Source organism: Leptodactylus fuscus, chromosome 5 (genome assembly GCF_031893055.1).
Source record: "Leptodactylus fuscus isolate aLepFus1 chromosome 5, aLepFus1.hap2, whole genome shotgun sequence".
Classification (NCBI taxonomy): Eukaryota; Metazoa; Chordata; class Amphibia; order Anura; family Leptodactylidae; genus Leptodactylus; species Leptodactylus fuscus.
The window spans coordinates 203276857-203348945 of NC_134269.1; the positions used below are offsets into that span (position 1 = coordinate 203276857).

A 72089-nucleotide genomic window follows, 5' to 3' on the forward strand; every position below is an offset into this window, starting at 1 on the left:
GGAGTGGTATGATAAGGAGCAGGGTATAGTTCCAGTATGATAAGGAGCAGGGTATAAGTCCGGTATGATAAGGAGCAGGTATAGGATCAATATGATAAGGAGCAGGGTATAGGACCAGTATGATAAGGAGCAGGTATAGGATCAGTATGATAAGGAGCAGGGTATAGGACCAGTATGATAAGGAGCAGGGTATAGGACCAGTATGATAAGGAGCAGGGTATAAGACCAGTATGATAAGGAGCAGGGTATAAGACCAGTATGATAAGGAGCAGGGTATAGGACCAGTTTGATAAGGAGCAGGGTATAGGACCGGTATGATAAGGAGCAGGGTATAGTTCCAGTATGATAAGGAGCAGGGTATAAGTCCGGTATGATAAGGAGCAGGTATAGGATCAATATGATAAGGAGCAGGGTATAGGACCAGTATGATAAGGAGCAGGGTATAGGACCAGTATGATAAGGAGCAGGTATAGGACCAGTATGATAAGGAGCAGGGTATAGGACCAGTATGATAAGGAGCAGGGTATGAGACCAGTATGATAAGGAGCAGGGTATAGGACCAGTATGATAAGGAGCAGGGTATAAGACCAGTATGATAAGGAGCAGGGTATAGGACCAGTATGATAAGGAGCAGGGTATAAGTCCGGTATGAAAAGGAGCAGGGTATAAGACCAGTATGATAAGGAGCAGAGTATAGGACCAGTATGATAAGGAGCAGGGTATAAGTCCGGTATGAGAAGGAGCAGGGTATAAGACCAGTATGATAAGGAGCAGAGTATAGGACCAGTATGATAAGGAGCAGAGTATAAGACCAGTATGATAAGGAGCAGGGTATAAGTCCATTATGATAAGGAGCAGGGTATAAGTCCAGTATGATAAGGAGCAGGGTATAGGACCGGTATGATAAGGAGCAGGGTATAGGACCGGTATGATAAGGAGCAGGGTATAGGACCAGTATGATAAGGAGCAGGGTATAGGACCAGTATGATAAGGAGCAGGGTATAAGTCCATTATGATAAGGAGCAGGGTATAAGTCCAGTATGATAAGGAGCAGGGTATAGGACCAGTATGATAAGGAGCAGGGTATAGGACCAGTATGTTAAGGAGCAGGGTACAGGACCAGTATGTTAAGGAGCAGGGTATAGGACCAGTTTGATAAGTAGCAGGGTATAAGTCCGGTATGATAAGGAGCAGGTATAGGATCAGTATGATAAGGAGCAGGGTATAGGACCAGTATGATAAGGAGCAGGGTATAGGACCGGTATGATAAGGAGCAGGGTATAGTTCCAGTATGATAAGGAGCAGGGTATAAGTCCGGTATGATAAGGAGCAGGTATAGGATCAATATGATAAGGAGCAGGGTATAGGACCAGTATGATAAGGAGCAGGTATAGGATCAGTATGATAAGGAGCAGGGTATAGGACCAGTATGATAAGGAGCAGGGTATAGGACCAGTATGATAAGGAGCAGGGTATAAGACCAGTATGATAAGGAGCAGGGTATAAGACCAGTATGATAAGGAGCAGGGTATAGGACCAGTTTGATAAGGAGCAGGGTATAGGACCGGTATGATAAGGAGCAGGGTATAGTTCCAGTATGATAAGGAGCAGGGTATAAGTCCGGTATGATAAGGAGCAGGTATAGGATCAATATGATAAGGAGCAGGGTATAGGACCAGTATGATAAGGAGCAGGGTATAGGACCAGTATGATAAGGAGCAGGTATAGGACCAGTATGATAAGGAGCAGGGTATAGGACCAGTATGATAAGGAGCAGGGTATGAGACCAGTATGATAAGGAGCAGGGTATAAGTCCGGTATGATAAGGAGCAGGTATAGGATCAATATGATAAGGAGCAGGGTATAGGACCAGTATGATAAGGAGCAGGTATAGGATCAGTATGATAAGGAGCAGGGTACAGGACCAGTATGTTAAGGAGCAGGGTATAGGACCAGTTTGATAAGTAGCAGGGTATAAGTCCGGTATGATAAGGAGCAGGTATAGGATCAGTATGATAAGGAGCAGGGTATAGGACCAGTATGATAAGGAGCAGGGTATAGGACCGGTATGATAAGGAGCAGGGTATAGTTCCAGTATGATAAGGAGCAGGGTATAAGTCCGGTATGATAAGGAGCAGGTATAGGATCAATATGATAAGGAGCAGGGTATAAGACCAGTATGATAAGGAGCAGGTATAGGATCAGTATGATAAGGAGCAGGGTATAGGACCAGTATGATAAGGAGCAGGGTATAGGACCAGTATGATAAGGAGCAGGGTATAAGACCAGTATGATAAGGAGCAGGGTATAAGACCAGTATGATAAGGAGCAGGGTATAGGACCAGTTTGATAAGGAGCAGGGTTTAGGACCGGTATGATAAGGAGCAGGGTATAGTTCCAGTATGATAAGGAGCAGGGTATAAGTCCGGTATGATAAGGAGCAGGTATAGGATCAATATGATAAGGAGCAGGGTATAGGACCAGTATGATAAGGAGCAGGGTAGAGGACCAGTATGATAAGGAGCATGGTATGAGACCAGTATGATAAAGAGCAGAGTATAAGTCCAGTATGATAAGGAGCAGGGTATAAGTCCAGTATGATAAGGAGCAGGGAATAAGACCAGTATGATAAGGAGCAGGGAATAAGACCAGTATGATAAGGAGCAGGGTATAGGACCAGTATGATAAGGAGCAGGGTATAAGTCCGGTATGATAAGGAGCAGGGTAGAGGACCAGTATGATAAGGAGCAGGGTATGAGACCAGTATGATAAGGAGCAGAGTATAAGTCCAGTATGATAAGGAGCAGGGTATAGGACCAGTATGATAAGGAGCAGGGTATAAGTCCAGTATGATAAGGAGCAGGGAATAAGACCAGTATGATAAGGAGCAGGGAATAAGTCCGGTATGAGAAGGAGCAGGGTATAAGACCAGTATGATAAGGAGCAGAGTATAGGACCAGTATGATAAGGAGCAGAGTATAAGACCAGTATGATAAGGAGCAGGGTATAAGTCCATTATGATAAGGAGCAGGGTATAAGTCCAGTATGATAAGGAGCAGGGTATAGGACCGGTATGATAAGGAGCAGGGTATAGGACCGGTATGATAAGGAGCAGGGTATAGGACCAGTATGATAAGGAGCAGGGTATAGGACCAGTATGATAAGGAGCAGGGTATGAGTCCATTATGATAAGGAGCAGGGTATAAGTCCAGTATGATAAGGAGCAGGGTATAGGACCAGTATGATAAGGAGCAGGGTATAGGACCAGTATGTTAAGGAGCAGGGTACAGGACCAGTATGTTAAGGAGCAGGGTATAGGACCAGTTTGATAAGGAGCACGGTATAAGTCCGGTATGATAAGGAGCAGGTATAGGATCAGTATGATAAGGAGCAGGGTATAGGACCAGTATGATAAGGAGCAGGGTATAGGACCAGTATGATAAGGAGCAGGGTATAGGACCAGTATGATAAGGAGCAGGGTATAAGACCAGTATGATAAGGAGCAGAGTATAAGACCAGTATGATAAGGAGCAGGGTATAGGACCAGTTTGATAAGGAGCAGGGTATAGGACCGGTATGATAAGGAGCAGGGTATAGTTCCAGTATGATAAGGAGCAGGGTATAAGTCCGGTATGATAAGGAGCAGGTATAGGATCAATATGATAAGGAGCAGGGTATAGGACCAGTATGATAAGGAGCAGGGTATAGGACCAGTATGATAAGGAGCAGGTATAGGACCAGTATGATAAGGAGCAGGGTATAGGACCAGTATGATAAGGAGCAGGGTATGAGACCAGTATGATAAGGAGCAGGGTATAGGACCAGTATGATAAGGAGCAGGGTATAAGACCAGTATGATAAGGAGCAGGGTATAAGACCAGTATGATAAGGAGCAGGGTATAGGACCAGTATGATAAGGAGCAGGGTATAAGTCCGGTATGAGAAGGAGCAGGGTATAAGACCAGTATGATAAGGAGCAGAGTATAGGACCAGTATGATAAGGAGCAGGGTATAAGTCCGGTATGAGAAGGAGCAGGGTATAAGACCAGTATGATAAGGAGCAGAGTATAGGACCAGTATGATAAGGAGCAGAGTATAAGACCAGTATGATAAGGAGCAGGGTATAAGTCCATTATGATAAGGAGCAGGGTATAAGTCCAGTATGATAAGGAGCAGGGTATAGGACCGGTATGATAAGGAGCAGGGTATAGGACCGGTATGATAAGGAGCAGGGTATAGGACCAGTATGATAAGGAGCAGGGTATAGGACCAGTATGATAAGGAGCAGGGTATAAGTCCATTATGATAAGGAGCAGGGTATAAGTCCAGTATGATAAGGAGCAGGGTATAGGACCAGTATGATAAGGAGCAGGGTATAGGACCAGTATGTTAAGGAGCAGGGTACAGGACCAGTATGTTAAGGAGCAGGGTATAGGACCAGTTTGATAAGTAGCAGGGTATAAGTCCGGTATGATAAGGAGCAGGTATAGGATCAGTATGATAAGGAGCAGGGTATAGGACCAGTATGATAAGGAGCAGGGTATAGGACCGGTATGATAAGGAGCAGGGTATAGTTCCAGTATGATAAGGAGCAGGGTATAAGTCCGGTATGATAAGGAGCAGGTATAGGATCAATATGATAAGGAGCAGGGTATAGGACCAGTATGATAAGGAGCAGGTATAGGATCAGTATGATAAGGAGCAGGGTATAGGACCAGTATGATAAGGAGCAGGGTATAGGACCAGTATGATAAGGAGCAGGGTATAAGACCAGTATGATAAGGAGCAGGGTATAAGACCAGTATGATAAGGAGCAGGGTATAGGACCAGTTTGATAAGGAGCAGGGTATAGGACCGGTATGATAAGGAGCAGGGTATAGTTCCAGTATGATAAGGAGCAGGGTATAAGTCCGGTATGATAAGGAGCAGGTATAGGATCAATATGATAAGGAGCAGGGTATAGGACCAGTATGATAAGGAGCAGGGTATAGGACCAGTATGATAAGGAGCAGGTATAGGACCAGTATGATAAGGAGCAGGGTATAGGACCAGTATGATAAGGAGCAGGGTATGAGACCAGTATGATAAGGAGCAGGGTATAGGACCAGTATGATAAGGAGCAGGGTATAAGACCAGTATGATAAGGAGCAGGGTATAAGACCAGTATGATAAGGAGCAGGGTATAGGACCAGTATGATAAGGAGCAGGGTATAAGTCCGGTATGAGAAGGAGCAGGGTATAAGACCAGTATGATAAGGAGCAGAGTATAGGACCAGTATGATAAGGAGCAGGGTATAAGTCCGGTATGAGAAGGAGCAGGGTATAAGACCAGTATGATAAGGAGCAGAGTATAGGACCAGTATGATAAGGAGCAGAGTATAAGACCAGTATGATAAGGAGCAGGGTATAAGTCCATTATGATAAGGAGCAGGGTATAAGTCCAGTATGATAAGGAGCAGGGTATAGGACCGGTATGATAAGGAGCAGGGTATAGGACCGGTATGATAAGGAGCAGGGTATAGGACCAGTATGATAAGGAGCAGGGTATAGGACCAGTATGATAAGGAGCAGGGTATAAGTCCATTATGATAAGGAGCAGGGTATAAGTCCAGTATGATAAGGAGCAGGGTATAGGACCAGTATGATAAGGAGCAGGGTATAGGACCAGTATGTTAAGGAGCAGGGTACAGGACCAGTATGTTAAGGAGCAGGGTATAGGACCAGTTTGATAAGTAGCAGGGTATAAGTCCGGTATGATAAGGAGCAGGTATAGGATCAGTATGATAAGGAGCAGGGTATAGGACCGGTATGATAAGGAGCAGGGTATAGTTCCAGTATGATAAGGAGCAGGGTATAAGTCCGGTATGATAAGGAGCAGGTATAGGATCAATATGATAAGGAGCAGGGTATAGGACCAGTATGATAAGGAGCAGGTATAGGATCAGTATGATAAGGAGCAGGGTATAGGACCAGTATGATAAGGAGCAGGGTATAGGACCAGTATGATAAGGAGCAGGGTATAAGACCAGTATGATATGGAGCAGGGTATAAGACCAGTATGATAAGGAGCAGGGTATAGGACCAGTTTGATAAGGAGCAGGGTATAGGACCGGTATGATAAGGAGCAGGGTATAGTTCCAGTATGATAAGGAGCAGGGTATAAGTCCGGTATGATAAGGAGCAGGTATAGGATCAATATGATAAGGAGCAGGGTATAGGACCAGTATGATAAGGAGCAGGGTATAGGACCAGTATGATAAGGAGCAGGTATAGGACCAGTATGATAAGGAGCAGGGTATAGGACCAGTATGATAAGGAGCAGGGTATGAGACCAGTATGATAAGGAGCAGGGTATAAGTCCGGTATGATAAGGAGCAGGTATAGGATCAATATGATAAGGAGCAGGGTATAGGACCAGTATGATAAGGAGCAGGTATAGGATCAGTATGATAAGGAGCAGGGTACAGGACCAGTATGTTAAGGAGCAGGGTATAGGACCAGTTTGATAAGTAGCAGGGTATAAGTCCGGTATGATAAGGAGCAGGTATAGGATCAGTATGATAAGGAGCAGGGTATAGGACCAGTATGATAAGGAGCAGGGTATAGGACCGGTATGATAAGGAGCAGGGTATAGTTCCAGTATGATAAGGAGCAGGGTATAAGTCCGGTATGATAAGGAGCAGGTATAGGATCAATATGATAAGGAGCAGGGTATAGGACCAGTATGATAAGGAGCAGGTATAGGATCAGTATGATAAGGAGCAGGGTATAGGACCAGTATGATAAGGAGCAGGGTATAGGACCAGTATGATAAGGAGCAGGGTATAAGACCAGTATGATAAGGAGCAGGGTATAAGACCAGTATGATAAGGAGCAGGGTATAGGACCAGTTTGATAAGGAGCAGGGTATAGGACCGGTATGATAAGGAGCAGGGTATAGTTCCAGTATGATAAGGAGCAGGGTATAAGTCCGGTATGATAAGGAGCAGGTATAGGATCAATATGATAAGGAGCAGGGTATAGGACCAGTATGATAAGGAGCAGGGTATAGGACCAGTATGATAAGGAGCAGGTATAGGACCAGTATGATAAGGAGCAGGGTATAGGACCAGTATGATAAGGAGCAGGGTATGAGACCAGTATGATAAGGAGCAGGGTATAAGACCAGTATGATAAGGAGCAGGGTATAAGACCAGTATGATAAGGAGCAGGGTATAGGACCAGTATGATAAGGAGCAGGGTATAAGTCCGGTATGAGAAGGAGCAGGGTATAAGACCAGTATGATAAGGAGCAGAGTATAGGACCAGTATGATAAGGAGCAGGGTATAAGTCCGGTATGAGAAGGAGCAGGGTATAAGACCAGTATGATAAGGAGCAGAGTATAGGACCAGTATGATAAGGAGCAGAGTATAAGACCAGTATGATAAGGAGCAGGGTATAAGTCCATTATGATAAGGAGCAGGGTATAAGTCCAGTATGATAAGGAGCAGGGTATAGGACCGGTATGATAAGGAGCAGGGTATAGGACCGGTATGATAAGGAGCAGGGTATAGGACCAGTATGATAAGGAGCAGGGTATAGGACCAGTATGATAAGGAGCAGGGTATAAGTCCATTATGATAAGGAGCAGGGTATAAGTCCAGTATGATAAGGAGCAGGGTATAGGACCAGTATGATAAGGAGCAGGGTATAGGACCAGTATGTTAAGGAGCAGGGTACAGGACCAGTATGTTAAGGAGCAGGGTATAGGACCAGTTTGATAAGTAGCAGGGTATAAGTCCGGTATGATAAGGAGCAGGTATAGGATCAGTATGATAAGGAGCAGGGTATAGGACCAGTATGATAAGGAGCAGGGTATAGGACCAGTATGATAAGGAGCAGGGTATAGTTCCAGTATGATAAGGAGCAGGGTATAAGTCCGGTATGATAAGGAGCAGGTATAGGATCAATATGATAAGGAGCAGGGTATAGGACCAGTATGATAAGGAGCAGGTATAGGATCAGTATGATAAGGAGCAGGGTATAGGACCAGTATGATAAGGAGCAGGGTATAGGACCAGTATGATAAGGAGCAGGGTATAAGACCAGTATGATAAGGAGCAGGGTATAAGACCAGTATGATAAGGAGCAGGGTATAGGACCAGTTTGATAAGGAGCAGGGTATAGGACCGGTATGATAAGGAGCAGGGTATAGTTCCAGTATGATAAGGAGCAGGGTATAAGTCCGGTATGATAAGGAGCAGGTATAGGATCAATATGATAAGGAGCAGGGTATAGGACCAGTATGATAAGGAGCAGGGTATAGGACCAGTATGATAAGGAGCAGGTATAGGACCAGTATGATAAGGAGCAGGGTATAGGACCAGTATGATAAGGAGCAGGGTATGAGACCAGTATGATAAGGAGCAGGGTATAGGACCAGTATGATAAGGAGCAGGGTATAAGACCAGTATGATAAGGAGCAGGGTATAAGACCAGTATGATAAGGAGCAGGGTATAGGACCAGTATGATAAGGAGCAGGGTATAAGTCCGGTATGAGAAGGAGCAGGGTATAAGACCAGTATGATAAGGAGCAGAGTATAGGACCAGTATGATAAGGAGCAGGGTATAAGTCCAGTATGAGAAGGAGCAGGGTATAAGACCAGTATGATAAGGAGCAGAGTATAGGACCAGTATGATAAGGAGCAGAGTATAAGACCAGTATGATAAGGAGCAGGGTATAAGTCCATTATGATAAGGAGCAGGGTATAAGTCCAGTATGATAAGGAGCAGGGTATAGGACCGGTATGATAAGGAGCAGGGTATAGGACCGGTATGATAAGGAGCAGGGTATAGGACCAGTATGATAAGGAGCAGGGTATAGGACCAGTATGATAAGGAGCAGGGTATAAGTCCATTATGATAAGGAGCAGGGTATAGGACCAGTATGATAAGGAGCAGGGTATAGGACCAGTATGATAAGGAGCAGGGTATAGGACCAGTATGTTAAGGAGCAGGGTACAGGACCAGTATGTTAAGGAGCAGGGTATAGGACCAGTTTGATAAGTAGCAGGGTATAAGTCCGGTATGATAAGGAGCAGGTATAGGATCAGTATGATAAGGAGCAGGGTATAGGACCAGTATGATAAGGAGCAGGGTATAGGAGTGGTATGATAAGGAGCAGGGTATAGTTCCAGTATGATAAGGAGCAGGGTATAAGTCCGGTATGATAAGGAGCAGGGTATAAGACCAGTATGATAAGGAGCAGAGTATAGGACCAGTATGATAAGGAGCAGGGTATAAGTCCGGTATGAGAAGGAGCAGGGTATAAGTCCGGTATGAGAAGGAGCAGGGTATAAGACCAGTATGATAAGGAGCAGAGTATAGGACCAGTATGATAAGGAGCAGAGTATAAGACCAGTATGATAAGGAGCAGGGTATAAGTCCATTATGATAAGGAGCAGGGTATAAGTCCAGTATGATAAGGAGCAGGGTATAGGACCGGTATGATAAGGAGCAGGGTATAGGACCAGTATGATAAGGAGCAGGGTATAGGACCAGTATGATAAGGAGCAGGGTATAAGTCCATTATGATAAGGAGCAGGGTATAGGACCAGTATGATAAGGAGCAGGGTATAGGACCAGTATGATAAGGAGCAGGGTATGAGACCAGTATGATAAGGAGCAGGGTATAAGTCCGGTATGATAAGGAGCAGGTATAGGATCAATATGATAAGGAGCAGGGTATAGGACCAGTATGATAAGGAGCAGGTATAGGATCAGTATGATAAGGAGCAGGGTACAGGACCAGTATGTTAAGGAGCAGGGTATAGGACCAGTTTGATAAGTAGCAGGGTATAAGTCCGGTATGATAAGGAGCAGGTATAGGATCAGTATGATAAGGAGCAGGGTATAGGACCAGTATGATAAGGAGCAGGGTATAGGACCGGTATGATAAGGAGCAGGGTATAGTTCCAGTATGATAAGGAGCAGGGTATAAGTCCGGTATGATAAGGAGCAGGTATAGGATCAATATGATAAGGAGCAGGGTATAGGACCAGTATGATAAGGAGCAGGTATAGGATCAGTATGATAAGGAGCAGGGTATAGGACCAGTATGATAAGGAGCAGGGTATAGGACCAGTATGATAAGGAGCAGGGTATAAGACCAGTATGATAAGGAGCAGGGTATAAGACCAGTATGATAAGGAGCAGGGTATAGGACCAGTTTGATAAGGAGCAGGGTTTAGGACCGGTATGATAAGGAGCAGGGTATAGTTCCAGTATGATAAGGAGCAGGGTATAAGTCCGGTATGATAAGGAGCAGGTATAGGATCAATATGATAAGGAGCAGGGTATAGGACCAGTATGATAAGGAGCAGGGTATAGGACCAGTATGATAAGGAGCAGGTATAGGACCAGTATGATAAGGAGCAGGGTATAGGACCAGTATGATAAGGAGCAGGGTATGAGACCAGTATGATAAGGAGCAGGGTATAGGACCAGTATGATAAGGAGCAGGGTATAAGACCAGTATGATAAGGAGCAGGGTATAAGACCAGTATGATAAGGAGCAGGGTATAGGACCAGTATGATAAGGAGCAGGGTATAAGTCCGGTATGAGAAGGAGCAGGGTATAAGACCAGTATGATAAGGAGCAGAGTATAGGACCAGTATGATAAGGAGCAGGGTATAAGTCCGGTATGAGAAGGAGCAGGGTATAAGACCAGTATGATAAGGAGCAGAGTATAGGACCAGTATGATAAGGAGCAGAGTATAAGACCAGTATGATAAGGAGCAGGGTATAAGTCCATTATGATAAGGAGCAGGGTATAAGTCCAGTATGATAAGGAGCAGGGTATAGGACCGGTATGATAAGGAGCAGGGTATAGGACCGGTATGATAAGGAGCAGGGTATAGGACCAGTATGATAAGGAGCAGGGTATAGGACCAGTATGATAAGGAGCAGGGTATAAGTCCATTATGATAAGGAGCAGGGTATAAGTCCAGTATGATAAGGAGCAGGGTATAGGACCAGTATGATAAGGAGCAGGGTATAGGACCAGTATGTTAAGGAGCAGGGTACAGGACCAGTATGTTAAGGAGCAGGGTATAGGACCAGTTTGATAAGTAGCAGGGTATAAGTCCGGTATGATAAGGAGCAGGTATAGGATCAGTATGATAAGGAGCAGGGTATAGGACCAGTATGATAAGGAGCAGGGTATAGGACCGGTATGATAAGGAGCAGGGTATAGTTCCAGTATGATAAGGAGCAGGGTATAAGTCCGGTATGATAAGGAGCAGGTATAGGATCAATATGATAAGGAGCAGGGTATAGGACCAGTATGATAAGGAGCAGGTATAGGATCAGTATGATAAGGAGCAGGGTATAGGACCAATATGATAAGGAGCAGGGTATAGGACCAGTATGATAAGGAGCAGGGTATAAGACCAGTATGATAAGGAGCAGGGTATAAGACCAGTATGATAAGGAGCAGGGTATAGGACCAGTTTGATAAGGAGCAGGGTATAGGACCGGTATGATAAGGAGCAGGGTATAGTTCCAGTATGATAAGGAGCAGGGTATAAGTCCGGTATGATAAGGAGCAGGTATAGGATCAATATGATAAGGAGCAGGGTATAGGACCAGTATGATAAGGAGCAGGGTATAGGACCAGTATGATAAGGAGCAGGTATAGGACCAGTATGATAAGGAGCAGGGTATAGGACCAGTATGATAAGGAGCAGGGTATGAGACCAGTATGATAAGGAGCAGGGTATAGGACCAGTATGATAAGGAGCAGGGTATAAGACCAATATGATAAGGAGCAGGGTATAAGACCAGTATGATAAGGAGCAGGGTATAGGACCAGTATGATAAGGAGCAGGGTATAAGTCCGGTATGATAAGGAGCAGGTATAGGATCAATATGATAAGGAGCAGGGTATAGGACCAGTATGATAAGGAGCAGGGTATAGGACCAGTATGATAAGGAGCAGGTATAGGACCAGTATGATAAGGAGCAGGGTATAGGACCAGTATGATAAGGAGCAGGGTATGAGACCAGTATGATAAGGAGCAGGGTATAGGACCAGTATGATAAGGAGCAGGGTATAAGACCAATATGATAAGGAGCAGGGTATAAGACCAGTATGATAAGGAGCAGGGTATAGGACCAGTATGATAAGGAGCAGGGTATAGGACCAGTATGATAAGGAGCAGGGTATAAGTCCGGTATGATAAGGAGCAGGTATAGGATCAGTATGATAAGGAGCAGGGTATAGGACCAGTATGATAAGGAGCAGGGTATAGGACCAGTATGATAAGGAGCAGGGTATAGGACCAGTTTGATAAGGAGCAGGGTTTAGGACCGGTATGATAAGGAGCAGGGTATAGTTCCAGTATGATAAGGAGCAGGGTATAAGTCCGGTATGATAAGGAGCAGGTATAGGATCAATATGATAAGGAGCAGGGTATAGGACCAGTATGATAAGGAGCAGGGTATAGGACCAGTATGATAAGGAGCAGGTATAGGACCAGTATGATAAGGAGCAGGGTATAGGACCAGTATGATAAGGAGCAGGGTATGAGACCAGTATGATAAGGAGCAGGGTATAGGACCAGTATGATAAGGAGCAGGGTATAAGACCAGTATGATAAGGAGCAGGGTATAAGACCAGTATGATAAGGAGCAGGGTATAGGACCAGTATGATAAGGAGCAGGGTATAAGTCCGGTATGAGAAGGAGCAGGGTATAAGACCAGTATGATAAGGAGCAGAGTATAGGACCAGTATGATAAGGAGCAGGGTATAAGTCCGGTATGAGAAGGAGCAGGGTATAAGACCAGTATGATAAGGAGCAGAGTATAGGACCAGTATGATAAGGAGCAGAGTATAAGACCAGTATGATAAGGAGCAGGGTATAAGTCCATTATGATAAGGAGCAGGGTATAAGTCCAGTATGATAAGGAGCAGGGTATAGGACCGGTATGATAAGGAGCAGGGTATAGGACCGGTATGATAAGGAGCAGGGTATAGGACCAGTATGATAAGGAGCAGGGTATAGGACCAGTATGATAAGGAGCAGGGTATAAGTCCATTATGATAAGGAGCAGGGTATAAGTCCAGTATGATAAGGAGCAGGGTATAGGACCAGTATGATAAGGAGCAGGGTATAGGACCAGTATGTTAAGGAGCAGGGTACAGGACCAGTATGTTAAGGAGCAGGGTATAGGACCAGTTTGATAAGTAGCAGGGTATAAGTCCGGTATGATAAGGAGCAGGTATAGGATCAGTATGATAAGGAGCAGGGTATAGGACCAGTATGATAAGGAGCAGGGTATAGGACCGGTATGATAAGGAGCAGGGTATAGTTCCAGTATGATAAGGAGCAGGGTATAAGTCCGGTATGATAAGGAGCAGGTATAGGATCAATATGATAAGGAGCAGGGTATAGGACCAGTATGATAAGGAGCAGGTATAGGATCAGTATGATAAGGAGCAGGGTATAGGACCAATATGATAAGGAGCAGGGTATAGGACCAGTATGATAAGGAGCAGGGTATAAGACCAGTATGATAAGGAGCAGGGTATAAGACCAGTATGATAAGGAGCAGGGTATAGGACCAGTTTGATAAGGAGCAGGGTATAGGACCGGTATGATAAGGAGCAGGGTATAGTTCCAGTATGATAAGGAGCAGGGTATAAGTCCGGTATGATAAGGAGCAGGTATAGGATCAATATGATAAGGAGCAGGGTATAGGACCAGTATGATAAGGAGCAGGGTATAGGACCAGTATGATAAGGAGCAGGTATAGGACCAGTATGATAAGGAGCAGGGTATAGGACCAGTATGATAAGGAGCAGGGTATGAGACCAGTATGATAAGGAGCAGGGTATAGGACCAGTATGATAAGGAGCAGGGTATAAGACCAATATGATAAGGAGCAGGGTATAAGACCAGTATGATAAGGAGCAGGGTATAGGACCAGTATGATAAGGAGCAGGGTATAAGTCCGGTATGATAAGGAGCAGGTATAGGATCAATATGATAAGGAGCAGGGTATAGGACCAGTATGATAAGGAGCAGGGTATAGGACCAGTATGATAAGGAGCAGGTATAGGACCAGTATGATAAGGAGCAGGGTATAGGACCAGTATGATAAGGAGCAGGGTATGAGACCAGTATGATAAGGAGCAGGGTATAGGACCAGTATGATAAGGAGCAGGGTATAAGACCAATATGATAAGGAGCAGGGTATAAGACCAGTATGATAAGGAGCAGGGTATAGGACCAGTATGATAAGGAGCAGGGTATAGGACCAGTATGATAAGGAGCAGGGTATAAGTCCGGTATGATAAGGAGCAGGTATAGGATCAGTATGATAAGGAGCAGGGTATAGGACCAGTATGATAAGGAGCAGGGTATAGGACCAGTATGATAAGGAGCAGGGTATAGGACCAGTATGATAAGGAGCAGGGTATAGGACCAGTATGATAAGGAGCAGGGTATAAGACCAATATGATAAGGAGCAGGGTATAAGTCCGGTATGATAAGGAGCAATCGCACCCAGGCCCTGTAGCCTAAGGGGGGCCCACAAGGTGTGTTTTGCCAATATGAAGAGATGAGATCTATACAGCATTCATTATAATTGGGGGGGGGACGTATACATAAGACCATAGCACTGCACAGCCTCCAGTCCTGACCCCCCAGGAAATTACTCTCTGGAACCCAAAGCCTAAAATAGCCGTTTTCCATTGCTCTGCAGTGTAGTAGTCACAGACAGCCTAGCCCCGCCCCTTCAGCCCTTGTAGTTGCAATGACCCGGAAGTCATAGCTGCGGTTGCCTAGGCGCTGCGGCGCTGATGAGTGACGTCAGTTGGCGGCGTCTTCCGGTCATCATGTCGGCTCAGGCACTGCAGGAGCACTTTAAGGCGAATAGTAAGACCCGGGAGTTCCCCGCACACGGCGCTAAGGTGCACTCGGTGGCCTGGAGCTGTGATGGAAGGCGACTCGCATCCGGCTCCTTCGATAAGACGGCCTGTGTGTTTCTGCTGGAGAAGGACCGGCTGGTGAGACTGCTTGTAGTGTGAGACAGATGCCAGTGACATGGCCACAGCCTAGAGGCCGGGCACGGTGCTGCAGGTTCTTCATTATTGGAAAGTGGCTACAAGTTTGCTTATCAATAAAGAGAATGCTGCAGAAAAAGTAACTGAAACTTTCCTCCTGCAATACCGGACACCAGAGCGGTCAGGGCTGAAGGGGCAACACGGTGGTTCAGTGCTTAGCACTGCAGTCCTGGGTTCGATTCCTGCCAGGAACATCATCTGCAAGGAGTTTGTATGTTCTCCCCATGTTTGCGTGGATTTCCTCCCATTCTACAGAGACATACTGATAGGGAAAATGTACATTGTGAGCGCTATATGGGACTCACAATCTACATTAAAAAATAAAAAAGATCAGTCAGGGCTGGAGGGTCACTGCTGGGAGACTGTTACAGATTTCGCCGGTTATCGCTCCTAAAAGAACGTATTGCCCCAGTGGAAGAGGAAATGGAAGAGGGACGATAACTGGGGCCCATGTAGTGCACCGCAATGCACTCAGGTGTCATAATCCACACCCCATCCTCTTGTGGCCCCCACAGTATAATGACCCCCTCCTCTTATGGCCCCACAGTATAATGACCCCCTCCTCTTATGGCCCCACAGTATAATGACCCGTCTTCTTGTGGCCCCACAGTATAATGACCAGCTCCTCTGGGCCCCACAGTATAATGACCCTCTTCTCTTGTGGCCCCACAGTATAATGACCCGTCTTCTTGTGGCCCCACAGTATAATGACCAGCTCCTCTGGGCCCCACAGTATAATGACCCTCTTCTCTTGTGGCCCCACAGTATAATGACCCTCTTCTCTTGTGGCCCCACAGTATAATGACCCTTCCTCTTGTGGCCCCACAGTATAATGACCCTTCCTCTTGTGGCCCCACAGTATAATGACCCTTCCTCTTGTGGCCCCACAGTATAATGACCCGTCCTCTTGTGGCCCTGCAGTATAATGACCCCCTCTTTACCGATGACATCTATGATCAATGCAAACACACATGTTAACCCCATAGATGCTGTAGTCTATAGTGACGGTAGGATTGACCGGCTTATTTAGTGTTGTACCAAATGTACTGTGATAGGTGTTGATGTGGCAACTGATCAAAGGGTCCTTGGCTGACTGTTAATAATGTACTAATAGCCAGAATACACTGCATTGCATTACATTATCACTAGAGATCAGCGAACACTGTTTGAATCAGCCGTTCCGAACAGCACGCTCCTATAGAAATGAATGGAAGCACCTGGCACGGCGACCGGCCGCCGGCAAAGTGTACATGCCAGGTGCTTCCATTCATTTCTATAGGAGCGTGCTGTTCGGAACGGCTGATCCAAACAGTGTTCGCTCATCTCTAATTAGTACTATAGCAAATTCTATCGGGGATCAGGAGATGCCATGGTTTAGTCCTCTAATGGGAAGACCACCAATAGGGCAACAGCTCTGTCCTAATAGGAGCAGTACAAAACAAAGGGCATTCATTTCCTCAGACAGGAACACCACATTAAGTTTCCAGGCTTGTAGTATTTATCTCACCCGCTGGAAAGAACAGCCCTTAAAATGCCTTAGTATATGAAATAATATTGAGACTTTATTATAACAAATATTAATAACTCCTATATAATCAATAAAATAACTGACATAAAAAGAATCCCATGCTGGGCAACAAGGACACCACATGTGCTGCAGCCCTGATGGCAAAGTCTGCGTGCCGGCCGCTTCCATTCATTTCTATGGGAGTGAGCTATTCAGAACGGCTGTTCCGAATAGCGTTCGCCTATCTCTATTGAGCTTGTTGTTCTTCAAACCTAATCCTGTTTCTTTTCCATTGTAGATAAAAGAGAATAATTACCGTGGTCATGGTGATAGCGTCGACCAACTCTGCTGGCATCCCACAAACCCAGACCTCTTTGTCACCGCATCGGGTGACAAGACAATTCGTATATGGGATGTTAGATCGGAGAGATGCGTTACAACCGTCACCACAAAAGGTGAGTAGCCACAAGTGCTGATGTTTCTTCCAAGCTTCTGTTATCCGACGTATCAGTCCTGTCTTGTTCTTCATGACATATCTTACTTTTAGGTGAAAATATAAATATCTGCTGGAGCCCGGACGGCCAGACCATCGCTGTAGGAAATAAGGACGATGTTGTCACCTTCATAGATGTCAAAACCCATCGCCCCAAAGCAGAGGAGCAGTTCAAGTTTGAAGTGAATGAAATCTCTTGGAACAACGATAACAACATGTTCTTTCTCACCAATGGGAATGGTTGTATTAACATTCTAAGGTACAATGTCTTCTTTCATCACAAAGGGCCCCATGAACATCTCTCCAAGCTTTGTACGTGTTAAACATCTGCATTCGGGGAGTCCGCTTGGAGCCCCCCCTGAACGGAAAGCTATATGCATAAAAAAGCGGCTACCTAAGGAAACCCATGGACCCCATAGACTATAATGCGGGTCTGTGTGGTTTTAACACTAAACATGCAGAGAGAAAACGCCTGCGAGCAACACTTTTTTCATGTGGAAACCACATGGACCCCATTACAGTCTATGGGGTCTGTGGGTTCCTTAGGTAACCGCTTTTTTTTACGTGAATAGGTTTCCATTTGGGGGCGGTCCCCAAGCGGACTTCCCAAAAAGTAACCCAAACACAGATGTGAATACAGCCAAAGTCATAATGTATTCATTGAAAAAAACAAACTTAAACTAGATCCTACCAATACTGTTCACGGAGATATGTAAGTAATCTAGGGGCAACACTGTGGCTCAGTGGTTAGCACTGCAGCCTTGCAACACTGGAGTCCTGGGTTCGAATCCTGCCAGGAACAACATCTGCAAGGAGTTTGCATGGATTTCCTCCCATTCTACAAAGACATACTGATGGGGGAAAAAAATGTACATTGTGATTTCTATATGGGGCTCACAATCTACATTAAAGGGGTATTCCCATAACCCTTGTTCACCAACCTGCAGGCTGTGTGCTCTCTTCACTCTATGTTTGCAGTTAGTAATGATGGATTGGTTGTAAATGCATTACCACAGTATGAAGCTGATGTAGAGGCTGATGTAGCAGAGCTGGATTTGAGTCAGCTTGCATTACATACAGAGGTACAGGACTCCTTATCTCAGCCCTTATCAGCCAAATTCAATTAAACCAGCTGATAAGTGGAAGAGCTGAAGACACAGTTCAGAAATCCCAGAGGTCTCACCTCCCCCTCCCCTATCTGAGGACCTCCATTACTTGTCAGACATAAGCAGCACTCAGCCCTTCCCTCCCCCTCTGAGAGCAGGCAGCTATGTCACTTGGGAAATGAGCAGATAAGCCCAGTGGCCATAGAAACGCAGTGTCAACAATGAAGTGAATAAAATAAGATAGCGGCCAAACAAAGCAGTTTTGCTGAAGCAGTGTATTTAGGAAAAGTCTTATATCCACATAAACTAGCAGTATAGATAGGATCCTTGTGATGGGACAACCCCTAAAAAAAAAAAAAAAAGATATGTAAGTAACATAACTGTATGATCTGTATTCTCTGATATTATGCAGCGGTGTAACAGTTAGGGAGAAGACGTCTTCCACAACAAACACTTTGAGTTTATACCTTTTAATAGTTATACGCCAGCTTTAGGTTCAGCAATAAATGTCATGTTCTGTTTGTCGCCTCTGTTCACACTACCGTTCCCCTGATGGATAAAATAAAACTAAACCAGTTGTTTTTAATGTATTTTTCCCTCTTTAATTCCAGTTACCCAGAGCTCAAGCCAATTCAGTCCATTAATGCTCACCCATCAAATTGCATTTGCATAAAATTTGACCCTACCGGGAAGTATTTTGCCACCGGCAGTGCCGACGCCCTCGTCAGTCTGTGGGATATAGAAGATCTGGTGTGTGTGCGATGTTTCGCCAGGTATGTAGCCATTTTGTGTTAACCCTTTCTTACACCTTGACACATACGTACGTCCAGGTAGCGAGGTAGCATAAGCACCTTGATGTACAGCTATGTCCTGGTGATCATCTAGGCTCAGCTGTCCTGCAATGGGTCAGTGGAATTGGGATTTCTGACAGCCCCATGGAAGTGACTAAAGATCTGTTCATACCTGCATTCTAGTGCTGGATTTATATAAAGCTTTCTTTATTTCCAGGTTAGACTGGCCCGTGAGGACCCTGAGCTTCAGTTATGATGGAAAAATGCTGGCCTCTGCTTCCGAAGACCATTTCATCGACATTGCCCACGTAGAAACAGGTATTGGATACAGAATATCATGATGGCCTCCCACATACAAAATGCCGTCATTACTACACATGGTGCCGGTACTAGTGGTGTTTATGAGAAAAAACAAACAAACACACAATTTTGTTTTTATTGAAGGGTTTGTTCATAGCCCAGCAAAGCTGGATACTATAGAGGTCTTCAGTATATCAACGTTCAGATGTTTCAGCCACCATAATCCATATACCAGGTATACAGCTTGAACCAACTTTGCTCCTATTCAGTGACATCGTTACAGTGTATTGACAGGGAGCTGTATGCAGTGTACTGTGTAGTGGCGGCGCTGGAAACTACAGCTCTGTTCGCATTCATTTGACCTTGGTTCCTGCCGTATACCTGGTATATGACTTCCAGCAGTCAAAACAGCTGATCTGAACTGGGTCCAGGAGTCAGACCCCAACCTGGGGACCTGGTGACCTATGCTGTGTATAGGTTATCAGTTTTCAACTTTGCTGGGTTCTAGACAACCCCTTATTGATCTTTATTTAAGCAGTATAGAAAGGTTATAATTGATGATGCAATAATTCATAAAATTATGTACAGGTATGCCTTTTCTTATATATCTCTACATAACCCTTTAAAGGCAATGTGTCATCAGAAAATGTCTTCATTTTATATCAAGTTTTAAGGTTTAGGTGAGCGTGTCAGGTGAGTTTACATTGTAAGCGTTAAGAAGTTTATCTTGTCATAGTCATGTTTACCTATACTACACAATCCAGTGACATTACTGTGACCACTTGTCAAAATCCAGAATAACCCCCTTTGGCAGAGCGGACCGCTGCAAGACGTGCAGGGAGAGAGGGGATGTTGTGATGATGTCACTGGGATGTTGAGCCATGCCGACTCCAGTCCCATGGTCAGCTGCTCTAGGTTACGCGGTTGAGCATCCACCGATCGAGGTGGTCCCACAGATTCTCGATTGGGTTCAAGCCCGGGGAATTTGCTGGCCAAGGGAGTACGGTAAACTCATCCTGGTGCTCCTCCAACCACGCACGTACACTGCGAGCTTTATGACACGTCGCATTGTCCTGCTGGTAGATGCCATCATCCTGAGGAAAAGCAATTCGCATGTAGGGGTGAACATGGTCCGCAAGGATAGATACATACTTGTGCTGATCCATTGTGCCTTCCACAATGATGAGTGCACCCAGATGGCTGATGACACGCGCCTTCTGCGATTGGTTATTTAACGTTGACGTCAAAAGTAGGCGGTGGTCACATTACTATGACTGGACTGTGTAGTTACGATGTCCGAGGAACAGCTTCAACTAGTCACGCCAAATCGCAACCTCTGAGGCCGGGACTTAGGTAGGTCATCAGACTGAGGTCAGGTAGTGAGAGACGGGTCAGTCACCCTACACAGGGTGTGATTTAGTATAGCAACTACATCATGGCTGTATGAAGCTGCTCAGACCACTAAGCCTAATAATATACTGACACTTATCTGTACTGTAGGATTTGTTTGTGGGATTACAACGAGAGGTATTATCTAGCTATAGATAATTTGGGGACCACTATGTGTGTGTATCATTACAGATAAGTTATGTCGTATCGGTATGTCATTTATAATTGTCTGTTCATGTGTTTTTAGGTGAGAAGTTGTGTGAAGTTCAGTGCGAGTCGCCCACTTTCACTGTAGCTTGGCATCCTAAAAGATACCTTTTGGCATTTGCCTGTGATGACAAGGATGGCAAATATGACAGTAGTCGGGAAGCCGGCACTGTAAAATTATTTGGTCTTCCGAATGACTCTTGAAAAGCCCTGGCTTTAGAAATGACTGTCTATACACCAACCCCAACATCTAGTGCTCACAGAGCTGAGCGCTACAGGAGATAGGGATCGAAACACTTGACGATCGCAACATCTGTGCGCCAGGATTTCAGGGCAGGACCCTGAATTTTTTTCATATCTATCCATTCTGGAATTCCCTTTAGTGCCATCGCATCACTGATACAACTTCTGTTTTTTGTCTTTTTTATGTAGTACAAGGTAAAATTTTATTAAAATCTTTTTTTTCTTTTTTTAGCTGTAGTTGTTATATTCGTTTTGAAATAATAAGACTGGGCCATGGGTGGGGGGTGTAAAGATAAAGCGGCCATTTTGTTGTGGCCAGCGGGCATGCGCAGTTGGCTTTGCACGAGGCCTAGAAGTTTGAAGCCAGCGCTGGAAGCCACGCAGAGAGGCCGTTCCTGAAGAAGATGGAGGTGGCGCTGGAGAGTTCTCTCACAGCATTGGGGACTAGGGTTGAGCCGATCTTGAGATTTCAGGATTGTTTTTAAAATCCGATTTCCGATCATTTTCCATTTGAACCCAATCCCAATGCAAGTGAATGGGATTTTTTTAATATTCGGAAATCGGATTTTAAAAACGATCCTATTCACTACACAGCATGGAGTCTAAAAATTGAACGCTTTAATTGTTAGAATCCACGCTTTGTAGTGATTAAAAAAAATCCTCTGGCTACTTAGTCCCGTCTGGTGTCCACTTACCTGCACAGATCGCTGGTCCGGTCCCCGCTGTTCTTGCTCCTCTTCTTGCCTTGCTGCCCCCGCCTCCCAGGTTAGTGTTACAGACCTAGGAAGAAGGCGGGGCTTGTGGCTTAGGAAAGTGTGGGCAGTTACAGGGCGGGGAGAAGTGATGTCTCCCCTTCCCATACCCACCCACACTCTCCTAAGCCACAAGCCCCGCCTTCTTCCTAGGTCTGTAACACTAACCTGGGAGGCGGGGGCAACGAGGCGAAAAGAAGACCGAGAACAGCGGGGACCGGACCAGCGATCTGTGCAGGTAAGTGTTAGCTACTAGACATGTTAGCTAGTCTCCCATTAGAATGAATGGACGCAGCCAGTGCGCAGGAGGTTAAGCAGCTGGACGCCGGCACAGTCTGTGCCGGCTGCATCCATTCATTACTATGGCACCTAGCTAACATTATTAGCTTTTCCCACAATGCTTGGCCAGTAGCAAAGCATTGTGGGAAATAACCTCCGACCTCGATCCCGCCTAAAAAGATCGGGATCGGAATTCCGATCGCGATTGTGAAATTTACTTGATCGTTGATTGGAATCCGATCTTTTCCAATCCCGATCGCTCAACCTTATTGGGGACACCCCCAGTGTCGCGAGAGAACTCATTTGCATACCGACGAAAACCCGAATTTCTACCGAACAGCGGTGTGGAGAAAACATCTAAATGTAGGAGAAGAATAGCCTTTCTTAAGGCTATTCCTACGTGTTAGTCACAGCGCTCTGTCGGCTTTCTAGCGGTATATAAAACCATGTTTGTCCGAGGTCCTTTTTAAGCTGTTACTTTTAGCAGGTCTCCTTTACCCCAATGATACACTATCTATATGCATTTACTGAATGTGCATACTAGTGGTTTACGAGGACTGTCGGGGTAATTGCATTCTTTCCGCATTTGATCCTGTTTTTCATATAGAAATTAGAGAACGGCATCTACTTAAGCCTTTATTGACCCAGACAGACTAACTAGACAGGCATCGGTATTCACTCCATAACTGCTAGCAGCCAAATTGTATTGGAAAATGTTATCATTGGAAAGGCAATCTCCCTTCACGGCATAACAATATTCCCAGCATCAGAATGTAACAGTATTACAAATCAATATGTGTATTCGCTCCTTCCAGTATGATGTCTATTAACCCAGGCAGGAGATTAAATCTTCTTATTTACAGACAAGGCCGTGTCTCTATGAGGAAATGGTGTCAATAGGTTTATAGAGACGAGTTTGGTTGTTTTCAACGCCAGTCTTCATCAGCCCTGAACTGGCGGAGAGTGCGCCCCTCATTTATGACGAGACGCAGGCACCCCATAAACTAAGAGCACCCTCCACTGGGAAATGAGCTAGCTTAGATTTCTAGCACCATTACACCAGATTTTTGCCATAAATTATAATTAATCTTTTGAAACACAAGGCCATGAACACAGTCGCCAAACAAAAAAGAAGGTTGCAAATTTTATTTTATTTTTTAATAAAAATTGCAACTTTTTATGCCCCATTGTGTATTACAAGAATGGCTTCTGGTGTGTTTATGGGCCTTTGGGCAACAGACCCTCATTGGGTCCCTTTTGGGGCAACTTGTACTGGAGTGGACTGTAATTCTCGCTGCTTGTGTGGTTACAGATGAGATACTGCTCACAGACAGCAAGCAGCTTTACTGACTGCACATCGATTACTATTCATGCCTGAATGATTGTAGATTGTAGGGGGTACCTGCATAGATCTGCCCTATATTTGCAGTTCATTTGGATCTCTTTTATATAATGGTTTCTTGGGCTTTTCTCAGCTATTTGTTTGCTCTTGTACAGTTACTCCTGGCAGAAGTACATGTAAACAAGCCAAACAGTCTGCCAAACATGAAAAAAGCCCGCCTGCAATTTGTTAGGACCCATGCTGAAAAAGATGAAGACTACAAGGACTCTATAAGCTCTCTGTAGGAATAATTTGGAGACTATATGGTTTCCAACATGTTCATCCTTTAGAAGTGATGGGGGAAGCAACAGATCTGTGGCAGAAGGAACACCAATATGTTAACTATACCTTCTCCTCACTTATGTTAAAGGGATTTTACCACTAAATAGCTATTTTTTCTGCTTTAGACGTCGGAATAGCCTTTATAAAGGCTATTCCGACGTATAATCTCTTACCTTTAGACGTGGTGTCCGTGTCAGCTATGTACTTGTAGCAGAAGCCGTGTCTGATATTGAGGTTTACTGTAGTAATTAGGGATTTTTCACAGTGGGATCGAGATCGGTACGATTTCCCACAATGCTTTGCTTAGGCTTCACACTGAGTATATAGTGTATACTCAGTATGAAAGCTCCACTGCGGTTCCATAGGAATGAATGGAAGCAGCCGCCACACAGCCTTAACCCCCTGTGCGCCGGCTGCCTCCAATCATTCTAATGGGAGACTAAACTAACATCTCTAGTAGCTACTTACCTCCAGAGATTGCTGCTCCAGTGTTCTTCTTCGCCTCGCTGCCGCTCCACGCTGCTCTTCTCGCCTCACTGCCCCGCCTCCCAGATTAGTGTTTAAAGAGCTAGGAAGGCGGGGCTTGAGGCTTAGGAGAGTGTGGGCGGGTACAGGGTGGGGAGACGTGACGTCTCTCCTCCCAGTACCCGGCCACACTCTCCTAACCCCCCCCCCACTCTCCTAACCTGGGAGGCAGGGGGCAGCGAGGCAAGAAGAGCAGCGTGGAGCGGCAGCGCGGCGAAGAAGAAGGAGAACACCGGAGCAGCCATCTCTGGAGGTAAGTGGTCACCAGGGGGGACTAAGTAGCCAGAGGATTAAAAAAAAATCCTCTGGCTACTTAGTGATTCACTACACAGCGTGGATTCTAACAATTAAAGCGTTCAATTGTTAGATTCCATGCTGTATAGTTAATAGGATTGCTTTTAAAATTCGATCTCCGATTAATAAAAAAAAATCCCATTGACTTGCATTGGGATCGGAATTGGGATCGAGATCGAGTTCGAATGAAAAATGATCGGAAATCGGATTTTAAAATCGATCCTGAAAAGTCAAGATTGGCTCAACCCTAGTAGTAATGCCAGGCCTAACCCTACTAATAGTAAAATATGGTGCCACGGACCCTTTAACCAGCTGATCGGCAGAGTGCTGAATTTATATTGATGGCGTAACCTGGAATCTGGCTGATTATTTTCACATTCTTTTTGGTAACTATTTATTATCATTATTATTACTATTTTGCTTACTTGTATAGCGCCATCATATGGTTATGACTGTCCCATATAGGACTCACAATCTACATTCCCTATCAGTATGTCTTTGGAGTGTGGGAGGAAACCGGAGTACCCAGAGGAAACCCAAACATGAGGGAGAACATATAAACTCCTTGCAGATATTGTCCACCATGGGCGATCCCTTATCATGGCAGTCTGGAGCTTCTTGAAGGCTTTAATAGTTACTTATAGAATTAGCTATAGGTTATAATACAGTAGTAGTGCAGTCTATGGCACAAGCGATCTAAAGATCTCAGGTTCAAGTCCCAAAGGGGGATGATCTGTAATAATATAACTTGTCTACTATAAAACAGATACTGTGTGCTAAAAAAAATAGTGAAGGAATCCCACACAGTACAATCTGACCCACAGTGACACCACATAGTACAATCTGACCCACAGTGACACCACATAGTACAATCTGACCCACAGTGACACCACATAGTACAATCTGACCCACAGTGACACCACATAGTGCAATCTGACCCACAGTGACCCCACACAGTACAATCTGACCTAAAGTGACCCGCACACAGTACAAACTACCCCACATTGGCTCTCACACAGTACAATCTGCCCAACAGTGACCTGCACACAGTACAATCCACCCCACAGTGGCTCTCACACTGTACAATCTGGCCCACAGTGGCTCTCACACAGTACAATCTGCTCCACAGTGTCCCCCACACAGTAAAAACTGCTCCACGGTGGCCCATACACAGTACAATTTGCTCCACACAGTATAATCTGGTGCAACGTGGCCCCCACACAGTACAAACTGCTCCACAGATGGGTGCCAACAGAGAGGGCTCAGAGTGCCACCTCTGGCCCGCGTGCCATATCTTCGCCATCATGACCCTAGAAGTTCAAATCAACCCCCCCCCCCCCTTCCCTAGATCACATTTAGATATAAATAACAATACTTAGACATCCCCAAGTCCTGAAAATGACGGATACGTTTACGACGATTTTAGGGCATTACTAATATTTTAAAATCTCTGATTTAGATTCTGAAATTTGTGCTATACCCGAGCACATCCTTATACACAGCTGTACAGTATGGGGTATACGACTTATATCAGACGACAATCAGCCATCTTATAATCCTCACTAAATACTTACAGAATCAAATTTACAGTTCAGTCTCCCATTGGGGCCGCAGCAATGTGTGCGAGAAGATGACGGATCATTATAATAACATATTGGAATTCTAATCCTCTAGTAGAAAGTATTTCCCCAGAGTGGTAGGAAAAAAAATCATAAAAAAACGCTCTTGTGCTGCCCCCAGAGCTGTACTCACATATGTAGCCTCATTAACATGCATGCTCTGCTCGACTGAACGCCAGTGTTATTTCAGGAGATGGAGGGGGTGTTTATGAACATGGTGTTTATTAAAGGGAATCTATTTAAGGGAACATATTATAATGATAGATGTGTCAGGCTATTATTAAACCCCGCAAAATATTACAGTAAAAATACAGTGGACTCCGTTATACGTCTGCTATATCTAGTATGAGTGCTCTCACTACCGCCTGGGTCTTCTCTTACCTATGACTGATGGTCACTCTGTATCGGCCTATATACAAAACCTCTGTCCAGCTTTGACGTGTTATGCAGATTGGGGCACAGGGGCGATCATCTTATAGGAGTACACGAGACTCCAAGCTATATATGATCACTAAGGTTTGAGCAAGGTTTACTCAGTAGTACACGTGTGTATAAGGATCTTTGTGGTCTATCTTCTACCAGATCCTACGCTGACATTCACTCTGAAATTTCTTCCAAAATCTGTCTTGCTCTAACAAGATGGACTGCAGCTCACTGAGGTATCTAAAGTCTATGGATTGTACAGGTTTTAGGATTGAGCAATAATTGAGACACACACACACAGGCCACAAATAGAAGATTTTTAGCTCACCCAAAGGGTCTTATTCACATTAGTAGAGATCAACTTCTATAGCAGTGATGGTGAACCTTATAGAGACCGAGTGCCCAAACTTCAACCCAAAACCCACTAAATTATCACAAAGTGCCAACATGGCATTTTAACCTTAATGCTGTGCGGATCCACAGTTTCGGACAATTACAGACCCGCAAAATACGGTCGTGTGAATGGGGCTGTACAGAGCTTTCAATTATACAAACAACTTTGTACTGCATTTGGTGTGATTTTGAATAAATAATGTTGACTTTACATTGTACTGATCTGTTTTATAGGACCGGGCAATGTTATTATGACCTGTAATATTATCACGTCTGCTATAAAACAAATACTGTGTGATATAAAATAGTAAAGGGTCCCCGTTCAGTCCAATCTGCTCCACAGTGATTCCCACACAGTACAATCTGCTCCACAGTGGCTCATACACAGTACAATCTGCTCCACAGTGATCCCCACACAGTACAATCTGCTCCACAGTGGCCCCCCACACAGTACAATCTGCTCCACAGTGGCCCCCACACAGTACAATCTGCTCCACAGTGACCCCCACACAGTACAATCTGCTCCACAGTGGCCCCCACACAGTATAATCTGCTCCTCAGTGACCCCCACACAGTACAATCTGCTCCACAGTGACCCCCACACAGTACAATCTGCGCCACAGTGGCCACCACACAATACAATCTGCTCCACAGTGGCCACCACACAGTACAATCTGCTCCGCAGTGGACCCCACACAGTACAATCTGCTCCACAGTGGCCACCACACAGTAGAATCTGCTCCACAGTGGCCACCACACAGTACAATCTTCTCCACAGTGGCCACCACACAGTACAATCTGCTCCATAGTGGCCACCACACAGTACAATCTGCTCCACAGTTGCCCTCACACAGTACAATCTGCTCCACAGTGGCCCCCACACAGTACAATCTGCTCCATAGTGGCCACCACACAGTACAATCTGCTCCACAGTGGCCCCCACACAGTACAATCTGCTCCACAGTGGCCCCCACACAGTACAATCTGCTCCATAGTGGCCACCACACAGTACAATCTGCTCTACAGTGTCCACCACACAGTACAATCTGCTCTACAGTGTCCACCACACAGTACAATCTGCTCCACAGTGATCACCACACAGTACAATCTGCTCCATAGTGGTCACCACACAGTACAATCTGCTCTACAGTGGTCACCACACAGTATAATCTGCTCCACAGTGGTCACCACACAGTACAATCTGCTCCATAGTGGTCACCACACAGTACAATCTGCTCCACAGTGTCCACCACACAGTACAATCTGCTCCACAGTGTCCACCACACAGTAGAATCTGCTCCACAGTGGCCACCACACAGTACAATCTGCTCCACAGTGGCCACCACACAGTACAATCTGCTCCACAGTGGCCCCCACACAGTACAATCTGCTCCACAGTGGCCCCCACAAGCGGATTTCCCGAACGCATATGTGAACCGGGCCTAATCTTTTCTATCCAGTTTAGAAAGACATGCAGACTTCTTCAGGCTACAGTTGACTATCTCGGACTTTACCACCCAGGCATGTTTTATTCCTTGTTTTTTCACTGCATATATCTTACAACAGCCATAGTGCCCACAATAAACATTCCCATGCCCGTGCTGCCCGGGCTAGCCACAAAGATTCCACTGCCCCCATAAAATAAATGACAAACCCCCTACAATGGCATTATAACAGTCACAACTAACCCCATGTTAGCCAGAATCCCATTAATGCCTCCATGACGGCCACGATGCCCCATAACAATTACACTAGCCCTTTTGGTTTCCCATTGTTGTTCCCTTTAGTAAATCACTCTGACTCTTATGGGGGGGGGGGGGGGGTCAGGTACTCCTTGTACATAAGAGAACTGCTGATATACTGCAGTTCCTTGTTCAGTCCAGATTTATACACCGCTTTATTTCAATGCCATAGTTGCATCAGCTGCATTGACTATCACAGATTTGTGTGCGGCATGTCCGTATCTTTTGGATATCTGTGCATGTGACCGTCACACATGATTCGGACATGTTCACGCTCTATACATACACAAGAATGTTTAGAAATCTTGAACGTGGTAAAGAAGTGAAACACAAAATCTACAGATTTTGCATTGAGCCGTCTTTTGGCTCCTTGCCAGATGGTTTGCGCCATTAGTCTCTGCTCATAGAGCCCACTAGATGGCGCTACATCACCAGCCACAATACTCTTGGACTCGGGAAGAAAATCTCAATTTTAACTCTAAAAGCTTTTTTGGCAAGTGATAAATGTACTTTGTAGTCAATGAATACAAGAGGGAATCGCTGCTACAAGCTGGAGAGATGATGCCTTTTAAGGCGGAAATGAATTCAGTCGTATTAAGTGCGCCATGCACTTACAAGTCACAATAAACTGCTTATGGATTTCATTGTCGATGGCAGCGAAGGCGTTCAGTTCACCGTACCGGCAAGTTAACCTTAATAAAATACTCATTAAAATTGTGGTTAATATTTTGTATTGTAAAGCTTCACTACAAACGTATTTTTTTCCCATTCCGCTTGGTTTAGTCAATGATTTGAGGGCGAATTGTGTAATTCCATTTATCACCTGATGTACAATAAAACGGCATTGTGGTAAATGAGGTTGGACTGGAGGAGTCAAGAAGACACCAGAGTATTACGGTATAATGATATAACCTCTATAGACGGGGCTGGAACATAAGATGGCCAAATAACCTGCATCGTGAGGATTCTGGGTCATGTCAAAAGAGGAAAACCACAGCATCTAAAACCGCCACTATGGGAACTAAACTTTCGGGCAACTTTTGATTTTCTGTGTCGTGTATTTGGGTCATTAATACGTTTTGGAATATAATTTCATTCCTTTAAAGAAACCTACAGGGATCCAATGACTGCACTTACAGTGTTGGCCAAAAGTATTGGCACCCCTGCACTTTCTTTTCTCCATGCTCAATGTGGTCACACAAGGACACGGGACAGAGGTTGAGTCAACTTTAATCCATTTCAACTGGCTGCAAGTGTGATTTAGTTATTGCCACCACCTGTTAGATGCCTCAGGTAAGTAACAGGTGCTGTTAATTACACAAAATAGAGACGTATCACATGATTTTTCAAACAGTGACAATACTTTTGTCCACTTCCTTTTTTATGTTTGCTGTGGAATTATATCCAATTTGGCTTTTTGACAATTCTTTTTGTGGTTTTCCATTGAAGACAAATTAAATGAAGATAATAATACCAAAGAATTTGTGATTGCAATCATTTTCTGGAAGAACATGAGTATTATCTGACAGAATTGCAGGGGTGCCAATACTTTTGGCCAACACTGTATGTGGACTCTTTGCATTTCAGTTCATAGGAAAAGTTCTCATGAATTGTGGCAGTGTTGGGAATCCAGTAGTCTGCCTTTACATTACTAATGGGTTTGCCATAAACCTTTGTTTCTTCCCGCGATGTGTCTTAAAACAAACACAAAAAAAACATAATATATGTATAAATACAGTTGTGCTCCTATATCTTTAAGAGTTACGCTGGGTTCACACCTGCGTTTGGGGTCTCCGTTCTATGGTTTCCGTCTTCTGCATGCCAGAAGACGGAAACCATAGACCGGGTCCGGCCGTGCGCGGCGGTGAGCGTTTTAGCCTCTCCGCCGCGAAACCGGATTTTTTTTATCCGGACACAGAGTACTGCATGTCCGACTCTGTGTCCGGATTATAAAACCCGGCTTCGCGGCGGAGAGCCTAAAACGCTCACCGCCGCGCACGGCCGGACATCTCTCTCACCCTTTCAAATGAATGGGTGAGCGAGACTCCTGCAGGTTTCCGTATCCTGCCTGTGTTTTAGGCAGGAAACGGAAACCTAAGTACGGAGTGCCGGGCCGCAGATGTGAACGAGCCCTTAGTGTTGTGTTGGGGCCTAATCACATGATGGAAGATGCCAGAGAGGAACGCTGAGCCCAGGAGAGGTGAGTATAACTATTTATTATTTTAAGTCACCTCCCCTGGGCTAGTATCTATTGAAACGGGGCCTGTTGACATGTTAGGGTCCCTTTTCGTTTACATTATGTATAGTAGTCAGGGAACCACTGTCTTAGTGGTACGGGGCCTTGGCCAACTCCAGTTGGCTGCGGACCCCGTCCCTTGCCGGTTGCGGTCGCACTCCCTGTGACCATAATTGCACGCCACTGCTTTCAAGCACCCCTGACTGTGTAAATTTATTTTATTTGCTTTAATATATAGTGTGATGAAGCAGGAAGATCAGCATGAGCCTTGCTATAGGCTTGTCCGGTATCATTGCACATAAACCAGTGTAACATTCTGCATTTCCTCCCGTATGGCTGGACGTAACGGCCTTGCACAGCATTTGCTCGGTTCGTTCACATGAAAGGTAATGCTGCTTCTGGCCTAGGCATATGAAGTGGAAGCTGGCAGAGAGGGAGAGATTTGGCAGGTGTACAGAAACCTGGCTTCCTTCTCTTTAGAGACTGAGATCTCCATTCTGCACGGTGGAGTGTGGATGATGCTGGCGCACGGCCAGCTGTCTAATTACGGATAGATGGATGTGCTGCACAGACCTTCTGGTGGCAGGCGAGACTCTGCTGCGGACATGCAAGCAAGCGCCAGGTGTTGGGTTAAACACTCTGTTTGCTTAAAGTCGCTGACTGCTCTTCTCCTGGCGTACTCAGCAGTATACTGTTCACTAACCTCAGACACCTTTGTGCGTTGCAGAAGCTTTTTTTATCTCGATGATCTGCTCATATTAGGTTCTTTCCTGTCGCTGCCATTACATTAGTACATTCTGTCATTAGGACATAAGACTGCGTGTATCTGTAAGTGGCCGGAGATTGCTAAGGCGGTACATGACCGAAAAGTAATACACAGAATTACCGCCATTTATACCACGATACCGTAAACCGGTGCATTAAAGGTGGAAAGATTTAATACATGTTCATCCACCCTCCAGTCCTCTCTATATATAATACCGCCTGATTGCAACGTCTTGATTGTTTTATTCTTCAAACCAATAGCCGAGAGCCGTCACTATCATAAAAGCTTGTTTTTCCCCAGATATGAGCAGCACTTAGTAACTATTGTACGTTTCAGCTGCAGCGACAGGAGCGAGCTCGGCCGCGAATTGCAATCTTTACACTTTGTAAAGCTTTACCAAAATGTAATATAGCCTAATAGGTTTGTCCATTCATGGCGTAATGAGATCAACACAGACTAATGATAATTGCAAGAACCGCAAAACAAAAAGCTTTTCTGAAGGTCACACGTAGAGGGCACGGCCAGCAAAATATGTGTTCTCCATAACCTGCAAGATAATGGTATTGACAAACCAAATAGACCATGGAATCCTCTAAAGCTGTGCTGAAATTGAAAGGTTCATGGAGATTTTAACTAGGATGACGGAGAATATATTGCCATTCTGCAGAGCATCTCGCACACGTCTATTGATAAGTCAGAATTTATTGATTCTTTATATTCTCCAGAGATCTGCAGAATATATTGGCACGGGCCCCCCAGACCGCCTCTCCCCCCATAGACTGACCGACTGACACCCCCCCTGCATTCCTGAATGCATTGTTTTGCCCCATAGTGGTCCCTGCCCACAGTATTATGCCCCATAGTGGCCCCTGCACACACTATTATGCCCCATAGTGGCCCCTGCACACAGTATTATGCCCCATAGTGACCCCTAAACACAGTATTATTCCCCATAGTGGCCCCTTGCCCACAGTATTATGCCCCATAGTGGCCCCTGCACACAGTATTATGCCCCATTGTGGCCCCTGTACACAGTATTATGCCCCATAGTGGCCCCTGCACACAGTATTATTCCCCATAGTGGCCCCTTGCCCACAGTATTATGCCCCATAGTGGCCCCTGCACACACTATTATGCCCCATAGTGGCCCCTTGCATACAGTATTATACCCCATAGTGGCCCCTGCACACAGTATTATAGCCCATAGTGGCCCCTGCACACAGTATTATGCCCCATAGTGGCCCCTGCACACAGTATTATGCCCCATAGTGGCCCCTGCACACAGTATTATGCCCCATAGTGGCCCCTGCACACAGTATTATGCCCCATAGTGGCCCCTGTACACAGTATTATCCCCCCATAGTGGCTCCTGCACACAATATTATGCCCCATAGTGCTAGTCTTTTCAGACCCCAAAGTATAATAATTGGAGACCCAGGGAGGATACAAACATTGAAAAACACTGTTACTTACCTCTTCTGGCACAGTTGGAATTTTTTTCTCCAGCCCCCAGCGTTCCTGAACCATAAGTGCTGTTAGGATTTGTGCCTGATGTGCTATTTAGTCAACTGTCTAGAGCAAGCAAAGTGGGCGTGACTCAGAGCTCCAATCAGAGGCAGCGAGTGTCGGAGATCAGACACACCCTTTATCTGCTCCTGCCTGACTCCACCCTCCTGAGACTAAATAGCCTATCAGGCACCAAAACTAGCTGCACTTATTGCTCGGGAACAGTGGGGGCTAAAGAAAAAATTCCAACTGAGATGGATTCATCAGAGCAATGACTATTAACACTGGAGCTGGTGAATGTAAAAATGGCAAGAAAAACATTGCGGAGGTAAATTAATACTAACAAGAATTAGTCACATTCTATTAGTTATTGTATGAAATAAACAGAATGCCCATATTAATTTCATGTATCGTAACCTAAAAAAGACCATGCATATACAATATTTTATTATTATTTTCGGCTAAGATGCAGATTTTTATATCTCCTAGATGGTAAGGGGTTAATGTCAGGGATGCCAATGCTCCCGGCCTCTCCTAGGGCAAGGGTACCTGTCATTCTCCTCCCTAGCTTTGTCGTTTACACAGCACAGCAAAAGGTAATTTTCTTTTCTATGGAAAATAATAGTCCTGCCGTGTTTGCGTGGGAAAGTCAAAGGCCCGAATGGCACCAAGCCTCAATTATCCTCCAAAATCTCTCACTTTGAGACAGCAGCCATGCTTTCACAAGTTCTAAAGAGCCGTCTGCCTCTCAGAAAGCCACCGCTGGTAAGGTAATGACAGGTTGTACCGCTATACACATACACACTTACACACGTGTGTGAGCAGAAAGGCACAGTCAGGTCTAGGCTAATGTAGCCATTAAGAAGAAGGAAATCGCTGGGAGCCGGTAGTCTTGGAGCAGGGATCGTACAAGCAGAGACAGACCCCACAACGCTATGGTTTCTATTCCAGATTGGTTTTCTTAGCTTAGTTACATGATGGATCCACAACAAGCCGTCACAAACTATAGGACGTGCCAAAGTATTGGAAATATATGAACTGATATAACCTACTGGTGAGGAACTGGAAGATCTTCTCCTGCCATGACACCTCCCATGCAGAGCAGACGGGTGCCCGGCCTAGTGCGGTGTTTGGCTTACTGCTAGGGTTAAGCGATCGGGCTCGGGAAAGATCATATCCCGATCAGCGATCAAGCAAATTTCTCAATCTCGATCGGTTGGAAAATGATCGGAAATTGGATTTTAAAATCGATCCTGAAATCTCAAGATCGGCTCAACCCTACTCACTGCGGTTTACTTCCATTAAAGTCACTTTGGACCTCAGAAATTTTTCGAGGGTCTTTTTAAAAGGATATATTCGTTTTATATTTACTAGGAATGTTTAATCTGCAGGCAGCATGTTATAGAGCAGATTGATATATCATTGTATGAGAAAAGAGTCATGTGTAACCTATTGATTGAATTTGCTATGGTTAAAGAGTCCAGTGGGTGGTCTCAGCGATTGACAGCCTTTTCTGCCAACCACATATTAAGCTCACCCAGGGGGAAACACGGTGGCTCAGTGGTTAGCACTTCAGCCTTGCAGCACTGGAGTCCTGGGTTCGAATCACGACAGGAACAACGTCTTCAAGGAGTTTGTATGTTCTCCCCGTGATTACGTGGATTTCCTCCAATTCTACAAAGACGTACTGATAGAAAAAAAAAAGTACATTGTGATCCCTATATGGAGCTCACAATCTACATTAAAAAAAAAAATAAATAAATAAATATATATATATATATATATATATATATATATATATATTACGCCCACCCACTGGACTCCTAAGGCCAGAAAGAAAATACATGTTAAATTTAATATATATAATGAATATACAAATTATACAGAAAGTCTTTCCACAAGCTATATCTATCAATCTGCTCAGCATACAGATCAGATGGCAAGATTAATGCCGGGGTAATGTAGTAATGGGCCCTATTTACTTACCAAACCTGGCTCCTGCTCATGGCTGCCGGGGCTTCTCCTTCTGCAGATGTGGCTGTGAGCAGGAGCCAGGATCCGTAAGTAAGTCCGTGGGCCTGCACACCCCACAAACACTGCTAACATTATACTTGGGGTTCTTTTCAGACCCTCCGAGTATAATGATCGGAGGCCCAGAGGAGGTGAGGTTAACATAAAAAACACTTACCTCTCCTGGCTCTGGAAGGCTTTGGGCCTACTTGTGCGACGTCCCAGACATCACGTGGGCGGTGGTTGCGTTCTTATGTGTCGAGACGCAAGCCCCGGCTCAAGTGACGTCTCTTCCATCATTGAAGACGGCCGGCATCAGCAGGGAGTGCGCCAAAGCCAGGGGAGATAAGTAACATTGTTTTTTATGTTTCCCGCCTCTCCTGGGTCTCCGATTATTATACTCTGGGGTCCATAATAGACAATGGAATCTATTGAGCTAGACGTTGTCTTAGAATTGTGATCCACACCAGAAATAAATATGGCGGGTGATGTTCATTTCTCTACCTGATGAAGTTGGAATACCTGGAGAAGCAGTTGTCTTCTATAGGGACATAACTTAATAGATTTTTAATTTTAATGAAGAACAAAGTTCGTCCTACTATCACGGGGATTAGAAACTCCTTGTAAACTTTCTTCCCGTCCAAGACAAGACTAATCATGTCTACAGATTGTTCCGTTCTGTTTGAGCCAGTAGGATTGTGTGAGGATGTAATAAATGGAGGAGTTATTACAAGGTAGCTTTAGGTAGATTGCGGCTCCACGCTGACAAGTGAGCATCTTGTACTGTAGTTCAGTAAAGTTGCGGCACAATCGGTTGCTTCCTCCCCTGCTGGGAACTTCTTACACCAAGAACAAAGCTAGACCAGACATGCACAGTCACATCTAAAATACCTTTATTTGATATTCTTCTGCCGAATTTCTTTGCGGTGGTTCAGCCGCCTGATTTCTTACGTCTGTCACGTTGCGTCTCTACTTTTCGGGAACAATACAACATACATTATTTCGTTGCCTTCAAAAATGATAAAGTATAAAAATCCATGAGCTCCCTTATGTTATCTAGATACTTTTTTTAATATAGGAAGCCTATATAGTCGCACAAGGACCCAAAAATAAATATATACGGGTTACCCAAAGGGGACAAAAATGTCACCAAGTGGGGTAAAGAGGGGAGGATCCCAACCTCGGAGTTGGATACCAACACGTTTCCAATACCTTCTCCTGTGTGAGAAGTCTTGGGATATGGTATGAACCTCGCGGGTCTTTTCTGGGACTGTGACTTATGAGTATTTTTTATATATTTTTGGACTAATCGAAATGCTATTTGTATTTTATTTGTGGCTATGCTGTGTACAATTTGTTGGAGGTGCAATCTCAAGGTATAGTGCCCCTTTTACTGATCCCCCTCATGATATATTGCCGCTATATTGGCACCCATACAATATCACGTCCCGACTACAGACCCTCACACAATATGCTATTCTCATTAAAGGCCCCACATAGTAAGTGCCCCATTACAGTTCCCCATACAGTAAGTGCCCCTTTTACAGGCCCTCATACATTAAGTGATCCTATTATAGGCCAACATACAGAAAATGCCCCATTATAGCCCCCATACAGTAAGAGCCCATGTTACAGCCCCCTCACAGTAAGGGCCCCCATTACAGTCCCCCCACACACAATATACTGCCCCCATATTGGCCATTACAGTGGTATTTTAGGCTGAAACCTACTGGATAAATTTTTTTCTCTTACCTATGACCACGGCCACCTCCACATCCAGGGGGCGCCACATATTACATCCTGATACTGAAGAATGTCAAGACGAGGGGCAACACGGTGGCTCAGTGGTTAGCACTGTAGCCTTGCAGCGCTGGAGTCCTGGGTTCAAATCCCACCAGGAACAACATCTGCAAGGAGTTTGTATGTTCTCCCCATGTTTGTGTGGTTTTCCTCTCATTCTACAAAGACATACTGATAGGAAAGAAAAAAAAAGTACATTGTGATCCCTATATGGAGCTCACAATCTGGGGCGCAATATGTGAAGGCGTAAGCGGAGGTGACCATGGACAGGAGCGGGGATAGGTAATGAAAATTGGCCATTACCTGCTGGAGTAATCCTGTGGGAAACGGCCTGGGGAATGGAATGGGGGGCTGCCTGGACCCCCTAAGATTGATGAACAAGAGCCGTCCAATGTCCTATTCTGACTTCTATCTCCTGCTCGTTCACCCCCAAAGCCTATTATAAGACTAATGTACGAGTAAATGCTTATAGGAAATTTAAATTGAAAGCCCAAAAGGGCAAGGCCGGATGTAAATGTCTGTACAGTGAGGCAGAATATGACGGCATTATATAAAGCATATGTGAGAGGTGAGCTCATTTACCGAGTGCCAGGAGCTGGATTGCTGGGAGACTCAGATTTGATCGAAACGGAACAAAATCATTGGAGATTGTATCCTAGGAGTAGTGTCTATGCAAAAAGCAATTCTCCATAAATAAGATACCAAGGCATAGCTTTATAGAAAGGGGTTGGGTAGAGAAGAAAATAGATGTCCATGGAAGAAATAAAAATACCGCCAGCGTGGAACTTTCTATACATATATAAAGAGTTAGCAAGTATGTACGGCCTGGCGTCAGAATGGGATTACTGGAGGGCAGATATTAATGGGAATATTCAGAGAGCCAATATTCAACTAGTGAGTGATAGAAATCTTATTATTGAACACAATATATCTTAATGCAAATTCTCATCCCAGACTATCTATCTATCTATCTATCTATCTATCTATCTATCTATCTATCATCTATCTATCTCCTATCTATCTATCTATCTATCTATCTATCTATCTATCTATCTATCATCTATCTATCTCCTATCTATCTATCTATCTATCTATCTATCTATCTATCTATCTATCTATCTCCTATCTATCTATCTATCTATCTATCTATCTATCTATCTATCTATCTATCCATCCATCCATCCATCCATCCTATCTCTATCTATCTATCTATCTATCTATCTATCTATCTATCTATCTATCTATCTATCTATCAATCTCCTATCTATCTATCCATCCATCCATCCTATCTCTATCTATCTATCTATCTATCTATCTATCTATCTATCTATCTATCTATCATCTATCTATCTATCTATCTATCTATCCTTCTATCTATCTATCTATCTATCTATCAATCTCCTATCTATCTATCCATCCATCCATCCATCCATCCTATCTCTATCTATCTATCTATCTATCTATCTATCTATCTATCTATCTATCTATCTATCTCATATCTATCTATCTATCATTGGGGCTAATAAAGGCACCAAATCAATGTTAAAACGTGCTGCCGATTCTCACCAGTAAAATGTATCTGCTTCTGCTTCAACACTTTATGTCTCTAGTTTTTACTGTGTCTGGACTGTACATATATATATATATATATATATATATATATATATATATATGTGCTAAGAAGTTTACATATCCGGGTGATTTTTGCCTAATGTATTACAATTATTATTTATTTGCTTAGATCTTCAATGTCCCTGAGTTACTAAATGAAATCCAGTAGCGGAGCTTTCACATTTCCAAGCTGATCCTAGTTTTCTCCGAGCGCTAGCACTGGGTTACACTTGGGCTAATTTAATACACATTAAATCTTCAGCAGATCCAGTCGGCCTCTGTGACATCCGGTATAAATGATCTAATGCATATTATCACTTTAATTTAGGCTCCATTCACACTGCCATCAGACACTCCATGGACAGGGTAGTAACATTTGACAGCAAGCTCACAAGGCAGCGCTATTGTTCCTGTAACACTGTGGGCCTGGAGTAAATATTCCCAAAGCCCAATGTACGAATTTGTTGTCCATATATCTGGCAGACAGGGCATCTACTATGGGGCCCAACGACCAAGTGGACCATTTCCACTGAGGCCTGTTTCACATCTGCATTCGGTATTCTGTTCAGGGAGTACGCTTGGGGAACGGAATCCAAACGCATTGACAAGTGGTGATCAATGAAAGCACACGGACCCTATAGACTATAATGGGGTCTGTGTGTTTTCCGTGCAGAGAGGAAAGTAGATCTTGAAGTACTTTCCTCTCTGCATGATTAGTGCGGACACTGCGCGAAAACACATGGACCCCATTATAGTCTATAGGGTCCATGTGCTTTCATTGATCACCACTTGTCAATGCATTTGGTATTCCCTGAACGGAATACCGAACACAGATGTGAACCGGGCCTAAGAGAGAACTTTGCCCGTGTTGTCAGGAATAATATCTAGTGCCCAGTCTATTGTGGTGAATTATTGGATATCTTAAAATACAGTACCCTTTGCGTAAAAACGTATTACGGCTATAAATCTGGTTACATTAATTCTTTTTTGCTGTAAACTTCTGAACCTTTTACTTGTCATGTGCCACAATAAATATTAACAGGTCAATAACATTTTATTCCAAAATCAATCCTGTAAAAAGAAACAATAAATCCATTTTGCCCACGAGTAGAACATTACTTAATGAACCGAAATACGGCAAAGCTGTAGATGATACAGACCCTGCCATGGACCAACTAGTAGTATGTCTACATGTATTGTATAGAAAATCTGCAAAATTATAGATCTAGTAAAATATTCTCTTTACCCCTCTCCCTATGTAACTATTTGTGATCCACAGTGGTAGCGCTGCACCTCCCATGAGGCGACCTGAAGCAACCGCTTCAGGCGGCGCTATGCCAGGGCCCCAGGGAGGGCGGCATTTTTGCTTACCTAAGCCAGTCCAGGACAAGCTGTCCTGGACTGACTTAGCACCGAGCGGAGGATTGGGGAGGCCACTGAAGCAGCGCTGCTCCAGCAGCCTCCCCTCACGCTCAGGTAGAGAGCAGGTCCTCTCCGTGCCTGCTCTCTGCCTGCAAGCTCAGCGAAGCTCTGCCCCCTTTACCCCCCCCCGCCCCTTCGCTTCGCCCCTCCCCTCCTCCCGGGGGAGGGGGGGTGCGGCTTTCTATCGTTCGCCTCGGGTGGCGAAAGGGGCAGGTTCACCCCTGCACAGTGGTGCATATTACATTGTGTCTTGGACCCTATAACTACAATGCTTGAGGAACCTTGGGCTTTTATACTATTGAGCTGCTTTCCTATAAATTCTTTCATACAATGCTTTCTTAGACCAGGGCCCCACGGGATGATCCGCAGCACTAAAGCGTTATGGGTAAAGCCATGGCGGGAACGCATCGCAGTTCTTCCCGCAGCGCTTTAAACAGAAAGTTCTTGGAGTTTTCCTCCGCTGTTACTTTCTGTTACAATTATATCTACAGGAAAGTCGCCAACATTTCCGTTGATATAATTGACGCTGGGTTCATACCAGCGTCTGGACTCCATTCCGAGAAGACGGAAACCTGTGAGACCGAGTCCGGCCGAGTCCTGTATCCTGCACCCTGCCGAGTCCTGCATGTCCGACTCTGTGTCCGGTTTAAAAAAAACGGTTTTGCCACAGAGCGCATAAAATGCTCACTGGCGCTCATGGCCGGTCACTTTTCAAACCCATTAAAATGAATGGTATGAAAGAGTCCTGCAGGTTTCCGTCTCCTGACCAGTTTTGTGCAGGAAACGTAAACCTGCAGAACGGAGGCCGGGACGCAGATATGAACGAGCCCTGACATGCTGCGATTTCCAAAATCGTAGCGGTTCCATGCTTACAGAAATGTATAGAATGCATATTTCCATCAGTCATGTCCTTCCCATCCCCTGGTTGAGCTGTGTTACTATATTACCATCTATCCATACACAGTGGTGATGACATTTCCTACCAGCAGCAGGCCTTTGCTTCTCTCTTGTCTTGGAGGAAGCCTCGGCTCGGGGTTCTCCGCACTTAGCAGGAGTCTGACATTGCACAGTTGTGGACGTATCTTTATGCTACATTGAATCATTAATGTCGTGCAGATACTCAAGAATACTGGGGAATGGTCTGAATGAATTGTACTCTATCCTTACAGGTATTTACATGGTTCGGTTCCCCTAGCAGTGCTCGTTGCCTATACATATCTATGTTGCGTCACAGTAAGCAGCATCTGTCTTTCTTACTGTAGTCTGGAACAATTAAATTTTGGATTTGCCTATCCCCATATATTACAAGTCTCGGGGACATGACTCTATTTTTGAAGTGTTGGAGGAAATTAAATGACCCAGAGGAAACCCATAGAAATATAGGGACGACATAGAAACTAGTGCAAGGCAATGGGAATAACCACTGAGCCACTATGCGACTCATAATTGCAATCATAATTAAAGAAAATCGTAATTACAGTACATTGTCATTTCACATCACTGTGTACAATTATCCTGTCTTTTATAATAACTGTCGGCAAACCGAGTGTGATGATAAACTAAAGAAAGCCAATATGCAGAGGATCAAATCTTAGCTTCCCCATTATATGTCATGTCACCCTTGTACAAATGTCTGAGATACAGTCCTATGAAAAAGTTTGGGCACCCCTATTAATCTTAATCATTTTTAGTTCTAAATATTTTGGTGTTTGCAGCAGCCATTTCAGTTTGATATATCTAATAACTGATGGACACAGTAATATTTCAGGATTGAAATGAGGTTTATTGTACTAACAGAAAATGCGCAATATGCATTAAACCAAAATATGACCGGTGCAAAAGTATGGGCACCTCAACAGAAAAGTGACATTAATATTTAGTAGATCCTCCTTTTGCAAAGATAACAGCCTCTAGTCGCTTCCTGTAGCTTTTAATCAGTTCCTGGATCCTGGATGAAGGTATTTTGGACCATTTCTCTTTACAAAACAATTCAAGTTCAGTTAAGTTTGATGGTCGCTGAGCATGGACAGCCCGCTCTCAAATGATCTGAAAACAAAGATTGTTCAACATAGTTGTTCAGGGGAAGGATACAAAACGTTGTCTCAGAGATTTAACCTGTCAGTTTCCACTGTGAGGAACATAGTAAGGAAATGGAAGACCACAGGGACAGTTCTTGTTAAGCCCAGAAGTGGCAGGCCAAGAAAAATATCAGAAAGGCAGAGAAGAAGAATGGTGAGAACAGTCAAGGACAATCCACAGACCACCTCCAAAGAGCTGCAGCATCATCTTGCTGCAGATGGTGTCACTGTGCATCGGTCAACAATACAGCACCCTTTGCACAAATAGAAGCTGTATGGGAGAGTGATGAGAAAGAAGCCGTTTCTGCAAGCACGCCACAAACAGAGTCACCTGAGGTATGCAAAAGCATATTTGGACAAGCCAGCTTCATTTTGGAAGAAGGTCCTGTGGACTGATGAAACAAAGATTGAGTTGTTTGGTCATACAAAAAGGCGTTATGAATGGCGTCCAAACAAAACAGCATTCCAAGAAAAACACTTGCTACCCACTGTAAAATTTAGTGGAGGTTCCATCATGCTTTGGGGCTGTGTGGCCAATGCCGGCACCGGGAATCTTGTTAAAGTTGAGGGTCGCATGGATTCCACTCAGTATCAGCAGATTCTTGAGAATAATGTTCAAGAATCAGTGACGAAGTTGAAGTTACAATGGAGATGGATATTTCAGCAAGACAATGATCCAAAACACCGCTCCAAATCGACTCAGGCATTCATGCAGAGGAACAATTACAATGTTTTGGAATGGCCATCCCAGTCCCCAGACCTGAATATCATTGAACATCTGTGGGATGATTCGAAGCGGGCTGTCCATGCTCGGCGACCATCAAATTTAACTGAACTTGAAATGTTTTGTAAAGAGGAATGGTCCAAAATACCTTCATCCAGGATCCAGGAACTGATTAAAAGCTACAGGAAGCGACTAGAGGCTGTTATCTTTGCAAAAGGAGGATCTACTAAATATTAATGTCACTTTTCTGTTGAGGTGCCCATACTTTTGCACCGGTCAAATTTTGGTTTAATGCATATTGTACATTTTCTGTTAGTACAATAAACCTCATTTCAATCCTGAAATATTACTGTGTCCATCAGTTATTAGATATATCAAACTGAAATGACTGCTGCAAACACCAAAATATTTAGAACTAAAAATGATTAAGATTAATAGGGGTGCCCAAACTTTTTCATAGGACTGTATATCTGTTTGAGGTAACCCCCTCCCCACGTCTGCCGGTCTGCTTCACTGGACGTACTCTGCCTGAGCATGTTAGTGTCTTGTAATAGTCTTCATGTCTACTACTTGATTTACTATATTTGACCCTGGCTTGTTCACTGACTCTGCCCTTGTGTGCTACTACTATCTTCTGACTAACTGGTCCTGACTTTGGTTTGTTCCTGATCACCAAACCAGTGCTTCCATCCCTGACCTCCTACCTGTTTCATAACTCTGCATGAACTCTGCTTGCCCTGACTATATTCCTGTCCTCTGACCTCAGCCTTACGCTGTCAACCCTTGGCAAGTATTCAGAGTCGCCTTCTGCCTGATCCCTCAGTGCTCTGAATCACATTCCCTTACTTTCTGTGCAGCTGTCACCAACTCAATGACCAATCCCAGAGGTTGGTGAACTAAAGTCTTGTGGGCCCCGGTGCAATCTTTTGTCCCCCTACCTCATCCCTACAGAGAATTCTTGATAGTGATGGTTATGGGGCTAAGGAGTTTAATCCACCTTAGTGTGGTTCGGGGAATCTGTGGGTCTCCTTGGTTTATGGACCAGGTGGAAGCTGCAATCTCAATACTGATGCCAGTGCTTATGGGCCCTCCTAAGGCTCCTGGGCCTGGTGTGATTGCTCCTTCTGCACCCCCTCAAGTTACGCCCCTGTTGATGAACACTAGGGAGACCACTTTCACAACCACTTAGGAGTACCCCAAAAGCCAAACTGGTTTGGTTGACGCTGTAGGTCCACAACCTGTTGGGTACTACAGTTATAATACTGAGTATCGATTAATATTTTCTTTGTACGTTTTCGCTTTAATAATATTTTTCTGGAATGTGTATAAATCTGTATCAATTCAGGAGTTTATGCATGTGTGCATTATTCAGCGCAAAAGTTTGACATTCGCTACAGGTAAAGTGATTTACCCAGTTTTACTAGGCTTCTGTAGTGATCATCTAGAACGTCCTCCATAACAAACCGCACGCTGGTGTCTTATGGCGGCCGCTTCCCCAACATCGTCCTATTTATACCCAGGTCCAGTGTATTCCATGAGTCCGGGAGATAAGGCGATGCTATAAACTTTTCCCATTAATCCACTTGATCAGCTACATTGTCTATCTAATTAAATAGCAGTCTCTCATCTGCATAAGACGTTTTCTCTAAGGCAGCCTGGCTTTTTTCAATCATCAGATTTAGCTTCAAAGACCGGAGATGAAAGAGCGTAGCTCTTCGTTTAACCCCTTAGTTGCAGAGTACAGATCGGCGTAGGATAGAGCATTCTTGTGGAACGCCTCTATATAATGCCCTGTGGATAACGACGGGGTTTGTAAAGGGTTAACCGTAGAAGGCTCGAGCTGCCAATCTACATCTCATGGTTGGTGGCACAAAGAGACTGTTATTATCTGAAGTGGCACTGCCAGGTCACATAATTTATTTAGCTGTAGTACTGAAGAAGAAGAAGGGAATATTTGTCCCATTTTGATTTTGGCTTTGACGTGAACTCGGACATGATGGATCCTACGAGATCTTAACAATTGGTGTCCTCGTCCCTTAGTCAGTCTAGTCTTAAAGGGGTTGTCCCATCACAAGGATCCTATCTATACTGCTTGTTAATGTGGATGTAAGACTTTTCCTAAATACACTGCTTCAGCAAAGCTGCTTTGTTTGTCCACTATCTTACTTTATTCATTTCTTTGTTGACACAGCCCTTGACTTATCTGGTCAAAAGTCAAGTGATGTATCTGCTGCTCTGAAGGGGGATGGAGGAGGGGCTAAGTGCACGGGAGCGAGCCTGGAGGGGGAGGGGGTAGTTTACACTTTGGGGGGAAGGGGCCATCAATATAGACTCAGCATCTGCTGTAATAGAGAGGCGGATGCCGGGGAGGGTTAGACGCCAGCACAGGTGCCTGCGACATCGCTACGCTCCTGCCCTGCATGAAGCCAGCAGTGGCAGGAGCGATGCTGCTATTCCGGAGGGGAGGGGGGGCAGAGGAGCGGAATAGCAGCATTGCTCCTGCCACTGCTGGCTTCATGCAGGTCAGGAGCGTAGCGATGTTGCAGGCACCTGTGCTGGCGTCTAACCCTCCCCGGCATCCACCTTTCTATTACAGAGGATGCCGGGCCTTTATTGGCATTGTGAAGGCTGGGGAACTGACTGGTCTCACCATCTATGAGCGCGAACGCAGGGTCAGTGACATAGAAGCGACGTCATCTCGCCGCTGGCTTTGCATATGTAACCCCGCCCACCAATGACGCAACAAAGCAGGAAGACAGAAGATTTTACAGCAGCGAAGACTGGTGAGTATGCGTCGTGGGAATACCCCTTTAATGCCATCCATGTTGTCTGCATTTTGTTCCTTCAAAACATAGTTATTTTCTAATATTGGATATCTATACTGATATATTATAGGACCGGCATATTGGGTGCTGGTTTTTGTTTCTATGGCACTCATCTTAAATAGGGTTCATCCGGGTCTATGCACAAGTCGGCACCACCAGTGAAAATTAAAAAATTGTGATGTCTACTGAATCCGTCTTGATCTCCAAAGATGGACTGGCAGGTTCCAGATATTCCAGATTGAAACTGGCCTTAGAATTCTGTGGAATGGTAAACAGAGAGGAAAGGCCAAGTGAGAGAAAAGAAGAGACATGAACATGTTGCTGGAGCTATTAGTAAGTTTTCTAAGTGTCCAAGTGCTTTATTCATGTCATCACTCTTCACGCCTCTCAGGCTAGGTTCACACTACCGTTAATTAAGCTGGATGCACACGTCTGAGGGTCCTTCCCGTTTCAATGAAAATAGAGCAGGTCCTACCCTGCTCCACTTCACTAGAAAACAACAGATGGGAAGCCCCCATAGGGGTAAGTATATAACAAAATGCACTTATCTGACTGCATTCTAGTGCAAAATTGGACCCGGCTCCGATGCAAACATGTCTGTTGCTCTTATCCATCACAAGATGAAAGCAACGGACATTAATTGACAGATGCAAATAAAGCTGCAAATCTGTATTCTTCCCAATGTTCACATTAGAGTGAATGGAAATGGAAAGGGCTCCATCTGTTTCACTTACTTTGTCACAGTTAATGTCCATTGCTGTCACCCTATAATGAATGAAAGCAGCAGACATTAGTTATGGTAGTGTGAATGTAGGCTTACCCGCAGTCAGTAGATGGTCCAAACTACTGACAGACCCCCTCGAAGCGCATAGGACAAGAATATCTCTGAAGTATTATATTTTTCACCATACATTGCATTCAGTTGATTAAGAGGTTAATCAATCCATTTTTTCCGTTTTCTTTTCTTGCGCAGATGTAATGAAGCTTCCCAAATGTGACAAGATAATAAGCACCCGGTTGTGATAGGGACGTATCGTCTTCAATATACCCCTGTCAAGTCAAGCTGTCATAGTGAGGGAGGGTTTGACTGTGCTCCCCCATAAAAATAAGTTCTTGAAAGTTGTTTGATAAGAAAAAGTCCTTGATAAGCAAAATAATAAGTGAGTTTAGGAAAGTGATTTTCACACCTGCTAAGTGTTACCTTGTCATGGACAGCCAGGCGTAACTCTGCTCAAAATAGAAATGAAGCAATGCAAAATTAAAAACCAGACCATGTCCAGGGTTGGACTGGCCCACCAAGGTACCGTTGAAAACTCTGTTGACCTCATGCCTTTATGGGGCCCTACCGGACCCTCACTGCTTTTTAATAGGAAAGGGAGGTTCAATAATGAACCTTATCATCTTACCTGTTCCCAGTCTTGCTCACTGTAGACTTCCTCTTCAGCCTTCAGGGGGCCCCCCCACGCATCGCAAGGAGATATGCGGCGCACAAGGCCCATTTACGACTGAAGAGGGAAGCATCATTGTATTGAGAGAAGCGGAATGGGCAGGATGAATTGGAATTGCCATCTAGACCATTAGGATCTAGTTGTTAGGAGATGTTGGGAACAGTTGTTATGTAAGGGCATGGACAAATCGAGAAAATTCTCCAGACAACCCAGACAAACCACCAGTAGAGAGAATTGTTTGATCTAGCAACCAACTCCTACAGTTTACTTGTCCACCAGCCAGACCCCTGTCTCAATGAGGTCCAGGTGCTTATCAGAAGGAAATGTGGTGTCATGGTGCCCACTATATGGGATTCCATTGACACTCGGCCTCTGTTGCCTTTGTTTGCAGTGGTGAGTTGTCAGTGAGAAACCTGAAATGATACAGACAGGACCGGCACAGACAAACCAAATTGTATTTATAGATGGATCCAGGTTCTTCTCAGGATTCAACGATGGCTGGGTTTGGATATGGAGGTCTTGTGGTGAGCGCTTCTATTCTGCCTTTGCTCCAGAGCAAAACATTGCATCTGAAGGTCACCTATAGTAGTGGCATGAGGGACACTTGTATTATCATATCTTTATTCATATGTGCCACATATCTTGATGTGATGATGAAATGTGTGATGTGCAGGGGCCCCCTGAAGGCTGAAGAGCAAGAGTAATGGACTCTTCAAACCCTTAGGCCTGTTCACATCTGCATGGGGATCCCCCCCGAACAGACAACTGAATGCATTGGCAAGCAGTGGGCAGTGAAATTACATGGACCCCACAAACTATAATGGGGTCCGTGTGCTTTCCGCACGGTCTCCGCACTGAACATGATGACAGAAAAGTAGTTCACTAACTACTTTCATGTCCGCATGACTTGTGCGGAGACTGTGTGGAAAGCACATGGACCCCATTATAATCTGTTCCTTCTGCTGCTGGTAACCCCCTCCCTCCCACCTACGCCGATGTTGCCGGTTTTCCTTTACTCCCCACTATTGATGCATCCCATGTTGCGGGTACTGATGCGGTTTCATCTATTCATGCTGTTCCAGATCAGAGGGCCCACAACGTCTGTCGTTCCAGGTCATCTTCAGGGTCTTCTTCCCAGGGTTCTCACAGACCTGGCAAGCGCAGAACCACTGGGTACCATGGCCACTGCTGTCGCCACAGCTCACACATATCCCACTGTTGTAGAAGTTCCAGGAGGTCGAGACCCTCGAGCTGGTGGTCCCCATCGTCCAGCGAGGATTCATGCAGCTCCGGTGTCCACAGCAGGAGGTCTCGGGTGCATCATTATAGGCAGGAGCCTTCTTTTTTGGCTGTCCAGCCGTCCTGTGAGAGCCTCTCTCGAACGGTCCCTGATGTTCCTCAGCTGTCAATTCCTCCATCTGATCCAGTGGTTTCTTCTTTTCCTCCAGGTGAGTTCAATTTCGCAGGGGCTTCAGGGTAGAGACGCTGTTGGCTTTCGCTGCCGAGAATGCACCGAAACCAGTTCCAATGGCTGGGATCCATAGGAATTCCTTTTTCTGCGGGATTAGCCCGTTAGGGGTGCACTTAGATGAGGAGATTAAGAAAAAGATATGGGACAATGAATATGTGGACATTTGGTCCTTAGTGTCCACAGATCAACATACTGTGGATAAGGAGAGGCGACCTTTCTCTGATCGCCCTGGGGTTAGCAAAGCTAAGGTGGCTCACACCATGAACAACTGGATTGTGTGATGGGTGAACGTCACCTGGAGCGCTGCTCAGAACTCTTTTTGTATATGGATTCAATTTATAGTTAATTTAAGTCCCACAGTGGGAGTGCTTGGTGTGGGGGGTTAAGGCCACTGATGTTTGGCTTCGGTTGATGACATCCCAGAGGCAGCCCCTTCAGCAGCCCCTTCAGCAGGCTGCCGGACCAGTTCCCTCCCAAGGTTCGGTGGCCGTCCGTAGACCAGGGACATGTTGGATGTTCAATGAGGGCCACTGCAGGTTCTTCAGCTTGTGTAAGTACAAGCACGAATGTTCCTCCTGCGGTGGAAATCATTCAGCAGTCAAGTGTACCTGGCCGATTAAGCCAGGCCAGAAACAGCCAAGTGCTGTTAAAGGGAAGGACCCCAGTGAACGTGGTCACGATGGGCCCATGGTTGGATAGGTACCCTAATACTGAGGCAGCCCAGGTTCTCTGTTCATGTTTTATGCATGGTTTTTTCATTCCTTTTCTTCACACTAGCCAGTCCTTTTTTGCTGATAACCTAAAATCTGCCAGGGACCGCCCTGATGTGTTAAAAGAAAAGATAGATGAGGTTTCCTTAGGGAGGACGATAGGCCCATTTCACGATCCGCATTTCAGTAACATTCATGTGTCACCTCTGGGTTTAGTACCTAAGAAGGAGGAAGGTAAGTTTAGATTAATATATCACTTGTCTTATCCTAAGGGTTCTTCTGTCAATGATGGCATTTCCCGGTCAGAGGCATCGGTGTCTTATGTGTCCTTTGATCGGGCAGTAGCTTTGTTGTGGGCTTCAGGCCCGGGTGCCCTTATGGCTAAGTCTGACATTGAGTCGGCTTTCCAACTACCTGTGCATCCAGAAGGTTATCACTTACTGGGGTGTTTTGTTGCTGGCCAATTTTACTATGATGCATGCCTTCCCATGGGGTGTTCCATATCTTGCTACTATTTTGAGCTTTTAAGCTCTTTCCTTGAATGGGTGGTAAGGTATGGAACATCTTCTCGGTCTATCATCCATTACCTGGATGACTTCCTTTTTGTCACTCCAGCTGGGGATTTGTGTTGTCAATATTTGTTAGACTCGTTCCGTTCTTTAATGTGTTCTTTTGGTGTTCCTTTGTCGGTGGAGAAGACGGAAGGCCCTACTACTGTTCTCTCCTTCCTTGGTATCAAGCTAGATTCGAATGAAATGGTTTTTCCTCTTCCCCTTGACAAACTGAACCGCTTATCCTCCCTGTTGTTAGGTTTTTTGGCAGTCAAGAAGGTAACTCTCAAACAAATGCAATCTCTCTTGGGTTTGCTTGTGTTTGTTTGAAGAGTAATGCCCATGGGGAGGGTCTTCTCTAGACGCCTCTCCTTGGCGACCAGGGGCGCCAGTCCACCCTTCCATAGGATCAGGTTAACTCGGTGCCTCAAGGCTGATATTTCGGTCTGGTTAGAATTTTTGAGCCATTACAATGGCCATACTTGTGTTCAGTCGCTCGAAGTACCTAACTCTGAGTTGGAGCTGTTTACAGACTCATCTGGGTCCCAGGGTTTTGGCGCCATTTTCGGGAACGCATGGTGTGCTTCTCCTTGGCATCCAGATTGGCGTTCGGCAAGTTTTTGTACAAATCTTACTTTGTTAGAAATTTTTCCTATAGTGGTTTCGGTTGTGCTGTGGGGTCAGCACTTTAGGGATTGTAAAGTCCTGTTCTGGACTGATAATGAGATTGTGGAGCTAAATTTGCCACGACGCGTATGGCCCTCTAGAACCATTACAATTTCTCATGTGGCCCCATGGGAAAATTAATTGCCCACCCCTGGTCTAGACAGTCCTATTGAGCCATCTAAAAGTATGATGGTACAAAGAATAACGCCCCCTACAATGTACTCATGCTAGTTAACATCAAGTTCTTATGTGTATAGGGCAGCACTTGGCTAAGTGCACAATCACTATCGGGACTGACCAGTACCCTATGTAAGTTCAGTAAAGAGAAAATTAGGACCCTTTAATTTTGGGTCTCGGAAACCCTTTAATGGGGTTTTAAAAATTTAAAGTTCTTTAAAAATAAAGACATTTGTTTGTGACGTTAAACCATTGGGTTTTGTGTTAAAAATGAAATTGTGCATTCTGGATAATAATAATGAATTAAAATCCTTGTGATATAGAAAGGTCATGCGCCATGTAGATCGCGCTGCACATTATCACACACTATTGTGTTATAGATGGATTTCTGTTTATCCCTTCTGATTTGCCCCTTTAATACATTCCAATGAGCATCAAGTGTACGGGGACAACGGGTCGTGTATACATTGCACATGTGCCTATAAAGGCAACTGATGTCTTCTGACAGCCCATTAGAGGCCCCCATTTGCTGCATTGGGAGGGAAGTATATGGGGGCAGGGTAACTGGAATGGAAAATCTGATCCCAATTTACCGTGTTTTGGTAGCGTACGAAAATATAAAGAGCACAGAGCAGTGGTGCTACAATTCCCATTAACCCTAGCGACATCTGAAAGTAGTCTTGTTAGTCATGGGATTTGATGTGACTCTGACTATTGTTTTTCTTCGTGGACTTGACTAGATAGACAGCGATGTAAATATATATATATATATATATATACTAGCAGGAGGACGCGGCTTCGCACGGGTATATTTCATTTTTTTTTTTTTTTAAATGTAGATTGTGAGCCCCACATAGAGCTCACAATGTACATTTTTCCCTATCAGCATGTCTTTTTTTGAAATATGGGATGGAAATCCATGCAAACACGGGGAGAACATACAAACTCCTTGCAGATGGTTTTTTGCCCTTGACGGGATTTGAACACCAGGAATCCAGCGCTGCAAGGCTGCAGTGCTAACCACTGAGCCACTGTGTGGCCCCTGGGTATATTTCATATTTTGTTTGTGTAGTGGCCCCATAACAATTGTCCAGTTTTGAATTGGTGTATTTTGTATATTGTATGTGTGTGTGTCCATAAGCATCATGTGATCATGTGTATCTCATTTTGGATATTAGTGACAAACCAGGGTTCGGTTGTTATGGAGATCTGGAGTGAAGCTATATCTAATTGTTTGGCATGTGGAACTGTGTGCAGACACGCATGTTTAATCCTGCAGCATGTGGAACTGCGTATAGAAGCACGTATGTAATCCTCCAGCATGTGGAACTGTGTGAAGACGCGTGTATGTAATCCTCCGGCATGTGGAATTGTGTTTAGATGCGTGTATCTAATCCTGCGGCGTGTGTAACTGTGTGCATTGTCGCGTATCCAATCCTACGGCGTGTGGTATTGTGTGCAGTGGCGTGTATGTAATCCTGCGGCGTGTGGAACTGTGTGCAGACGTGCGTGTCTAATCCTCTGGCGTGTGGTATTGTATTAAGACGTGTGTTTGTAATCTTCCGGCTTGTGGTACTGTGTGCAGACGTACGTATCTAATCTTCCGGTGTGTGGTACTTTGTGCAAACACTCGTATCTAATCCTCTGGCATGTGGAACTGTGTGCAGACACGCGTATCTAATCCTTTGGCATGTGGAACTGTGTGTGGATGTGCGTATCTAATGCTACGGCGTGTGTAACTGTGTGCATTGGCGCGTATCCAATCCTACAGTGTGTGGTACTGTGTGCAGTGGTGTGTATCTAATCCCTCCGGCTTGTGGTACTGTGTGCAGACGTGCATATCTAATGCTCTGGCGTGTGATACTGCGTACTGAACTGTATATTTAAGTCTCTGGCTTGTGGTACTGTGTGCAGATGTGCGTATCTACTCCTTTGGGTTGTGGAACTGTGTGCAGACGCGCATATTTAACCCTCTGGCATGTAGAACTGTGTGCAGATGTGCGTATGTAATCTTTTGGCACATGGTACTGTGTGCAGATATGTGTATCTAACTCGTGACCCCTGGCCCGCGTGGCTCCGGCCCACCCAAACCCCTGTAGCGTGGCCCCCTCCTCCCATGCGCACCTGTAAACCCTACCCCCGCGGCATCCCTGGTAAGGGGGCCCTGGGCACCCCTCTGGCTCCCCAAACCACTGTTGCACAACCCCCTCCCCTCCTGCGTGACCCCCTGGGCCCCCAAAGTCCTATACCATGGCCCCCGGCACCAAACACTACAGTCCCCCGTGGTTACTCACACAGCCGATCCACTTGCCCTTCCACAGCGAGTGAGGCCGCGTGTCCGCTTCACTTTGAAGCTGTGGGTATGCACCGTTGTGTCCGGAGCATATCAGTGTTGCGCTGGATCGGCGAGCCACCGCCATGTTTTCCAGCTTGCACTTTGTCCATTGGGCCGCCCACAGGATGCAGCAGACCCATCAGAGCCTTGCTGAAGCCAGGGATGACGTCATCTTTGGTCCTGCAGCGGAACTTTCCCTTATAATATTAGTAGGATAGGATATACCATGTTATTTACTGGCCCCCTCCTATATCTCACAAGCCTCTATTCAGGTTTGCACTATAGACAGGGGTATATATGTATCCTGCATGTCCTAGTCACGTATGGTAAGACTATAAAGATGGATGAGACGTTGCGCTCTTCTGAATTAGGTGAAACTTTTTAATTAATGTCAGAGAATCCGATTAAATGTATCTGAGCCCCGATCGATACGTAGTGAAGGGGAACACAAACCAATCAGCTATGGCTAATGAGCACAATACGGACTTGTTCACACTGACTCAGGTTTTGGCAATTTTGATGAAGTACATTGGCATATACTTATTTATGCCTCGCTTACGGTTGTGTCTCGCTTCTGTATTTTTCGACTCCTATGTATTAATAGTTGGTATTTTTTTTGCGTTGTCAACAATGTCTGTATTTAACCCTTTAAACTTCTTTATTCTCTCCTGGCTCTGAGATTGAGGAAAGTTATTACGACTTTAGTGCATTCGGATCTGAATGGGTCCGTTCCGGGCAGACAGGTACGGTATAATTTACATAGACTATATGTTAGTATACAACTAGGATGGAGCCGATTGCCCACCACCAATCTGTGTGGAGTGGAACTTCCTTTTGGTGTTGGGGGAACTTTATTTTTCGGACCAGGGCTTTATATAACTCTCCCAGGGATCTCCGTTAATGGGGATGTTTCGGACTCTTTTACTAACTAGGGGAATAGGACAGGGATTTCCACTTTCACTGATTCTACTTATAGCCCTTGGCTATTAGGCAGGATGGGTTGATAAAAGGTTTGGGGTGTGGGATAAAGGGGGACAAAATCTTCGTATATGCTGTGAGAAGGTGAAAGGCAAAGTTCTATATCATCCCCAGATTCTTGACTTATGTGTGGTCCACTGCGGGTCTGGAATAGGCTTCAGCCCCAGGAGTTGGTCCTAAGGGTCCTTACTGGCCCATAAAAGTCTGCTGAGCCTGCAGTTCAAGGCAGATCCTGGGAGTAGAGGAGGCGCCTGGATCTGTCCTGATACTAAGAGTCTTGCGATATGGTACAATGTTTTTTTTTGGTTGATTCATGTGGCTGGTAGTAAGCCTCACGTAAAATTAGTGTTTTCTGTTTAGTTAGTGCTCAGACGAGCAGGATTTTGTTTGATGTTATTTTGCCTGAAGTTAAGGCTGGATTTTATTTTGCTAATTTTTGTGCCTGACGTAAAGGTTTATTTATTTAATTGTTTTTCTTAAATAAACCATTTTGCTACAAGATTTATGCCCCTGTCTCTAACTGGTTAGGTCCACAACACTGCTTCTACCGAGCTACCGTCCCTACAATGCAGGTGATCTTTTGTTATCCCTGTCAGAGACCTGTCGCAAGAGTGATTCAAGTAACGGAACATATTGGACAGGATTTGAGAATAATAGGATGAATTCTTCTGCCTTGTCTGTGCATAGTCATATAGTTAGTATGCTTGAAAAAAAGACGTAAGTCGAAGCTTGACCAGGATATGGGAAAGGGCATGACTAAAGGAAATAAGTATTCTATACATTTCCAAAAGTCTCATTGCTACTTTGCTGTATAAAGACATCTAATCCTTTTTTGCAGCTGTCATCTGTTCCTGCTGTGACCAGCTCCTGGGTAGGCTATTCCACAGATTCACAGTCCTTACACTGAAGAAGCTTTGTCATCTTTGGAGATTAAAAAGGATATCCAGTGTTTAACATTGATAAGCCATTAATATTAGATCTGTGAAGGAACTCGGGGACCCCCAACGGTTACTGGTACCGCGATAGCACGAGTCTAGGTAATGTTTACATACAAAGTGTACCGGAGAGTGTATTTATTGCAGTATCTTACACCATCCCAGGAGGTGATTGGTAAAAATGGGTTGCGATCTCCATATTTAAAGTATTGCTTATTGCTAACGTAGACATTGACAATCTGCTACTATTTCAGGGTGGATAGATTTGATTAGAAGTTATCAATATGCGAAGATTTTGTATACGTGCAGAGATCCGATGGGAGAATATATGGCTTTTTTCTGAGCAACTGAATAACTAAATGACTGCTGTGATCAGATACATGCTGCAAGTCATTTTAGATAGGTCATGTTTGCAATTTTCCAAAGGTTAAAGGTTAAATCTGAGGTCCGCCGCAGTGCGACTATTTGTATAATCATGCTGGATGGTATCTAGGCCAATAAAAAAATAAATAAAATCTGCTTTCTCAGTCTTATTGTGCATCACACAAAACTTGCTTGTGAAGAGCTGGGAAGGTTCTGGTGTCGGTGATGGGTGCGACACTCAGAAATACTTCACTCTCAGGGCTCGAGTGTCATCCTCTTATTATTTGTAAATAGCTTTGCTGATTTTCCGCGCACTCAAAGACATTAAGGGTAACCCATGCACATAATGCATAATAACCCATTCAGATATGTTGCTGTGACATCTACGGTGTCTGGATTGTCACAATAGAAAGGGTTCAGTGGGATGTTTCGGAAAAAATCATTGGATGGAGAGTCACCTATGAGCTGGATCTCTACAGATGACCGGGAAAGGGCACGTATAGTCATGGCCACATAGTCATGGCCGCACCATTGCAATTGACCAGTCATGGTCGTATTTGTCTTGTGTTTTGACTCAGAGTTGTCTTGACTTTCTTTTTATCCAATATATCCATGCACCAACCTCTGGCGTGAGCATGACCTTGTCTTCTGATTCCAATAGACCTCATGCCCCGTATTAGATTGCAGAAACCCAGTTATGGTCCCAACTATTTATTGGCAATAAATGAATATCCAGCACTCCGTAACTTCTTTATATAAAAGGTATAAGTTTATTTATTGTTCCTGCCTCCTGTGAAACCCCAAGGCCCCAAGTTGTGGAAACGCTGTTTTTTTTTTTTGTTGTTGCAGATTTCACTGTGGTTTTTTTGAGTAGTGTCTACAAAGGGAATGGGAAATATAATGGAACTTATGATACTACTACCTTCTGTTCAAGATTTGGCTCAAAAACCACAGCAAAATCTGCAACAAAAAAAAAAGCAATTCTCAATGAGGGACTTTAACGTTACTCAACACCTTCTACTTTTCTGAAAAGTCTCCATGGTATCATCAAAGTCTTTCCTACTATTCCTCTCCTTGACATATACCCTGAGACGTCACCTCAAGTTCCAATTATATAAAGCATGATCTGGCGTCCAGATACCCTTGTGGGTTTATAGTCGATATCAAGAAGTCCATGTGACCATTACTAGGTAGTTTTAACCACTTTTGCATGACTCAAGCCAATTGAAGGCAAAATAACTAGAGATGAGCGAGTAGTATTCGATCGAGTAGGTATTCGATCGAATACTATGGTATTAGAAATACTCGTACTCGATCAAGTACCACTCGCTATTCGAACGTAAAAGTTCGATGCAGAACAAGCATTGATTGGCAGAATGCTATACAGTCGGCCAATCAACGCTGGTTCTTCTCCTACCTTTAGAAGTCTTCTCCGTGCAGCTTCCCCGCGGCGTCTTCCGGCTCTGAATTCACTCTGCCAGGCATTGGGCCTGGGCAGAGCCGACTGCGCATGTCCGCTTGTAGTGCGGGCATGCGCAGTCGGCTCTACCCAAGCCCGATGCCTGGCAGAGTGAATGACGAGCCGGAAGATGCCGCGGGGACGCTGCAAAGAGAAGACTGCTCGGAGGATCCAGCCCGACCCTCACTCGTGGACTTGGTAAGTATAATTTGATCGAACGTTGCCTACCCCTGGAATGAGCATTTACCCCCATAGACTATAATAGGGTTTGATATTCGATTCGAGTAGTCGAATATTGAGGGGATACTCGAAACGAATATCGAACCTCGAACATTTTACTGTTCGCTCATCACTAGTTGCTTCCAAACTTTTGTCAACAGCACTTTAAGAAGACCTTCATTTGGTTGATAAGACACGAGCCATCCAAAGTTAGCATATCTTCTCAGAAGACTCTGGAATGCCTCAGAACAAGGCCAAAGTTTGGCATTAACCATTTCTTTGGTAGTTGATGTCACAGAAGACACAAGTTTGTTGCTTCCAAGTTCTCCTATATGGTGTGTTGAGCAGTCAAAAATAAAACCATTATCGGGGGAATTTATCGTATATTTTATGCCAATTTCTGGTATATAAATATAACAGTCACAAGTTTTGGTGCCAAATGTTAAAGTATACATACCTTTAAGAAGCATCTTTGCCTTTAATATGAAGTTGTTTACATCTTATAAAATGTAGTGTCGTAGTACAAATGGAAAGAATTCTCTTATCTTCTTAAAAGTTCTGTAAAACTGCAGCTATTAATGAAGTTGCCTCCTGGGAAAAAGTACCAATTATTTCTTATCAAGCTTTTTGGTATGTTGAGAATTTTGCTAACTAGGTGGGATTATATTTGCATCACACTATGTTTGTATAACACCGAAATATAGTTTATTCCTCATTAATGTAATTGACTTGTATTCACTACGCATGGCTGATTATGTAATGTTCGAACACGACAGATTGAGCAATACGAACTCACGGATTCTGCACAAAATTGGTAAGAATTTCTATAAAAACTGGTGTCATAATAAAGTTTTACAAATTATAATAACCACACCTCTGTGTTGCCATGCTTTACTTACCCCTCACGTTTGAGGATGTCACTTTGGCTAGTTTATATAATTGGACAATGGCCAAAGTGGGTGTGTGTGGTACAGGTCGTAGCTTTCCTGAGCTCAGTAGGTTTTGCCTACTATTGCTTTAAGGTTACTTTACCAAACTGTGAAGCTTCTGCAGTCTTCAGGGCTCTATTGTGCTGATCCAATTAGTAGCTGAGGAGGGATATTTGAACCCTATTCCTGTTCATCCAGGTGCCTGCTATTTGGTAGTACTTTGCAAGGCTTACATATCCTGATAGTTTGTGCTAGACTGCTCTATACTAATCTTTGCCTTTTTACTGGAAATTTACTTCTGATTTTGGCTCTGGCGTTACCTCTCAGACTAACCTTTGGCTTATTCCTGGAAATCCGCCTGTCTTCTGATTTTGTCTCTGATGTTAACCCTTGGACTAACTTTTGGCTTGGAAACTTTCATTCTCCTGATTCATCCTCCAAGGTTATTGTAGGTTCAGATTGTGTAGCGTTTATTTCTTATACCAGTACTTTTGGCGATAACTAGGGGCCCATATTCAGCTCTGGCTTTGCGGTTGACACTTGTGAAGGCATTGGGGTGCCTGGGATCTCGCAGAATTTTGTGAGATTTAAACAACCTCTTGGCTACCAGTTCCTTCAATTTCTGAAATTTGCTCCAGAGATACTATCTTATAGGGGGATAGTCAACAGAAAAGATCAAATTCAAGATAGTCAAAGGCAGATATTATATCAATCTCTATACATTGATGAAAATAGCCAAGTTTTGTACACAGTTGTCTTCATCGGTGTCATAGACTATGAATGGAGGAGCAGCACACTTATCTGCCGCTCCATTAACACCCCTCTGTTATGGTTTTGACACAATACCTCACAAATACAATAGCAGGAGTTTGGCTGATAGCTGTGAGCAGTAGAGACAGCTATCTAAACCAGCACAGTTCTGACAGCCAAGACAGATGATGCCTTCCCCAGATCCTGCCGCGAGGCTGGAGTTTAGTTGAATCTGGGAGTTTGACTTTTCACCAAATGGATGACACCTAAAACAGTGGAGGCAGGAGACAAGTCATACAGGTATGGGTCAGAATCAGGAAAGGCGTCAGAGACCAGATAAGGAGGCACGATGGAAAGAAGTCAAGGCTCAAAAATCCAAGCGGGCAAGTCAGAAACAGAATCAGTAGACAAAAGAGAATCTGAAAGGGGTCAGTATGAAGCTAATGGACACAACAGGAAACAGAGCCAAACCAGGAATAGTACAACAATTAGTCGGCAACCTGGGTCAAACAGGAAGGGGTCTTATATCGGCAACCTTAAAGAAGTAGCCGCAGAAATGACACTCTCCTAATTGTGGTCATGCATTGAGGACAACAGGAGGCTCAGTGCTTATACGCTCTCTTTATTTTATTTTGCTTACCTTATATAATACTAATATATTCTGCAGAGTTTTACAGAAATTCATCATATGTTCTGTGAAAAATCCCTTTAAGGAACTAGTAGAGATATATTGTGTTCACTGAGTAAAAAGAGTTGTAGCCCCCTATTTCCACTGCTTAAACAGCTGCTTAAGTCTTAGTAGTGTTTAATGGCTAGGCATTCTCTTCTGACAATACGTTTGTCAATATACAAAAGAAAAGGTTTATTAATAGATCACTCTGTCAAGATACCAGTCATGTACGAGGGAACCCAGGCATAAAAAAAATTACAGGCTGCTGAAAGGAGCCCCCTAGGCTGTAGAATTAAAGGAGTTTAGAAAAACCGCCACCTGCCTACCATAAAATACTATAAATATACGATGTGTTGATAGAAATAAAATAAGCTTCATTGTCAAATGATTATCCATAGAGGCTGCAGCCCCCACACAATATATTACAGAGCGGGTTTCCTGCATGTATTTAGAATAATGTTAATTTACGGTATAACAAAGCCTAGAAATAATAGGAATGTTCTAGAACACATCAAATAACACTGAGGCATGGGTAAAATAATACTGTTAATGAGCTGCAGGTGTAACAGATGGCAGATATTAAGTATCTATATTTGTGCATATTCCCTGTATGTGCTGACATGTTCTGGTGGATTTCTATCACATTCTGTATGGTTATAGGGTTGAGGGGATATCGTCACTCCATAAGGATTGAACCACCATTAAGGTGTGTGGAGTCTTATTAAGGACAGCTGTTTCAAAGTATTTGCATCTCATCAGCTTGGCGCAGAGAGGACTAATCTGGCAGAGGTGAGAGGCTTAGACAGGGTTGAGGGGATATCGTCGCTCCATAAGGAGAAAACCACCATTAAGGTGTGTGGAGTCTTATTAAGGACAGCTGTTTCAAAGTATTTGCATCTCATCAGCTTGGCGCAGAGAGGACTAATCTGGCAGAGGTGAGAGGCTTAGACAGGGTTGAGGGGATATCGTCACTCCATAAGGAGAAAACCACCATTAAGGTGTGTGGAGTCTTATTAAGCCATGAGCGCTCCACTGTGCAAAGGAACATGGGAAGAAAAGTCATAGAGTGATGGTGTATAGAAGACCTATCACAACATCTGACATGTCTGTTTAGTAAATTATTGAATTAAATAATAGTTATGGAGTATATTTTCTTATAACTCTGCATTGTGCTTTCCCTCTGTTATTCCTCCTGGAATTGTATGAATAAATTGTCACCTATGGGTTTCTATTCTACTATATTCTTATTGTTAGGAACCCGACGCAACAATAATCACAGTAAATCCTGGGCAACTAGAATCCCCAAGCACTGCGGCAAAAACAGACCTGAGTATCCAACGCTCTCCTAACCGAAGCGGCCCCAGAGTTCTTCACCAGAACTCCTGATGGTGGAGTTGGACTTGGTAAAAGTCCGGAGCCCAGAATTGCAGCCATCCAGAGAGCGCCACCCAGTGAACCCCAAGTAGGAGGATCCAGAAATACCCAGACACTAACCTCAGTAGATGAAGTTCAGGAGAGCAGGTCAGCATGGAGGAACAGACGTACAGGGCAGGTAGGCAATCCAGGGGAGACAAAGCATAGTCAAGCAAGCGGAGTTAGTGCAGCGGAGGTCACGTAGTAGCAGAAGGGTGAGGCGGAAGCATGGTCAGGAGCGCCGGGTCATACACAGGAGGTTTGAGCAGTAGCCAAATCAGTATCCAGATAAGGGAGTTCAGCTGGAAGCCAAAGGTCATGCACAGGAGGTTAGGAAGATGTCATATCATTAGATCACGAAGAAGAACTCTGTAAAGCAAGCCAGGTCATACACATGCAGAGTATATAGGAGTAGCATGGACAGGAAACAGGCAGGGAGATAGCTAGGGAGCTGATGCCGCTGAAAGATGAATAGCCAGTGGCAAGTCTGGGCCAGAATGAGGCCTAAATAGCCTCTGGCCCGCTACTGAACTCTTCGTCCCCGGAAGTGCTGGTCTGGGAAAAAAAGAACGTCCGAGACCTCAAGCGGAAGCTTCCGGCCTATCCCGTGCCGGGGCCAACTGCACGGGATAGGCACGGAGCGGGCCAGGAGCCTCGAGGCAGCACAGCGGAGGCCCCGACCCATTCTAACACTTATACCCTGACTGGACAGTGTGAGAGTGTTGTGGGGAAAGTAGCTCAGTAGCAGCAGTGGTGCAGATCCAACCAGTCAAAGACAGGGACACAAAATATGCAGGAAACAAGTTTAATTAGAAAATACAGGACAATAACAAAACCTTGACTTCAGGCGCAAAATGAGCAAAATAAAATACAGCCTTAACTTCATGGAAAAGGATGTGAAACAAAATCCTGCTCATCCGAGCTCTTAACTAAACAATACTAATAAACTTACTATACATGTGGCTTACTAACAGTCACACAAACAAACCAACAAGCACAATACAGTCTCACCGGACTCAAAGTAACAGGACAGACCCAGACGTCTCCTCTCACTCCTTGGATCTGCCTTGAAATGCAGGTTCTTCAACCTTTTATGGGCCAGTAATGAGCCTATGACCCACACCTGGGCTGAAGCTTTCTCCAGACCCAGCCTGGACTACATATAGTTCAGAAACCTGGGGCTGATATAGAGGGACTTCAGCACTCTGCCTGTCACCTTCTCATAGTGTGTACAGACATGCTACCAACTGGTAACACCTATGTGTCAATGTTTAAAAGAAGAACTGAAAAATTATAAGACAAAATGCTCCATAATTCTTATTCCATTGTAAGCAGATTATTTACTTGAAAAGACATGCCAGGAGAGGTCACAGGTCTTAAGTCTGGTGTCATGCATGGTCTTTTTCTAGTAGTTTTTTCTGCAGTTTTTTTTTTTCTTTTCTTTTTTTTTTACAGTTCCCCAACATGGAGAGTTGCAGCAAGTCTGAGTCCAGGATCTATCCCAAGAAACGCATATATATTGCTTAGTAGTTAATACTACTTCCATTGCCTGTACCTGTCCTGATTTTGTAGTATTAATAGTCCCAGACTCCCACGGCTTTTTCCAGTGAACAAGCTTCCAAGAGCTTTAAATGTGAATTGTGATGTACAAAGTGTAAGTTTGTCTTTTCAAGTTAGAGTTAACAGCGGCAACATGGAAATGTACATTGATAGCCGTAACATCTAATAAAACACAGCAAGGAAAGGATTCATAGCAATAAAAAGAGGACAAATTTCTCAATAGGTTGAACAAATGAACGTTACATGTTACGAAGCGGAAGATGAGGATAGTGCTGTAGACCTGCCAGTCATTTTATTCTGGAGAGTTTTTGGAGCCAACAAGCCCAACCAAAGTTACAGGTCCAACGGAGTGATACAGTGTACCTAACATCTAAAAGCCTGAGCCCAGATGGTGGGAATATGGAGAATCGATTGATCAAGACCATCCCAGGAGAAATGGTGATAGTCGCCTGAGCCACTTGATTGATTTGCTTTTTCAATTTTTTTTTATTATATAAAAATATCCTATTTATCACGATTCCAATGCTAAAGTGGCAGAAATGAAGAAAGTACAGCATGTGAAACATTGAGGGGTAAGGTATATGTACATTGAGGCTGCCCAAAAATAACTCTTTGCTGGCATTAGGGACAAAAGGTTGCGATAATCAATGTGTTCCTACTCCTCATGGCTAGAGATGGTGGAGTTGTTCTTTGGATAGACCAACTCCAGGAGAGGATAAGTTGGATGAGCTACTACAAAGGGTGCGGCTTCTTTCCTCATTAGTAGAGGTGGGCAAACCGCTTCAGCACTAATATGGTTCGACCCGAATATCCCAAATTGATGGGTTTTTAACAAAACCAAATCATTTGGGATTCTTCTTGGATGAACTAAAATGGCCATGCTTGAAATGCATTGTGGTAAATTATGATACTCTGGTGTCGTCATGCACTTGGTGCCATAGCTTGAAGCCTGTGATGCAATGGCATGGGTACGCTGAGTGTCATGATCTCATCAAGGAGACCTTGGGAGTGCACTGGGCATTGCGAGGAGACCCAGAACAGTTGAGGTAAGTTGAGTATAAATATTTTTGAATTTTTACACCTCCCCTGGGCTTACACCTATTATTTTCTGAGGTCTGAAGAGACCCCAGAGTATAATCATTTCACTTCTGGTTTGAACCGAACTTGTTCAACCCAAAAGGAATTAGAGACCTGGGTAACCTGAACCTGAAACGAATCTTGGGAGACAAAACCATCAAATCCCGAAACATGCGCCAACGACCAGAACACATCTTTATGTATTATTTACTTGGAAACCTATAGGATATTTATTGCTGCGTGGTTGCTATATGTAGTAAATACATATGTCTACTACAAATAACGTAAACTGGAGTGAATGCGGTGTCATCTTTTCATGGATGGTAGACCGCTATCAAGCCTATTCATTAACCTTCCGAGGGACAGGGTCCCAGTGCAGCTTGCAATTACCTTCAGCGTCTCGTATCCTTGTGTCTGTCCTCAGGTCACCAGCTGCTCATTTATTGTAATGATTTGCTTCTTACGCTATCCATTGACTGCAGCTTAACCTGTTTAATGCTTTGAAGACGTGCCGGATGGTGATGACATTCAATGAGTTCTATTTTCTCATTAACCTAACTCTTAAGAGATAAAAGGCAGATTGTTCAGATTATTCCCATCCAGAAATGTCAAGAATAAAAAGCTGGATGACATATACTGAAGGAACAAATGGTCAGCTGTGCAAATGCGGAATACAGTTTAGAAAAACGGACTCCTTACCGTACCGTATATGTCATCTGTAGAAATGTTTACACTACTAAATGGACAAATAATAAGTCATATTGGAATAAATAAGGCTGGAAATATGTGATAAAGGGGTTTATAGCAGTATTCGGTTCACAACAAATTACCCCCATATTGCACTTGCCAATCAGTGGGGATGTGACCACTGGATCTCCACCGATCATGACAAAGCCATGGCCAAGTCGCTACCTTATTAAATGATGACAAGGCACAGTTTGAATTAAATTGGCCACAGCAGCCATTTTAAAAATAACCATTATACAGCCAACATTTTATAAAACCCCTGCAAATGTAAAACCAGTATATCCAACGAAGGAGGCCCTCGAAGCCCAAAAACCCATCGCAAGTGACTATCTCCATGTTCCTTAGCACCAAGAATATTACCCCCAATCATTCCATTACCTCGGGGGCACCAAGCTCACTGGTTGTCAGCCTCCCTTTGACTCTACCAAAAACACAAACCTTCCTGAATTCCCAAATGGCCTGGGGAGTCCAGCTCCTATCACGAGCCCCCCCCCATTTCTATACCCCACCAGCTTCAAGGACCCCCCACCTAGCTACAGTGACATGAACAACCCTAAACCAAGGCAAAACAAATAAAGGGGGGCTGGGGGATGTTGACTTGTCTGCTCTCCCTCCAAATGGCACCAATTCTCACGGTCTTTGTTTATATACCACCCCCAGCATCTCCCCTTCCTCCAGCCCTCCACTAATGGCCAATTTAACCCTCACTGTCCCTTCTCTCGTCCTCTCCTGGTCTACGACGCTACTCACTCTTCTCTTTCCTGTAGTCAGAAGCTGCTGAGGCCCGTGATTGGACCTCACCAGTCATGTGGCATTGTGAGTCTGTGTGACCCCCATAACCAATATAATTAGGGTGTTTAGCTGAGGTCTGTATTGATTCAGATGTCTGGTTGGAGGTCTCTTCTGAAATATCTATTTTGGGGGGTCATTTCTGGGGGCTGTAATAGTTTAGGTTGACTATTTGTAGGGGGACTACATTTATTCCTAAGGATTTGTTCACTGGTATTTAATGTTGTTCTCATCCATCACATGATAAGAGTAATGGATATTAAAGGACAGATGCAGACAGAACCCCCCTATGTTGGGTGTCCATCAGCTTTCACTCCATTTTCTGATGGAAGAAAAAGTTAAGCATGCAGCACTTTTTCTTCCATTAAAAATTAACAAAAATGACAGAATGAAGCGTCTACCATGTTGGGTATGGACACAGACAAGGGGTTGAGAAACTTGGGGGTTGAGAAACTTGGGGTGACTTTAGCTGTGAGGGGTCAAAAATGTCTTGGCAGCAGACTCTTTAGTCATCATGGCAGTGAGGGCCATATGGAGAAGAAAAGGAAAAATAATGACTCCATGTAGAAAAGACGTCACTTGTGATTCCCTGGATTTATAGTGAAGCTATTGGTGACCCTGTTATAGTAACTCCTTGTGTTCCATATAAAGTCTGTGGGTAGTTCAATCCTAATTGACAGCTGGATGTTTCTATCCCCCTTGTCAAGAGGGTCCGTCCCTACACATTGTCTTATTACAAACTGTCAGTCTGTAGGTGTACAACCCATTGATAAAAGGAACAGTAACAACTAGATGTCACGGCCAGCGCAAAATAGTGGAGTTGACCAAAGACTTGGTGTGGCAAGACAGCAATGGGAAAGGATGACGAGTTGAAAGAGGGTAAAGGAATATACTGTTTTTCTGGTCTCGCTTCGGTAAACCAAAAATGTTATTGGTAAGAACTTCTGGCTGTTATGACTGTAACTGAATACGACCCCTACATAATGGCCTTGAGGCTAGATAATGCAGCGAAAACATGTTTTTTCTGTAGTATTTTTGCTTCCCAATTCCCATTTCAAGCCTTCTTCAAGCCAACTTTTGTCTTATGGATGGCAGAATGGTAAAGAAAATTACAAAAAAATTTTTCCTCCCACTTTAATTAATTCAGTTCTTACTGCTTAACTCATCTAAGGATTATGAGGAGGCCACCGCTTGGGTAAGAAACATCACTGAGTGACAATTTTATCTTAGCTGTTGCTATCGTCACCTGAGACCTGCCATCGTATGTGCTGATGTCTTATGTATTACTGTTCCTGCTAATAAGACGCCTTTCTATTACCATGATGGCTTGCCGTATCTCTGTCTTAATGAGACTGCCTTTCATACTTTGTCTGGAAATGTGAAACACTGTCTTACATACACTGAGTGGTAATCCAAGTCTTATCCCACACGGCAGCAAGGCGAATAGGCAAGCACTATCTAATGAGTACGGTAAGACTCATGGTGCAAGTGATATGTGACAGGTTATTAAGTTGCCATCTGTAGTGTTGCTGCTGTCAACCTTCAGACCTCTGTTAAGACAAGAACGTTGGAGAGTAGAAAATACATAACCAAATGTAATATTTATTCTTGCATTATGTGCCATTCCTAGTCAAAATTAAACAGATTGTCCCACCAGGATGTAAGGTGGTAAGGACGCAACCCTTGAACAGTTGGTTTGTCTTGTACATAGTTACATAGTAGATGAGGTTGGATGAAGACATCCATCCAACAAATCCAACCTATAACCCTACAATCCCTACAGTGTTGATCCAGAGGAAGGCAAAAACCCCATGAGGCTCATGCCAATTGACCCATTTCAGGGGAAAAAAATCCTTCCCAACTCCAATCTGGCAGTCAGTATTAAAACCCTAGATCAAAATCTAGAATCCATAATCCGTAATATAGGTTAGGTTTAACCCCCCCCCCCCCCCCCAGCCCCGTCCCTGCTGAAACTGGGAGTGGTCAAGGGTACAGTGTTAGTAAGTTAGTCCATCAATATATAGAGTAGCAGAGAATTTATTCCGAGCTGTGCTGGACCAGAATATTCCAAACGGTTCGGTTTTCACCTAAACTGAATAATTGCCAACTTGTCGAATTAAAATGGCTTATATAGTATATATGATACTGTGGGATGAAGGCAGGGCCGGCTCCAGGTTTTTATGGGCCCTTGGGCGACAGAGCCTCAGTGGGCCCCCTTGTAAAGGAGGCAGGGGAGTCGAGACACTGTGCGTTGCAGATGAAGCAAGTGACGTCACGCAGGAGTGTGGCGTCACCAACGCCATACCTCCCAACTTTTAAAGAATAGAAAGGGGGGAAAAATGTGCGGCTCGCTCCGCGCGCCGTGGCAAATTTGGCTCCACCCACTTTTATGTTGACTCCGCCCATTCATTAATTTATCATGTGCTCCCACACAGTATAATCCTCCTACAGTCACCCGTAAATTATATGCCCCCCCTCCACCTCTCCCCCAGTTTCATATACACCCTTCCTCTGCCCCCAGTTTCATGTCCCCCCTCCACCTCTGTCCCCAGTTTCATCACGTTCTCCCCCTTCATCTGCCCACAGTTTCATGTCCCCGTCTCTGCCCCAGTGTCATGCTGTTCCACCCCCCCATCTGCCCGTGTCATGCCGTTCCCCCCCTCCCCTTCATTTGCTCCCCTCCAGTTTCATTGGGCCCCCTCCATCTCTGTCCCCAGTTTCATGCTGTTTTCTCCCCACCCCCTTAATTTTCCCCAGTGTCATGTCGTTCCCCCCTCCCCTTCATTTGCCCCCCCAGTTTCATTGGGCCCCCTCCATCTCTGTCCCCAGTGTCATGCCATTCCCCCCTCCCCTTCATTTTCCCCCCCAGTTTCATTGGGCCCCCTCCATCTCTGTCCCCAGTTTCATGCCGTTCTCTCCCCACCCCCTTCATCTTCCCCAGTGTCATGCCGTTCCCTCCCCTTCATTTGCCCCCCAGTTTCATGGGCCCCCTTCATTATGTTCCACCTTAATATTTAATACAAAACAAACACACTCACCTTCCATCGTTCTCCCGACGCTCCTCTCTCTGCTCTCACTCCATTCACATAGGCGATTAAAGCAGGAGCTGTGAGCGCAGCTCCTGCTTTAAAGCCGCGGCCCGGCTTGCGTGTGTAGGCGCGATGTGATGACGTCATCGTGCCTACACACGCAAGCCGGGCCGCGGCTTTAAAGCAGGAGCTGCACTCACAGCTCCTGCTTTAATCGTCTATGTATTCAGCTCATCGGCGTCTGTCGGACACCGATGAGCTGAAATCGGGACAGGCAAGTGCTGGGGCGGGCAAGTGCCGGAGGGCCCTCAGAGGCTCTGTGGGCCCTGGCACTTGCCCGACTATGCCGTGCGCTGACGCCGGCCCTGGATGAAGGAATCTCAGTGATAGTGAGACTAGAGGATAGATATGTTCATGTTTCAAAGCAATTACTCCATTTTCTTACGCAATACACGGGGTTGGCAACAGCAAAATATACAAAAGAGCTAGAGGAGGAGAATAGAAGAGTAGGAGAAGTAGATCAAAGTTTAGTCAGATTTAATCGATTACAGGCAGATAGCAATAGAAATCATAGATAGAAATGAAGGAGAATATCTGTGCAGTGTGAGCCAAACTGCTGCAGCAAGACAGACAATGGGCCGTTAACCCTTTCACTGCCAACGATCGAATTTTGTCTGTTTTGCAATAGAGCAGTTTCATCTGTGACTGTCTCTTCATTGCAGAGATTACATACATACAAACCAGTCATTACATACACTCAGCCAGACATGTCTTGCAGCAGTGGCCCTTTGCCTAGATGTCGGCCAGTACAGTAAATCTATGCACCTCACCAACCACTTAGTGAGTGGGAACCCAAGACTTGTGGTGACTGTTCGACTTGGAATCCTGTGCAGTTCTGCCTCACTGTATTCGTTGACCTTGTGAAGGTTTACTATTCTACAACATCTACGGTAAAGATAGAGCTGTGATGTGAAGTCTGGTGTCGTGTCTGTATGTTCTCCAGCGGTGAAACTCCAGGTAACCTGCTAGGGGTGTTGTCTGGGTGGCAGCTCCATGAAAGGCCAGAGGTGCACAGCTTTGGCTGCCATAAGAAGATTGGTGATGGATGTCTTAAGCACCATATTGCAGTTGCGCACTAGGTCCTGATAACAAGGACTTCCTTTAACCATAAGCTTTTACAGCTTGTAAGCCATGCAAAAGCAGTAGTAGATAGGGCAGATGTATGATTTGTAGGATACTTTTAAGTTTTAGCTAAAGAACATTGCCTGTGTCTTGGGAAGTCTACATACATAGGATGTCCTAATGAGGATTATCTAAACTTAAAAAGTTTTAAAGAAGTTTAAAGCTGATAACTTAAGAGTTTCCAATCCATGGTGCGACCTGTAGCTTCTGGACTGGGCTTCATAGCAAACTTTTGACTTGGGCTTGTCCACCCTCACACAGCACCATGGCTCCTTTCCTGGAGCCCCTTTTACTGCCCCGACACGGTAAAAGTCTCCCATTATGGTAGCATGGTTTTAGGTGTGTTGCATTTTTTTCAGCTATAGTTATTTGTGTATGGGCTAGACGAACAGACTTGTGGGCAACTTGGATATGTGTTACTGCTTGCACACATCCACATCATCTGCTGTTTCCATCGCTTCATTAGCGTTGACCAACTGTCATCTATTAATTTTCCAAGTGTTTGGGATAAATGAACATTCATCGCAACGTTTATTGTTGTTTGTGTGTTTGGCACAGTCTAAAATCTAATGTGTATGACCAGCTCCAGAGCCAACCATGGAACGCTAATTGTTAACCTATGACGGCAAAGTCTGGATCCGAAACAAAAGCAGATGGGGCCACCAAGGTAACTGCTCACAGTGGTGTGTAGGGAGCTGTGCTAAATAGGCTTCATGGCACCAGAAATAGACGTCATTGGCGGGTGACGTCATTGCAACCTAGCAGGATTGGCATGTGGAAGGGGAAAGAAGTAGAAATGGAAGAAGTGGAATGCAAGCAGTGGTGCCAACTGATGATGTCACCAAAGTATGCTCCGGAAGGTGGCGCAAGCACAGAGGGATATAGGGGAGCTGTGTGTAATATATGGAGAACATAATATAATACAAGAGTAAAGGATAGAAGGATAATGTAGGTGAGTGTGAGGAAGAACGTGGAAATGTATTGTAAGAGGAATAGAATGGAAGCAAAGAATAAGAAAGAAATGAAATGTAAGAATGACGGGGACATGAAAGGAACGGAAAGTGTTAGTAAGCTGACATAGGAATGAAGATCCTTATCTCGAAAAGCTACATCGCCCATAGTCCCTATGGATGTACGGTCTGTAATTCATGGATCCAGAATGCTTCTCTTAATTCTAATCCTTGGATCTGGTCTCCTCGTCTTCGTGAAACTGTAACTTGTTCCAACACTTGGAATTGTACTTGGAAGACTCAATGATTTGCATTGTGAAAATGAAATGGAATGGGGAATAGAAGGTTATTGGCATGAATTGAATTGAATATATCTTGGCTTTGGGGTTTGGAGTTCCGTTCACCTATAGTAGTTATGTATGTGCAGGAACTATACTAGCTTTGGCAGGATCATAAAAGTGCTGTTCATCTCCTACAATATCATGAAATTCCACGTCCTCCATGGCAACAGCGATGGCATTATTCTTTTGCTTATCAACCTCCTATCTTTCTGCTGCCTGATCACTGCTAAAGACGTTGCGAAATTTAACTTAACACTTTAACTACAATGGCTACAGAAATTTTTCTTTACCCTTACAATGACTATTAATGTCAAGTTAAACTTTGCTACATCTATATGATATGGAAACACATTGGCAGATGTTAAGCAACTAAAATGATGTTCCTCTGATCTTCGGTCCCTCTGGATAATTCCTGTCCGCAGAGTATGGGCTACAATTTAAGATGACTAGAGATGAGCGAGTAGGTATTAGATCGAATACTACGGTATTCGAAATACTCGTACTTGATTGAGTACCACTCGCTATTCGAAGGGAAAAGTTCGATGCAGAACCAGCATTGATTGGCTGAATGCTATACAGTCGGCCAATCAACGCTGGTTCTTCTCCTCCCTTTAGAAGTCTTCTCCATGCAGCGTCCCCGCGGCATCTTCCGGCTCTGAATTGACAATGCCAGGCATTGGGCCTGGGCAGAGCCGACTGTCTGCTTGTAGTGCGGACATGCGCAGTCGGCTCTGTCCAGGCCCGATGCCTGGCAGAGTGAATGAAGAGCCGGAAGATGCCGCGGAGACGCTGCGCGAAGACTTCTCGGAGGATCCAGCCCGACCCTCACTCGTGGACTTGGTAAGTATAATTTGATCAAATGTTGCCTACCCCTGAAACGAGCATTTTCCCCTCATAGACTATAATAGGGTTCGATATTTGATTCGAGTAGTGGAATATTGAGGGGCTACTCAAAACGAATATCGAACCTCGAACATTTTACTGTTCGCTCATCTCTAAAGATGACCTCTATGTTCTCTAACATAGGAAGCGCTATGTACGCCTTTGCTGGTATCTGGCCTAGTTCCAGAGATATTGATGTTAGGGGGGCATGTACATGACAATGTGACCATTGAGGCCAATCAACAACTTAAGGAATGGGACACCGGACGTCACAGTGCGGCGGTGACTTCCACCATAAGAAAACACTGGGCAAGCAGGTCTGTGCTGGGAGACATCGGAGTACCGGGAACAGGTGAGTATGTTTTATATAATTTTTTTTTTTTTTACTTTTCCCGGCTTACTATAAAAACAAAAAATGGAGGATTTTATCCTGAACCATCCCTTTAAATAAAAGTACGATGCATGTTCTACTATTTAGTTTAGTCTTATTTTTATGATATAAACCAATATTTACAAGGACAAATAGACACATTAATTCCTGCCATAAAAACTTGGACACCATCCTTAGCAAAACCCCCCCTGAACATTGTAATGAGCCTTTCAGCATAGCAGGTATTTACATCCAGATTGCACGCTCGTAGCCA

At 44.5% G+C, this 72089-nt stretch overlaps 1 protein-coding gene across 1 annotated transcript; it reads left to right on the forward strand.

Moving 5' to 3' along the window:
• The first annotated feature begins 14870 nt into the window (after window positions 1-14870).
• THOC3 (THO complex subunit 3) lies at window positions 14871-21336 on the forward strand. The gene is made up of 6 exons (XM_075276432.1): window positions 14871-15053; window positions 16916-17072; window positions 17165-17369; window positions 18828-18989; window positions 19225-19325; window positions 20944-21336. Exons 1-6 carry the CDS (start codon window positions 14883-14885, stop codon window positions 21105-21107), a joined length of 960 nt encoding a protein of 319 aa, XP_075132533.1. The 5' UTR covers window positions 14871-14882; the 3' UTR covers window positions 21108-21336.
• Window positions 21337-72089: the final 50753 nt, after the last annotated feature.

What these genes read in the sequence shown, in the direction of transcription:
- THOC3 (XM_075276432.1), top strand. Translation starts at nt 14,883, where the DNA reads ATGTCGGCTCAGGCACTGCAGGAGCACTTTAAGGCGAATAGTAAGACC. An exon ending in TACAACCGTCACCACAAAAG is followed by an intron (nt 17,073 to 17,164) that starts GTGAGTAGCCAC and finishes TCTTACTTTTAG; the next exon opens with GTGAAAATATAAATATCTGC. An exon ending in TGTGTGCGATGTTTCGCCAG is followed by an intron (nt 18,990 to 19,224) that starts GTATGTAGCCAT and finishes CTTTATTTCCAG; the next exon opens with GTTAGACTGGCCCGTGAGGA.